Source organism: Glycine max, chromosome 5 (genome assembly GCF_000004515.6).
Source record: "Glycine max cultivar Williams 82 chromosome 5, Glycine_max_v4.0, whole genome shotgun sequence".
NCBI lineage: Eukaryota > Viridiplantae > Streptophyta > Magnoliopsida > Fabales > Fabaceae > Glycine > Glycine max.
This window is the reverse complement of record NC_038241.2, coordinates 26,471,821-26,543,909: the sequence shown is the minus strand read 5'-3', so window position 1 is coordinate 26,543,909 and position 72,089 is coordinate 26,471,821. Positions and strand designations below refer to the sequence as shown.

Sequence of the window (72,089 nt, the reverse complement as noted above, 5' to 3'; positions counted from 1 at the left end):
CTCTCCTGGATTCAAACCATGGGATTTTTTTCTATTAATCCAAGACAACATTTCATGCAGCAAGCAATTGGAACAAATGGTGGAAAGCAGTATTCTAGATGGAAGTGCTGGTGGGTGGCCCTAACCTGCTCTATTTGGCAGCATAGAAATCGAAACGTGTTCCTAAATGAACCTTTTAATGGAAGCAAGTTGCTGGAAGATGCAATATTTCTAATCTGGTCATGGCTTAGAGGGTTTGAGAAAGATTTTGTTGACTCATATACCTACTGGTCTAGTAATCTACCAGTAGCTTTACGTACATAGGATAGAAATGATGGGTATTTCACTGTAGTTATATATCGGGTCTGCAATCTGGATCTTCACACTAGTGGATCCAGCAGCATACCTAGCATTAATATTGTACTTATAGTACCTTTGGTACTTTCATTCATTTATAATATAATATATTTTGGCTGATAAAAAAAAAACTTATATATCAAACAAATTTATATGGAAGGCATTTGGAAAATTTGTGACATACCAAACAAGTGCCCCAAACTCTAAAATAATTGCAAGAAGTGTCAGTAACTTGTTATGAACCTGCTTAATGCAAAATAATGAGATAGTGAGCCAAGCAGGATCCTTATCACTAGTTATCTCTACTGGTGCTCCAAGCATTCGATAGATTTAACAGAGACAAACTTCAACATGTTTCCTAAGTAAACTACAAATGAAAAAGAGACCAAGCTTACCTCGAACCCAAACAGTGACAATGGCAGTGAGATCAAACAAAATGGCATGAAACTTTAAGCTTTCCTCGTACCTCAATCAACAATACTGCAACTGAAGACGTATTATTATTATTATTATTATTATTATTATTATTATTATTATTATTATTATTATTATTATCATCAATAAAACATGAACACCCAAGGAAACTTAGCATACACGAATTTGACCTACGTACCTCGCGGAGAAAGCTTTGACCTTTGAGCACCCACGAGTGTTTCAGCACCCTAGTAGCAACAGTGTATGTAGGGTTTTCTTCGAGCCAGGACAATGTGGGTTCTGTGGGGTTTGAGCGACGACAATATGGGTTTTCCGACAGTGTAGGGGGTTCTGTGGGTTCCAACGAGGACAATGTGGGTTTTCCGGCAGTGTAGGGGGTTCTGTGGGTTCGACTGACGACAATGTGGGTGTCGAGGGAGCGATTTCCGACAGATTTCAGGCAAGAGGAGAAAGAGAAGAGCAATTTCAGGCAGGAGGATGACAAAGAGAAGAGGGAAGGCAAGGTTTTCGAGTGCGCACGACTTGTGAAATCTCAATTTTTATTAACTTATAAACATAACAACATCGATTTTTTATGGATAACCGATGTTAACTGAATATAGTTAACATCAGTTTTTACAAAACCGATGTTAACATCAAATACATTACATCGGTTTTTTAAGAAACCGATGTTAAAATCAACTCCTTAACATCGGTTTCCTCAAAACCGATGTTAACTCTATGAAGTTAACATCGATTTTGCCCAAACCGATGTTACCATATTCATCTTAACATCATGTTAACATCGATTTTTTAAATAACCGATGTTAACATGAATTAGTTAACATCGGTTTTGCTAAAACCGATGTTAAGTAACTCCATTTAATTACAAAAATGTCACCGCGCTTTCGTTAACATCGGTTTTAGCTATAACCAATGTTAATAGGGCGATGTAGAAAGCTTTTTTTTTTAATAGTGATTAATTGAACTGTTGGACAATAGTTTAGTGAACCTATTAAATGAACAGTTTTGAGAGTTCTACTCAAATTATTAGAAAAATTAACGGAATCCTCGTGGCAGCAACATGTAGTTGTACAGAAAAAAAAAAAAACAATAGTTGTAAGCAAAGGCAAGTTATAATGGGTATGTGTTACGTTAATTCCTTGTGGAATTGAACATGGGATAATATGACTTCGAGACTATGATTCTATATATACCATTTTTGAGTGTAATATTTTTGTTCTTAAATTTGATTCGAGGTTGAAGGTTAGTTGTAATTTGTATCCGAAGTGAAGCATGAAATAAATAAAACCATAATAAGGTTTAATTTTAACTCTTTGGAGATGGTATATATATTTAACTAAAGGAGTCTTCATAAGTTTGAGATTATTAGAAAATTTATCAGAATCGTGACAGAGCTCTTGGTTATGTTTAATATCAACTTAAAATTCAGTGCAGGTTAGTTTTCTAAAATTTGTTGCGAAACCAGTTCCGAAAAAAGAATTGTTAAATCATGTAGTTCTGTTAACAATTCAATTCGAACTTTTACAACTGAACTAAAACAATAGTTGGGTTTGGTTTGTTTTATCTGTTTTTTATTTCAGTTCAAGTGAATTGTTTTCTTCTAATTCAAATTAGTTTTCATATAGTTCAACATTTTTTAACACACTGAACGCGAGTTATTATCGTGGTGTTATAAACCCCCCTTACGGTAATGTGGGTTTCAAGATCACGGGTAAATCCAAAGTTTCTGAGGATTGCTTAAAATCGCCCGAAATAGTCACGGACATTTTCCCGACGTAATGGCCAACCGCAGGAAACTTAATCAGATATGTCTTTTGGAATCGATCGTAGATTTCTGTTTTATATAGATATGGCAAAAAAATTCGTATCCGTAGGTACTCGCTCAAATCCGTCCCGATTTTGACGGGTAATATCCGAGTTGACCGGGTATGAGTTCGGGTTCGGGTTTTTTCCGATAACCAAAAGTCGGGTACGGGTACGGGTATGAGATTACTATACTCGTCCCGACCCCGAACTCGAACCCGCCCCACCACTTAGAATCTTTAGAATTTTTGCATAATTTAATCAAAAGGCATATAATTTTTATTATTAGTTAATTTTATTTTAAAATTTTTACATAATTTAATATTATTTTCTTAACTATTTATGTAGACACACGCGTTATAATAAATTTATTGATATATAAGTAGTTAAAAATAAATGTTTAACAATCAATTTATTTTTTTCTAAAATCAAATTTTTATAAAAAAAAAATATTTTTCTAAATGGTGTGTGGAACGGGGTTGGGGATACCCGATACCCGACAGGTACGGGGATAAGACAATAAACTTAAATCCGTCAGATATCGGATACGAGTATGAGGATATGTTGAGGAGTCGGAGAATACCCGTACTCGACCCGCTCCATTACCATGTCTAGTTTTATACCCTTCCAAGAATGTCAGGACAAAATATATGCGTGTGTATACTCGTGAAAAAATTTCATGCCTCTAAAAGATATTTGTACTCTATTGCCTTGCCATTTGGGTTTGGCTGTATTATTAGTAGCCGCCTTAGTTCATTCTAGGGACTATGTAATTATTATCAATAAGTTTACAAGCATTCATTCCTGCTTCGGCAATTGATTGCAGATAAGTTATCGCAAGTCTCAAACCAAGCATATTAACGTGAACAAGACTTTTATATTTTATTTTATTTTCATTAGTTTTCATGGTTCAATTAATTTTGGTAGTTGATAAATCAACGTTTAGAATTAAAAAAAATGGAAAAAAAAATTAGGAAGACAAAAATAAGAAGAAAAATCAAATCTGACAACTTGACGTAGGCAAGTCTTCCACAATCTCATTCGAGTCCAATGCTGATTCAATTAGTTCACAAACATTAGTTTCAAAAAGATGCAATCATCCTTTACTATAAAATTAACATTTAACATCAATATTTTTAGACATTTAACATCAATTTTAAATCAATATTAAAATGATCATCATTCAAAGTAAGTTACTTTTTACATTGATTATAAAAATTAATGTTAAAATTCATTATACAACGTGAATTTACTCTAAAACTGATGTGGTATAATAATAAATAGACAAAAAAAAGGCAAAAACAAAATTAGTTCTGAAAAAATAAATATGAAAAAATAAATATTGTAAGTACTTACAACATTGATTTTTTCAAAATCCATGCTTTTGAAAAAAAAATATTTTATTTATTTGTTAAATGAATCCAAACCTATAAATTTTTTATATTATATTCAAATTATTATTGAATAAATACTGTTAAATAATGAAGGCACAAGAAACAGTAATCTCAATGTAAAAATATCATCTATAACCTAAGATTTACATAATTCTAACAATTGTAAAAAATTTGCCTATAAATAAAGTAAAGCCACTTTTGTGGCAAGAGTAAAAAATTGAAGTACTGAGGGAAACAAATTTCTTACCTACTGTATATATGTAACTTGGTTATGGTAGAGAGCAAATGCTTGGAACCGTAAATAATTAATTAAATGATGAAACTCAAAACTTGCCTATAAATAGAGTTTTCCCTCATTTACTGTATCCTAAAATTTTGGTAACATTCTAACATTGGAGAGAAAATATTCGAAAAGAAGATAGTCTCATAAGTATATTATCCTTTTTTTTTTCCTTTATGAGTTGAAGATTTTTCTCGTTATTTCAACTCTAATTTTTGGTGCGTGTTACTATTATATCATAACTCAACAAATAATTATCTCGATATGTATTTTTGGTAGTATACATTGAGTCCTTAGCTAGACAAGAGAAATAGAAAAAAGGTGATGATGCAGCTGCTGAAGTTACCAATACAAAACATAAGCAGTGCTTTTGTAAGGAGTATGGCTAGCAAAAAATAAAGTGAGGTGAAAATGGCATACCGGTATTCTACACAAATTGAAGAAGTGTGGTTCCTCTTGATCACAAGGCTTGATCTCCTTTGAACACTGAACCTAAGTGCCTATCAACCATGTGGAATGCATGTGGAACCTATCAATCCCAAACATTGAATTAAATAAGTAGTGCAAATGGACAAGTCAAGGAAAACATTTTTGTTCTTCTGATTTTTCCAACAATTTAAGTAGATTTAAACTGTAAATGGTATATAGAAAAAAACTTATTATTCAAATTAACTAGTAAAGACAAGTGATATATATTTGAAAAAAAAATGTTATTAATTCCTGTCCTTTTTGTCAAACATAATAGTCAAGATGTATCAAAAAACATAATAAGGCAGCGAATAGTATGAGTAAGGAAGCTGCCTTTTTGTGGAAGTCAGTTTGTTCACTTTCACCCTCAACGGATCTCCCTGTCACCAATAAACACAGTAAAATAAACAAATGTAGAACTGAGGGTGAGGATTGCTTTGAAAATCACACAGAACATGGCTACCTTACATAAATTAAATTATAAATATTCTCCTATATGTTGCTGGCCTTGAACTACAGAACTGACATAACAGAATAATCACTATAAAGGAATTCCTAATAATATAACATTATTATAAAATATTAGTTTTAAAGTAAATAAAATAAATATGTTTTTAGAAAATAAAAAGATATTTTATTTATTCATTTGATAAGGAGTAAAATAAAATTCATTTTTATAAAATAATAAAATAAAGAAAAATAGAGTAAATAATAAACTCAGAGTATCTTAACTATAAATAGAGACATATTAGGTCACGTTTTATATTTAAGATATCTTTATATGCTCTCTTCCTCCCAAATTCATTTTACCTTCTTCCTCTCCCAAAGTGTTCTTTTTCTCACTCGTATACACTCAAACCTATCTCATTATAACTATGATCTTGGACTCGTTAACCGTTGGATCATCCTGAAATTTAAACACCAGGTTTGGAACGCATTTTCTCATATTCACACCGTTGAGATTTACAAAATAATGTTTGTAGAGAGAAACGCCCCTCACACTAAGACAGTAAAATTAAGGCTATAATCTCTTCTCCTTCTCTTCAATGCTTAGAAACCCTAGTAGATCAACGAGAGGAAAAACTTGAGGAATCTTAGGGAACCACTAGATATACTATTATTACAGCTAGATTACGCACGTGAGCCCGCTTAGAGGTAAGGGATGACTTTATCACAATTGGGATTAGAATGAATATGTGTAGGAATCCTCAGCGAATAAAATTGGGGTTTATTTTAGGATGTTTACTGTATTGTAATTCTGCCTTTATGATTATAATTACAAAATTTTTATGTTTGACTAGCCAATTGATGCCCTAATGTGAATTGGTTGATAAAATTGAATGTTCTTGGTGTTTTTGTATTTTTAAACCTATGATTTTGATATGATTATATGCCTTAAATGTTGGAAGATTGCTATCATATGATAATGTGTTAGTGACACTACTAAAAAATTGTTTTTCTACGCCGCACATTCTAAGACGGTTATATGTAACCGCCTTAGAATGTCACGTGATAGCAATTTTGTAATTAAGAAGAATTTATGACACACATTCTAAGACGATTTTACGGAACCGCCTTAGAATGTACTAGGGGAACCTAAACGACAACGGGTTTATGTATAGAAACGTCGTTGTTTTTCTTCGATGCCAACAGTCACGTGTACTTTAATTTAAAATTCCTAACCTCCTTTAACTAGAACCCTTCACTCTCTTACGCTTCCCTTGACTCTTGCTTTGGCCACCAGCTCACGCCCGCACAAGAGCATCACCCGCTTCCGCGACGAGCTCGACGTCGTCCTCGACTACCGCTTCCTTGCCCTGCCGCACGTATTCGTTGGTGGCATCTACGTTGGCGCCCTCGTCCCCACCCTCCTAACCTGCCTCCAACACATCTCCACTGCCGACCTCCGCCACCGCACCCTTTCCCTCCTCCTCCACCTCTCCCTAGACGACGACGCTAAGGTCGGCCTCATTGTCGAGGACCTCCTCTCCCCTTTAATCTCTCTCCTCCTCTCCTCTGCCTCCCCCTCCGACTGTCGCGCCCTCGCCGCCACCCTCCTCACCAGCCTCACTGTCCTCCATGTTAACAAGGCCACCATCGGAGTCTTCCCGGGCTCCATCCACGCCCTCGTGACACTCCTCCACAATGGAAGGGGAAAGGAAAGAAAAGAAGCCGCCACGACGCTCTACGCCCTCTGCTCCTTCCGTGATAACCGGCGTAAAGCGGTGGAGTGCGGCGCCGTTCCCATTCTGCTTCGAAGCACCGATTCTAGACTTGAGAGGAGCGTGTGCAGATTCTTACGCGTGTTTTGCGGGTTTTGTCAAAATCCAAAGAGGGGAGGGAGCAGATGGAACGGTTTTGCGGGTGTGTGCAGATTCTTACGCGTGTTTTCAGGAATGGAAGCTCAAGGGGAGTTCAGTATGTGTGTTTTCACGACAGTGGTATATGTGCTATTGAGATTTTTAAGAATTCCAGGTTTTTCTTCATGTTTTCCTTATTTTTTTTTTGTTGTTGACAAAGTCTAAGGTTGCAACTTTCAAAGATAACTGCTTATACAACAATAAATAATTTGGCAACGGATCTATTCAGTTCATGGTTTTAAGTGAGGAGCATTATATCAACCACTTCAATGCAGAGACATTTGATCTTTTACATACTTTGCAATTCGATTGGCCAGTATTTGTAAGTACTTCAACATAGTTTTAAGACTAATTAATTTAGAATTAGCATGACTTTGCTAATGCTAGTTTGCACTCCTTTAAGAAACGATAGAATGAAACAAGTGAACTAATACAATTGTTTTAAAATTGAGTGCTTGACTACGATACGATTTGATTTATGTTCTGTTTATACTTTTTATTTAATTTTTGTTTTTTTGTTGTTTTGAAAATTCTGGTCTAGCATTCTAACTGCAATACTGTGATCATCAATTTATCTTGAATTGTCTAGTAACTAGATTTTTGCCTGCATTCTACAGTTAGCTAAAAAGTATAATTAAGATTGATTAGTTCTAGCTCATAGTTTTAAGATAAGATTGATTTGGTATTTGACCTGATAGGACTGGGATTCACAATTTGTCTGCAGTACTGTGAAAGTATGGAGATGTAAGCCGTAAGTTACATGTTAGCTGACTTCATGGATTAGTGTTTAAGTTGTTGTGCCCGGAGGGAGGGAGGATGGGCTAATTATATTTGACATATTATGTACTATATCTAACTATGTTGACTTATTTTAATTTGTTTAATATTTATTTGTTAATTTTTATTTATCAAGTTATTCAACTTATTAAGTTATTTAAAATAAATAAATATGTACGAAATTAACTAACTTCAAATTATTTTATTTATTAAATTATTCAACTCATAAAATTTGTTAAATTTAATAAAAAAATAAACACGTAATAGCTAAATTTCTATTTTTATTTATTTTTAAAACATTTTACTCTTTTCCTTTCTTTCTTTTTCTTGCATTTTTTTCTTCTTTTGCTAAAAATCCGTGATCTGCTCCTAGAAGAAACTAATTTCTGTAATCATCAAATTTTTTTAAATTAATATGTTTTGGAAATTAGTTTTGAAAAGAGTATTTTTTTTTTTTACTTGAACTACTTTGTGATGATAACATACAACTTAGAACAAAAGAAAAAAAAAAACACACACACATAAAACTTGATAGCATTTGTTAATTTGACTTGGACTTTGTCCTCAGAAAAAGGGAAATGAGAAAAAGAAGGAAGATTTGGTTAGAGCAGTTTGCCAGCTTGAAGCTTCTATGATTCAAACTTGCAACTTAACTCCAGAAGGAGCTTGTGGTAAGCTTAGTCATGATATGAAAGCTATTCAGCATCAGGTAATTAGGGTGTGTTTGGTTTACATTTTCATTTTCTGTTTTCATTTCCTGTTTCCATTTTCTGAAAACTGTTTTCATTTTCAAAAGATTTGAATTCTGAAAACATGTTTGGTTTGATTTTTTGTTTTCTTTTTTCATGAAATAAAAATACTAAAAATTTATGATATATTGACTTCATATATTTTTGTATTTTTAGATTAGTTTAAAATTATATTCATTGTCCCCATAATTTCATTTTAACCGAAATGAGGTTTCTGTTCTCAACTGAAAACACTGAAAACGAAAAATTATTGTTTTCATTTTCTAGTTGTTTCCTGTTTTCATTTTCACTGAAAATGTTTTCAGAAATCAAACCAAACACATTTTCATCACCGTTTTCTATTTTCAGTGAAAATGAAAACAGAAAACAACCAAACCAAACACCCCCTTAATTTTTGACATCATTAGCTGAGTTTTCTTCGTGAAACATAGATGTTGTTGATGAGCATTTTTTATAATATCATGGAACATTAACGATTTCAAAAACTAACTCTGGTATTTTCACATCATTAGCTGCTTTATCATATATGCATTCATACCCGTGATGCAACAGTGAATTTGCAACTGTTAGCGGTTTGGTTCTGCGGTTCAAAAGAGATTGCATGCTATATTGCTATCTACAATACACACAGGTTAGTTGAACAAAATGGCATTTTTAATTAAATGCTGTAATCTTTTGGTACTACTAGTAGTATGCATTATTAGCAGAGACACAGAATGCGAATTTTCTACAAGATAAACCTATTGTCCAGAGGTTAGTTGAGTTACCTTTCTTACATATGGGAAAAAAAATGCTTTCAAGACAATCCTTTGGTGGGCCTTTGCCTGCTCCTCTAGGTACTTTTGGGTAAGTTTTAAGACTTCGTCTGCAACATTTTGATTTAGTAGTTTTTTTAGGTTTTTTTTTTATATTTAGTACTAAATATAAACATCTTTTTCAAAAAAAAACTTAAGCCTTAATTTATCACCTTATAAAAAGATTAAATTCATTCTGAATCCCTACCGAATTAGTTTCATCTTAATCTTTAGATTTTGCACACTTCCTCTTTCTTTTTCTTTTAATTTTTTTATTGTAATATTGGAATAGACTAATTTTTAATAAAATAAAATATTTTTTCAACATAATTTATTTCATATTTAAAATAAATCATTTATTTAAGAGATATAAACTATTATTTTATTGCTTGAATCAATCTTTATTGGTTGATATGTTTAATTTTCTATCTAACAAAAAAGATAGATTATATATTTCATATAAAAAAAATTGTCTTTTTATATTTATTTATTTCTCTTCCATCTTCTGTAAATCGTAGATGATCATTTTCACTTTTCTTTCAATCAAGTGATTCTCTTCCCACCTTGATCTGCCTATAAATCCACCAATTACACGCTCAAAGGACACAGTCACATTTAGATATATAAAAAAAAAAAAATAATAACGTCAATGGAAATGATGGCAACCGCAAGTGTTTGTTATGTTCACTGCAACACCATTTTGGCGATACAACACACACTCTCTCTCAATTCTATCTTTCCCTTTCTTCTTACATTTTTATCTTCTTTTTTTTCCATATTCTTCTACGCTTTCTGTTTCCATCAGCTAATTTGGCAATTTGGGTTTTCTTTAATCGAGATCGACATCGTGTGTATATATATAAATATATAAGGGTAGCTTAATTAATTCCCTTGGAAATTAATCATGAAATCCATCACTGAAGTTTAACTGGGTCTTAATTTGCTCCCTAACCTCTACCATGATATGTGTGGTGCTAGGTTGGTTTCTGAAATTATTGAGATGTTGTTTTGGGCAGAGAAAACTGAATGTCTTTTTGACGTTCTTGCTGGCAGTTATGTTTTAGACTTTTAGTTTATTGAACATGTAATTGAGTATCATGTTGCTGCAGATCGCAAACGACCAAGGGCATTTGGATAGCCAAGTGTGCTGGGATTGAGCCAAGCACAATTGCTATGGATTTAGAGGGCACTCATGGAAGAGAGAGAGGCGAGGTAATTAATACCGGATTAGAAGTTTTTTTTTTCATTTTCTGTCATCCAGTGAGATAAGGCTTTTGTTGTTTGTTTTATTTTTCACACAAGTGATTTTTGTCTATGTATAAAACGTGTAATGTTCACACCAGTTTGGTGATTTGTTAGTCATTTTAGCCTCCTTTAGAGCATCTAATAAGAAAGACCTGATAGTGTAAAAAAATTCCAGCCTTATCTCATGTTTTTAAAAGTCCAACAAGGGAGGTTTTGGTAATCGATTACCAGTGTCTTTGAACGCTAAAATTCAAATTTAAATGTGAAGAGTCACATCCTTTCACGAAAAACTTTGTGTAATCGATTACACTGATTTGATAATCGATTACCAGTGGTTGTTTCTGAATAAATCAAAAGATGTAACTCTTCAAATGGTTTTTGATTTTTTCAAATTGGTTTTAAGTTTTTCTAAAAGTTATAACTCTTCAAAATGGTTCTCTTGACCAGACATGAAGAGTCTATAAAAGCAAGACTTTGTTTTGTATTTTCAATCAATCTTTCTAAGAAATCTTTCTATCAATTCATCTCAATCATTTCTTTCAATCATCTTTCAATATTTTCTTTCATCTCTTTCAACAGTTGTTCTGTTTCATCTTCTCTTCATCTTTCTAAAAGTTTTTGTTCAAAACTCTCTTCCAAGAAAATTTCTTTGTTCAAAAACTTGTGTTATTCATCTTTTTCATTCCCTTCTCCCTTTGCCAAAAAGAATTCGCCAAGGACTAACCGCCTGAATTTTTTTTGTGTCTCTCTTCTCCCTTTTCCAAAAGAACGAAGGACTAACCGCCTGAATTCTTTTGTGTCTCCCTTCTCCCTTGTCAAAGAATTCAAAACGACACAGTCTGAGAATTCTTTTGATTCTTCCATTTCCCTTATACAAAAGTTTTCAAAGGACTAACCGCCTGAGAATTCTTTTGTATCCCCATTCACAAAGTATCAAAGGTTTAACCGCCTGAGATCTTTGTCTTAACACATTGGAGGGTACATCCTTTGTGGTACAAGTAGAGGGTACATCTACTTGGGTTGTTGACTGAGAACAAGAGAGGGTACATCTCTTGTGGATCAATTCTAGTGGAGGGTACATCCACTAGGTTCAAAGAGAACAAGGGAGGGTACATCCCTTGTGGATCTTTTCTTGTAAATGGATTTTTACAAGGTTGAAAGAAATCTCAAGGACCGTAGGTCACTTGGGGACTGGATGTAGGCACGGGTTGTTGCCAAACCAGTATAAAAACTCTTGTGTGTTTGTTTCCTTTTTCCTTACTCTTTTACTTTCCGATGTGCATTTAATTTCCGCTTTTACTTTCTGTTAAGTTTCTCTTCTACTCCTCATTCTCTTAACAATTTAGTAAAAGCCTTAGAAGAGTAATTTTTTAATTAGTAAAGGTTTAGGAATAATTAATTCAACCCCCCTTCTTAATTATTCTGAGGCCACTCGATCCAACAAAAAGTTGATGAATTATCATATTGAAACTGTCAGGCCCTATTTTCGTTTGGGGAATATTGTTCGTGATGTTTTGATCATTGCTAGTCGAATTACGGTCTTTGACACTGATTACAGTGCGAAGCCAGGGATCACTCTGGGTTTTGATCAAGAAAACAAAAAGATACAAGGGAAAGGGGGCAAAAAGGTCATTTTGTGGATTTTTTTGGACCCAAGCTCGCCCAAGCTAGCATCTGGCTCGTCTAGACTATGAAATGCCTTCAGGCCTATGCAACCAGCTCGCCTGGGCGAACTAATTCCTTCAGCCATAAGTAACCAGCTTGCCTTGGAGAGCTTTCCTTGCCCCAAATGGTCTTTTCCTATAAATAGCCATGCTCGGGAAGGGGTTTAGGGGTTTAGAAAATCTATGGAGGAAGAAAAAAATGAAGGAAGAGGAAGAAAAAGGAAAAAAGTGAAATCGAGGAGCTGCCGAATCGCAACCGTGGATCATTCCCTACATCACTTCTCTTGCTAGCCTTGTACCCTGTGCAACAGTCGGTTAGTTTTTCCTCCTTTTCTTTTCTTTTCTTTCCTTAAGAGTTGAATATAATCCATGTACCCTTATGGGTCCTCTCTGACATTATGTATGTATTCATCTTCTCCCCTTCTTCATTGGTAATTTCATTTTATTTGTAACGCTTAATTCTAGCCGATCACCAGTGGCGTGAAATCGTTTTCTTTTCTTTTGTGAGACTAAATATCAATAAACACAAATAAATAAAAAGGAAATCAATTCACAAACCAAATTTCTTTTTATCAAATATCACTTGAGATCATTTCAAGGTCCAACGTCTTAACGATTCTCTTCGCTTTTCAAAATTTAAAACGTCATTTCAAGGTCCAACACCTTAAATATCCTTTGTTCGCAATTAAAATAAATCTTTAAAAAAACATAAAATCAATTTAACACACAAACATTCAGACTTAAAGAACTACGTAGATCTAATTTCCTCATCGCACCTGGGGATACGTAGGAGCAAGGGCAACACCTTTGTCGACTTGAAAAAAATAAAAAAATAAAAAATAATGTAATAAAAGAAATTCATTGTTCTTGGGAAAATAAATAATTTTGAAGTCACATTTTGCACACTCGATTAAAGGCTGTCGTCCTTTGTGATGGGGCGCGTGGGGTGCTAATACCTTCCCTATGCGTGGGGTGCTTTTATTTTATTTTCTTTTGTCGTCCCGTCGTGAGGTAGGTTCCGACAGAAACAAATGAACTTTATAAATCACTCAATAAGTTTTCCATAAATAAGGAAAAAAAAGAAATGCCAAATTCCAAAACATATTGTTGGTATCCTCACTTCACTTCAACAAAAACTTTACATACAGAGTTTACTATTTCAAGTGTGCAACTGGCTAACTGTCCACTTAGACATAGCACTCACATGAAAGATAAAAAATCTTCTCCTACATAGTTATTTAACACCTCATGAATAGAGTAACCATGAAGGGAAACTTACTTGAGCCATAAAACCTTTAATTATACGATGAAAGCTTTCTTTATAATGCAAAGGTTTCCCAGTCCATTCTCCAATGTCCTTCTCACCTACAAACAAAAAGCACACAAAATGTGAAACATAACATGGAATTTGCTAAAATGTACAGTGGTAGTAGCTTTAAATTTACGTGTAGCATGTTATAAATCAAGCGCTTCTTCCAAAAGCAACACAGGGACAATGTAGAAGTGAAAAATCTACTCTAGTCCTAGGGTGGAAGGGAATAAAGCTTCATTTAGTTTACTACATCATTACATTTGGTTTTACCCCATCAAAATGATCAAACATCCAAGAAAAACTAACAAACAAGACTTCCTTATCACTCTTGGGACAAAAAAAATCATTATAAGACTACAAAAATGAAGGCCATAAGCCTTCTTGTTTTGATGAGTTGAAAATTAAAATTCCCAGTACAAATAAACAAATGGAAATTCCATAGCACGAGCTATATTCTAAGTCACTCTATTGCTACTATAAGCTATACAATGAAGTCTAGTGAAGATGTAATGTAGTAATAAAGTTTAATTCCTTATACACAATAAGTACTTCCAAATCCATAATGAAAAGCAATCAGTTGCAACCCCTAATGTTAAGAGAATCCATAATTTCAGCTCAGATTTGAGTTTTGTTGACTTTGCACCATAGGTTGACTATGGTTGGAAGGACCTGACCCTAAACCTGGATGTGGCGTGTTTAGAGTTCGAGGATTTTTGTGCTGCTTGTGGCATTAGTTGCGGGCATGTTCCTGCTCTTGTAGAGCCTATACTCTTTTCCTCCATCTAAAAAACTCCACAAGAATAGAACTTCCGCTCATCACCACACCAAAGCCAACAAATGTAGCTAGAAGGATAGATAGAACTGCTTGCACATGAACCTATAGGAGACAAAAGACATTAAGTGTGACTATAGTGCATCATATACTTACATGTATTACAAGTACATGACATTTGACCTTCTTTATTTTGTTGATGTTCTACATGAGTTGCAATAAAAGATTACAATTAGATCAAATGAAATAATATAGGAAAAAATATTAGTTAATCCATCTTAAAAATTGTTTCTCCTTCAATCTTGCTAAAGTTCCATGAAGATGTTAAATTCAAGTAGATTAAATAGTTTAGCATTAATGTTTTGGTTGATTTCATATTTTGGTCAACATAAAAAACAACCATTATACATTGACAGAATTCCATAGTCATTATTTTCCCTAAATTTTGTTGCCAAATGTCAAAAGTAGATAACATTTTAGCCATGGTTCAGTTCTTATAAGTACATTATATCATATTGCTTATATATTGTTTGGTATTCTGATCTTATAATCAAGCGTAAGCTACATGTTTCTTTTTAATCAATAGCCTTCTATATATTACCTTATAAATGTCATAGCAAAATGTGAACTTCACATGGCAGAGCACTCGATGACCCAAAAGAATGCCACTGTGAAAAACCATGCCTCTCAACCATGGCAATTTAGCAGCCAAGTGCAGTGCTGGTCCACTTCCAACTGATTACCCATACAAGATTACATCTTCTTGACTAAGTCATACTTAGTTTCACGACATTCATTTATTGCCTCTATGTCAGCATATGTGTTGGATTCACTAGGCTGCATGATTTTAAAGTATTGGAATTGCATATCAATAATATGGCATCCATAGAATTTCTCATAAAGAAAAAGACCATTTGTTTCAAACTAGATAGATTTCATTGCACAAATTGGAAGAACAAATTCAACAGGGAAATATGCCTCTGTCCTTTCCATTACAAAAGTTAAGAAAATGAAATAATGACATCAAACTGGTCTGATGTTTAGCATCATGACAATCAATGTAGATTTACACTTTTCTCATCCAAGTATATATTAGAGTACCATAAAATCTATCAGTCCACTAGTTCTTACTTAAGACATCATTATTAACAATTCACTACTAGTATCATCAGAAAGTTAACTAGTAACTGTTTCAAAATTAATTTAGTATAAATACACCTCAATAATTAATTATTTTAGTATCCAATCTTCATTAATTTGGTACAAAATTATTTTTTATTCATGTAGTTATTTAAGATATAATATAAAATTACAACATAATTACTAGTGCCACACCCAAACACACTAACATCCAATATCACAACAAACATTTGATGCCATATATAAATTGTGTCATGATAGCCCTTTGGTGCATTTAGCTAGAGCAGAATAATCTATCATCACCACAACTTGAAGAAATTCATCATATTCAATTCGAATCAACAAAAGCAGAGACATGATTGCACCTACAAACACATTCACAACACATATGAAAACGCGACCAACAACCATCACCAATCCATTTCAAAACCCCAAAAACTCACCCCTCTTTTTTTTCTTCATACACAATAATCAATTAAGATTTAGGTAAATAGTAGCATTGCAATCGCAAGTTGAACTAAGTTGTTGAAGAGGAACATGCCTTGGTGTCAATTTTGGTGTTGTAATTGCAAGTTGAATTGAATTGTTGAAGAGGAAACGCCTTCGGTGGGAGCAGTGTAATACCTCTCATATGCTTCTTCAAAAAATTTATTTACTTTTGTTGTCTCATTTATCTGTGCATTCTCTATAGCGAGGAAACACACCACTGGAACCATACAACGACATTGCTGATTCGGCGTTGGCCTCCACCCCTACAACAACTACAATGAATTCATCACCATTGTAAAGGATAGGGTGGCCTGGGCTTTTGCTTCGAGGTCGAGCAAAGTGTTGATGGTGGCATGTGAAGCGGTTCTGGAGTGCAAGGAAAAGAGGTTGGTGGTGGTGTGAAGGTCTTTGGAAGCTTCTTTGTCCTTTCTTTCTTGCTTTCTAGCCAGATCCACACACACTGCATATATGATATATGACTACTCACAACATCGAATTTTAAGAAACCGATGTTGAAATGGTAACTTAACATTGATTTTCCAAAAATCGATGTTAAATGAGTATTCACAACATCGTCTTGTGAACATTGATTTTTCTAAAAATCAATATTAACGATGATATTTTATTTACAAAAATGTCACCGCGTATTTTGTAGCATTGGTTTTTATGAAAACCAATGTTAACAAAAAGATGTTAAAACTTATTTTTGTAGTAGTGATCATAGCTTAAACTAAGCCTCAGGCACCATTTTTCCATGGCTATTCATAAAATTCAACACTCTCTATGTGTAGTACTTGTTTTTCTTATTTAGTTCTCATCATTGCAATTCCCTTTACTTGGGTACACCATCCAAGATAAGTACTTTATCAATTGTGGGTTAGACAACAATGTTACCAAAAGTGGCAAGGTTTATGTTGGTGAATCAAACCTTGAAACCAATTTTCCTAGCAGCAACACAGAAAGGAGTGAATCATTGGTGCCTTCTCTCTACCAAAAAACAAGAATTTTTTTTAATTGAGTCTTGGTATAAGTTCAACATCGACACAAATGGCATCTACCTGGTACACGTCTATTTCTTCACTTTCTCTTTGCATAGTAACCTTTCCTTGGCCATGTTCAATGTTTCGGTTCCTGGTTTCTAGTTGTTGCAAAAGTTCAATGCTACAAATGATACTCATAACAACTTTACTCTAGTAAAAGAGTTTTTCATGGAAATAAGATCCCCGACTTCAAAATCTGATACGAATTGACTTATGGATCTTCTTGAAATCAAGCAAAGGAATAAAAGGAACTTGACCTTAACTGTGACCTGTCAGTAGAACCAAAGTTATCAAGAAGCGTGACCCTAACCGCGACCTATCGGTAGAACCAAAGTTATCAAAAAGCATGACCCTAACCGCGACTTCCCGTTAGAACCAAAAATATAAGATTCTTAACCTAAGAACAAAAGGAAAGATCACACAGTGGAGAAAAACACTTAATTCATCAATATTCCTTATTAACTTCTTGTTTTTTGTTACATGGTTTTCTATTTATAGGGAAGTAGAAAAACAAGTAAAAGAAACAAATCCTAATCTCATCTAAAGTAAAGATAAGAAAATATCCTAATAGAAGAAATAGATCTTAATATGATATGATCCTCATCCTAATAAAGGAAATAAATTCAAAGATAATATAAAATCCTAATAAAGAAACAAATCTTAACAAGATAAGATTCTTATCCCAATAAAGGACACAAATCCAAGCATAAGATAAAAATATATCCTCACCGTATTAATTCTAAATAATAAATGATAAATATTTGTTGATATCTTCAACATAACATCTTCAGGGATATTCTAATATCTTCAAGGATAATAAATGTTAAAAATCTTCAAATATCTTCAAATATGATGCTTGTTGGATCTTTATCAAAATCACTTTCAGACCTTTGCCATTATCATTTATGTTTGTGAATGCTATTGAACTCTTCTTATTCCCCAACCATTTGACTGACGAAGAAGTCATGCATTTCACTTATAGTGGTAATAACCGAGGCTCATCACCTTACAATGGTTTGCATTCTCAGGTGTTGGAGACCAAACTCAGGCTCAACGTTGATAGCCAAATTTTCAACGATGCCTTATCGAGAAAATGGATTCCAAATGATACTTATCTCGAAAATCCATAAAACACCAAGAATAGTTTGCCTTTCACAAGTCGAATTAAGTACTATGTAGGTGATGACTTTGATGGTCCAAACACAACTAGATTTACCATGCCAAGTAATGTGTAGGAAGCTGCTAAAGAAATTAATAACAGCTCTGCCAGTGCCAGAAACATAACATGGGCTCTTCCCGTGGATAGGAACACAAATCATCTTCTTTGATTTCACATCTGTGACTATTGGAATTTAGAGAGTGGTCTTACATTCTTCAATCTATCTATTTACGACAACTTTGTTATGCTAGTAAATAACGACAAAAATGTGCCTAAGTTGTTGTCTGTCCCTTATTATTATGATTTTGTGGTACGGTCTGATGAGTATGGGCTTGTGAAGGTCAATGTAGCACCTGATGCATCTACTCCCAAACCTAATGTGTTTTAAACGAGCTAAAAATAATGGAATTGATTGAGTCATCAAATTTTGTCCCATCTATGCCTAATTTTGGGCACCAATGTCTTGCTATGGTGCTAGACTTGGTTCTTCAAAGGTTTAGTCTTGGCTTATATTGTGATGCTACTTGAGTAGAATTTCTTTGGCATCTTAAAATGACAAAGGAAAAGCTCACTCACAAATTAGAAGTGCAATACAAGCTTACGAGTGGAGGTGGACTCATCCTTAGAGATAATTAGTCGTGAAGCATGCGAAGAACAACCTTTTTTAGTGGTCCATGTATCCTCTTTTTAGTGGTTTCTTGGAATTAAATTTACTGTTATAAATATTGCAACCAAGTTGATGCAACTATGAACCACAATAACAGTGATGTTTTATGTATTTTGTTTTAATAGTTCAAAGTTGTAAATGCTAGTAGAAGTGTTGATGATTATTTTTTATTTTTTTTGTGATCATCCAGATAAAGATATTTCTTTAAATATGGGCATAAGGAAATACCTAAATCTTTAAAGAGTGCATGTACATTACTACGCAATTCAAAGCCTAACTAAGCCCTGCTACACAATTCACAACTCTTCCTTTTTATGATATAAAGTATTGATAAATTGTATCAATGTGATGACTTCAGAGCTTGGACTCTAATGACTTTAGAGTTGTACGGACTCTTAACAATTGACTCACATTCCCACTAGTGGCATTCCTTACACTTGGTCTAATGGGAGAAAAGGGCAAATGATCATTGATAGCCACCTTGATAGGTCTGTTTGTAATGAAAAGTTCATGCTTAGTTAGGACTCCATTAGTTGAGGTGCCCTCCCTCATTCAAAATTAGACCATCACCCTCTCCTTCTCCCTTTGTAGCATCATCATACTACCTATGCTTCTTCTTTTAAATTTCTAAGCATGTGATCAGAGTATCTCGACTGTTTGTAGGTTGTGGCAAATGCTTGGAACTCTTATCCAATAGGTTGTCCTATGTACATTCTAGCTTAGAAGTTAAAAAATGTGAAAAATGCTCTAAAAGCTTGGAACAACACTAGTACAAAACGCACATACAACAACGGTTGTATAAGACATTCAAAGATGGTTTTGAACCATCTTTGTAGCCAACGTCTTTGAAAGTTAAGATTTTCAACGACAGTTTCAAGAAAAACCGTCTTAAAAATGAATATCATTCTAAGATGATTTTTAACTAAAAACCCTCTTAGAAGAGTACTCTTCTAAGACAATTATTCAGAGAACCGTCTTAGAGGGATATTCTTCTAAGACGGTTGTTATATAAGAACCGTCTTAGAAGGTCTTAGAAGGGTACCCTTCTAAAACTGTCTTAGAATGGTACCCTTTTAAGACGATTTTTTAAAGAACCATCTTAAAATATAATTTTTTTAAAAAAATAATGAAAATAATATCTTAGAGCTTTGTCAATATACATTGTTTTTTTATAATGCATATGCATTTATATATATTTAAACTTCCTCAAATATGTAAATGGATTCACATAAGTATCATGATTGTATTCAATTTCATATTCAATTTATCTATGAATATCATATTCAATTACCTTTCAAATCAAAACAATAAAAGAAAACAAGAAACTAGGAAGTAAAAAATTAAATAATTCCCAACATGAAAAATAATTCAACAAGCTACAATATAGTGTCTCGAAAAATGTAGCCAACCTTGTTGGCCATATAGCTTGTTCATTAGTGCTACCATTTTCTTTTGCTTCATTTGTTCCAATATTATCCACCTATAGATTATAACATACAATATTATGAATAAAATGTCTAGTGACAATTAACTTTGTCTTACAAATAGTTAAGAATAAATAAATGTTTGTATACAATTACCAATTCATGTATGTGACTCTAATGATTAAATATTAAAAGTGTTTAATAGTATATATATCATAATATTATTAAAATATTTAATTGTATAGTTAATTTTATTTTACAAGTAATTAAAAATAAATGAATGTAAATATTGTATACAGTTATTGATTACACTTTTGACACTACTATAGTTAAACTTAAACATGTCTCACAAATAATTAATACTATATCCCGCGAAGCATAATTCAATATTTTATACCTGACCCATGAATGGATCTAGATGTCCCCCAATATGTATTTGCGGCTCCAAAAAGAAAATAGTTCTTCAAATTACCGCCATTTCCAACTGTAATTGGATAGGGTGGCAAAGACAACAAGAATAGGACCAATAATTGTCAAACTAACCCGTTCAATATGTTTTCATTCCTCTATATGATTGCTGGACCAAATAAAAAAAAAAAAAGCAAAACTTGACTAAATAACTTTAACACATACCATTTGGAGAAAAATTTCCAATAACTCTGGATGGATTACAAAGACCTATTACATAAGACATATTACAAGACATACCTCCAGAAGCAATTTATTTTGAGGCAAAGTTCTGACACCATTAATTAAGACATCCCCGACAGCATCCACATACTTTTAAAACCAAGGAAGGAAAAAATGATTAAAAATATAGTTAACTACACCGGACAACAACATTCATCATAAAAGTGATAGATTTTTTATCTTCTCATTTTAAAGAACTCTTCTTTAATTTGTATAATTATGATATGATATACCTCTCTATTATTCTCAATGATATAAAATTTTAAATATGAAAAAATAATTGTCATTAAATTAAGGAACTAAAAGATGTACCGTGTGCTTTTAGCTCAAATTTCTCAGGAAGTATAGAATATAGATTATTCCCTCCAATGAACTTTTCTATTTTACTTGTATTCTCAATAGTTCTAATTGGATTATCATTACTAGTGACATCCAAATAACTAAATTGCATCATTACAATCTAGAAGGAAGAAATAAAAGAAAAAAGGACTCTAAGAGTAACTAAAAAAGACTTTATCATTGCATATATGGGCCTAACTTACTGAGTTCAAATAAAAAAATAACAGCAAATAGGTGACTCTTGGTCTCATTTTTTTTGTTTAGAAATAGAGAATTTTGGGAGAAAATTAATAAAAGTAACAGAGCCAAAGAGGATCTAAGGTTTTAGAGAATACTCCTAAAAATCAATCATGACATAGCACCAAATAGAAGCCAATAGCATAAACACATTCTAAAGCCATAAAAGTAGGAACAAAGCAGACATAGTCAAGAAATAAAGTTTGCTTTTAGACTCTATTAAATATTTTTAAACTGAATAATTTAAAATGAACAAATATTACATGACTAAAACAAAAAGAATGATATATGTTGTAAGAATTAAAACAAAATAACCAGGACCAAAGTTAAAAAAATAAAAATTATAAAGTCCATTTAAAAAATAATTTTATAAGGACAATTTTTTTTTTTTAAAAAAAAGGTATTTTTAAGACAATTTCTAGATATTTCAATTTTACACTGATATATCATAATCCATGCGGTAAAAGAGTTTATATATATAAAATGACGCTTTAATATTAGAAAGGTAAAACAATAAAATGATACATCATTGTTCTATTGACACAAAACACGTCAGAATATTCTTGGCAAATATTTATATTAATCGGCATTTTCTTTTAATAGTGTTAGTGAATGAAAACATTGGTAAACCTTTCAATTAAAAGAATAGTAACTAAAAAGTTTTTCTTCAAAAAAAAAAAACTAAAAAGATCAGTAGGACCAAATTAGTAGAAAAGGGGGGTGGGAGGTCAAAATAAATGCCAAAATTATTAACATTTACAATTTTGAAAATCTAATTATGTCAATAAATACCTGAAATATGTACGAGTTAATATGCTTATTTATTTATCTAAAGTTACCTCAATAATTTTCTAACTCAAACTGCATTAGGCTTAGTTTAACTCTATGCACTTGGACATCCACAATTCTCAAGAATCTTCTCTAAGACTGAAAAGAAAGTCTCTACGTCCTCCGTTAATATCAACCAGATGACAAGATCTTCCTAGAAGAACTAGCTACGCCATAGGGAAAAGAGTGTTGCTAGGTGCACTCAGTATTTTTGCTGGTGCACCCAGCAAAAATTTGAAATGCCAAAATTACCCCTATCACCTTTCTTCCTTAAAAATGACATTTCTTTTCCAGAACAGCTTCTTACTCCATTTTTAAAAAGCTTTCTTCTCGTTTTCCACTTTTTCCTGCGGCATTGTCTCTGGTTCGTGGGGGTAGCAAGGTTGAGTGCAGCGGTGAAGGTGAAGTTTCCAGCGTCAAGCTTTGCGGTGGTCGGTGGCGGCAAACATGGTACGCCGATGGCGTCTATTCGTCGCGGACGTACGGATGGCTTCCGGATCAACTTGATCCGTAAGCTACGAATCAAGTTGATCCGTAACATCCTTCCGGATCAAGTTGATCCGTAAGTTCCGGATCAACTTGATCCGTAAGTGTATTATTTTTGGTATTTGCATCTGTTTTTGCATTTTTGCATCTGTTTTTTCATTTATTTTCCTTTTTTATTTTAAATTACTAATTTTTTTGTATGGTCATTTTTTGTTTGATTTGGTTAGATGGATGAAGATGAGTGGATGTATGAAATAATGTCTGAACGAGCGGATATGGATTATGAAAATGCAGAATCATGTGGTGCGAATGAACCACATGTTGATTGTTCGGATGCGTTCAAGACTTCTCAGATTATAATGTTAATGCTTGTCACATATTTAATAAAATGAATACTGGTAGAAAACTTAAATTATGTGGATTTTGTAGGTGTTTGAGTGCCGAGAGGATGTTTTGCGGTGGGCTCGATCCGTGGCTCATGAAAACGGATTTGTGGCGGTGATTTTAAGGTCAGACACAAACACAGGTAGTAGAGGAAGGAGTACGTTTGTGTTAATTGGCTGTGAAAGGAGTGGCGAGTATAAGTGTAGGAAAAAAGAATTTATCAGAAGAGACACTGGGACTAGGAAATGTGGGTGTCCCTTCAAGCTTCGTTGCAAGCCAGTGGCTGGAGGAGAAGGCTGGATGGTGAAGTTGATTTGTGGAGTGCATAATCATGAATTGGCCAAGTCATTAGTTGGACATTCATATGCGGGGCGATTGACTAAATCTAAAAAAACACTTATTGCTGATATGACGAAGTCCATGGTGAAGCCAAGAAGCATTCTGCTAACTCTGAAGGAACACAATGCCAATAGCTATACGACTATTAAACAGATATACAATGCAAGAAGTGCATTCCGTTCTACCATAAGAGGAAGCGATCTTGAAATGCAACATCTGATGAAGCTTCTTGAACGTGATCAATATATTTATTGGCACAAAATAAAGGATGAAGACGTGGTTTGTGATATCTTTTGGTGTCACTCTGATTCAGTGAAGTTAGTCAACGCATGCAATTTGGTGTTTTTGATAGACAACACCTACAAAACGAACCGGTATAGACTCCCATTGCTCGATTTTGTTGGGATGACACCGACTGGGATGACATTCTCTGCCGGTTTTGCATATGTGGAGGGTGAACGCATTAATAATTTGGTATGGGCTTTACAACACTTCCGAGGCCTTTTTTTAAAGCGTGATGCCCTCCCTGGAGTTATTGTCACTGACAGAGACCAAGCATTGATGAATGCAGTGAAAGATGTATTCCCTGAATGCACAAATTTGTTGTGCATCTTTCACATAAACAAGAATGTGAAGGCTAAATGTAAATCACTAATTGCACAAAAAAATGCTTGGGATTATGTCATGGTTTGCTGGGGATCTCTGACTGATTGTCCTTCAGAATAACAGTTTGATGAATGCCTGAAGAAGTTCGAAGTAGCTTGCGCACCTTGGCCAATATTTGTTGACTATGTCAAGGAAACATGGATAATACCACACAAGGAAAAATTTGTTTCCGCCTGGACTAATAAGGTGATGCACTTAGGAAACACAACAACAAACAGGTATGAAATTGTTGAACTATTTCTATTAACGTTGAAAAATTTATGGAATTGTATTATTGTATATGTTTATTTTCATTTGTGTATTTGAAATGTAGGGTTGAATCTGTTCACTCGTCTTTAAAAAGACTGTTACAAAATAGCATTGGAGACTTATGCAGTGTGTGGGATGCCGTGGACAACATGATGACGTTCCAGCACACACAGATTAAAGCATCATTTGAAACAAGTACACATGTCGTTGGACATGTGTTCCAAAAAACCTTATACAAGAGGCTGCTTGGAATGGTTTCAAGGTATGCTTTAAATCAGATTGCTGCTGAATTTGAGCGTGTTCACTATGCTGGCAAGAATCCCTCAAGTTGTGGTTGCATGGTGAGAACCACGCTTGGTCTTCCTTGTGCTTGTGAGCTATCCAAATATGTTGGTGGTTGCATCCCACTAGATTCAATTCATATGTTCTGGAGGAGACTCAGTTTTTCAGACCAAGGGTTATCTGAGCTCGAGGTGGGCATCAAGGACGTAATGGAAACAATATACCAAAAATTCGAAGAACTTGATGTTTGTGGCAAGTTTACTTTAAGAAGTAAACTTTGGGAAATTGCACACCCTGATCAGAATTCGATGTGTCCTCCTCCAGCAAAGGTTAACACAAAGGGGGCACCAAAGAAAACTACGAGTAGGAACCCAAGGTCAACAAAGCGCGATCCATCTTACTGGGAGTATGTAGATGCCTTTGAATCACAACAAAATAGCAATTCGTCCGTGAGATGTACTGCATCATCCTCTGAGCAACCGATTCGAAGAACGATGATGCCCATGTTGGACCAGTTTCAGCCATTTATGCACAACTTCATTGATAAGATTTTTGATGTCAAAGGTGATGGTAACTGTGGATATCGGTCGGTTGCCGGTTTATTAGGTATGGGTCAAGACTCTTGGTCGGTGGTCCGCAACCATCTGCTTAAAGAACTTGCCAATTTCTCAGAAGACTATGTCAAGCTCTTTGGTGGCACGGAGAGATTTGAGGAATTAAGGATGTCACTACTTGTTGATGGGTTAACCAAGGTATGCAATTTATGAATTTGATTTTTAAGACTTTAGTTTGAAATTAAGTTTGACGTGTATATTTGTTTTATTCAGGTGACAACGGATAAGTGGATGGATATAACGGACATGGGACATGTCATTGCATCAAGGTATAACGTAATCGTTATATCCTTGTCTAAACAACAAAGCATGACATTCTTTCCCCTTAAAAGTCAACCGCTAACAAATTCTTCATTGCATCGTATAATTTGTATCGGTCATGTGTATGACAATCATTTTGTTGAGGTACATTGTAGATATGAAGTGTTTTTTTTATGATTATGCAATGACTTTTGTAGGATTGAGTTAACATTTTTTTCGCATACACAACAGGTTTATTTAAAAGAACGTTGTCCCTTACCGCCTGTATCATTGTTATGGTCTAGCAATTGTCATCCGCAGGCGAAGTCATGGCCAAATCCATATATTAGCAGAATACAGCATTACAAGAGCTTCATGATGTTCAAGAGAGACTATGTTGACTTAAATGATGATTGAACATGTAATTTATAAATGTCTGATCATTTTGAACATGTAATTTATTTGTTACGTCCACAACAAAATTATTACTTAATTCTAAAAAAGCATGTATGATATATCGTTGTCTGACTTGACTACACATTGTGGAAAACCGTGTTTGATAAATTGTTGTCTGCATTAACATAAAGCGCGTGAAAGGACCCTGCACAACATGACTACACATGCAGATCTGATGCAAGCTAAAGCATGTCATGTCATTCGTGTAGTTGACAACACATACAGAAAGCATGTGCATGCGTATTTTCAATCTTTAAAAAATGCAGCTCTAATTTTAAAACTCATCTATATATATGGCACAACCTAACCTCGTAAGAAAGCACAAGTTTCAGTATCAACCCAAGTCTTACAAAAAACTATGGCATTCTTGGGAGAGACAAGCAGTCAGACAGTTGTGAACTCCACATTAGGTTTTATTTTTCCAAATGGATCCATTGTTCACAACGACAGTGGTGTTTCCTTCCAAGCTTCCACTCCAGTTCCCATTCGAGTACCTAACGGGTGTGATTTTCAAACGTTAAAAACCAGAATACACAATACCCTTAAGCTAACCGACAAGCAATTTTTGGATGAAATTTACTACTGGTAGCCTTTCACGTATGCAGGTAATCAATTTCGGTTTCAATGTATGCAACTGAAAGATGATGCTGATGTTAACACAATGTTAATGTGTAATCATGAATTTTCGTTTGTTGGTCTGATTGAGTTATTATGTAGCATTGCTAGAACCCCAGATGGTATTTTAAACTTACTTGAAGCTACTATGACCCCTACTCATGATGCCCTGCTATATTACAATGGGAGGTGGAACATGTCACGCCAAAATGAGTTTGTAGGTTACTCGTTCATAGGAAAAAATCCCAAAAACTTTGACATTCCCACCGGATGTACCATGGATGAACTGAAGGATTTGATCAAACAAGTTGCGCCTCGTGGGATTCCCCCTTATGGTGTTGATGAAACACAAATGATAACACGATTGTTTTTTCGGATAGTCAATCAGCTCAAGAATGAAAAGTGATAAAGCCTCATAAGACATGCACTTTATCTCTCAAGTGTCTAGGCTACTGTTTACTCTCAGAGCACCCATGAAAACAAACACCACATAGACTTGACAAGACTCTAAAATTGACAACCACATCACAAACACATGCACATGAGGATCAAAAGGTCTTTTAAGGTTGTAATGAGGCCAAGGACAAGGTAGATGAAAGTATGGGATAGTAGCTAAAACCCAAAGGAATAGAGGAGCAATGGGGAATAAGTAGGAAGTAAAAAAAAAATAGTGAACCCGAAAACCAAAATTACAAATTAAGCTTTAAAAAGTAAACCCAAAACAAAATCAACCAAGTCTTCAAACCAAGACCTCATTTATTCAACTTCATTTTTTTTTTAACGTGGACAGTAGCAATTGAAAGCATTTGAAAAATAAAGCAAAAATTATGCAATATATGTATACATCATCAAGCATGGCCAATAAAAACATTTCATCCAATGAAACATACCCCCCTCCCCCCCCTCACACTTATTCCCAAAACAATTCCAAAGCTCCAAAATTCCTTAAGGGTAGGGTGAAATCATGGTTTTTCACTTAAGGCTTGTAATGAGCTTCAAAACAAAGAAAGGGAAACATAGGCTCAAAGGGGCTATCAAAGGAATTAATTCAAGGTAGGCTCATTTGGCTAGAGGCTTATAAGAACAAAATGCCTAAATCATCTCCCAACATGCATGTGAAGCAAGAAGTATCAACAAGAGTCAAGCCAAGGCTATTGTGCAAGCAATCAATGGGGCAAAACACACCGAATAAAATAGATGATGATGGCTCAAATTCTCACCAAGGGTAAATCTATCACTTCCAATTCGAACTTTCAAAACTAACTTGACATGTAGAGAAAAACAAGGGTTTCAATTCACAAAATGCCAAGAAACTCCTATTTCAAAAACAATTACCCATTACCTGTACATAACCCAAAATTCAAAGAGGAACATGTAATGTTGTACACAAAACATAAAACCAAAATAACAAAATTAACCTAGAAAAAAAACCTAATAAAATTAAACTAGAATACCCAACAAAATTAAAGAACAATCTCTCCCCCCCCCCCTCACACTTAAACAACACATTGTCCTCAATGTAGCACAATCATAAGATCAAGAACAATCAAACCAATCAATAAATTTGGACAAGTGCAATAAAAGTAAAGAAGGAGACATAAAAAGAAAGCTCCCTAAGTCATGGTGGAAGAGAAGTAGGGTGAAGTAAGGAGGTCTCCTCCACCACTACATCCACTAAGTAGGGATTTGTGAGGAATGGTTTCAGCCGGTGTCCATTGACCTTGAGGCTATTATCTGTGGATTCACTTTTGATCTCAACTGTACCATAAGGAAAAACATTAGTCCCCACAAAAGGACCAATCCACTTTGATCTCAACTTACCACTCATGAGTCCGAGCCTAGAGTTATACTATAAAACTTTCTGTCCAACCACGAAGTCCTTCTTAGCTATCAAGCTGTCATGGAACTTCTTGGTCTTCTCCTTGTAGAATTTGGAATTCTCATAGGCTTCTAACCAAATCTCATCTAGCTCACTTAGTTGCAACTTCCTTTCCTCTCCAGCCTGATCAATAGAGAAGTTGCAGGTCTTTACAGCCCAATAGGCTTTGTGCTTTATCTGTACAGGAAGATTACATGCCTTGCCAAAGACAACCCGATAAGGAGACATTCCTATGGGTGCTTTGTAGGCAGTCCTATGCGCCCAAAGAGCATTGTCTAGCCTGGTGCTCCAATCCTTTTTGTTCGGCTGCACAATCTTCTCCAAGATCCTTTTTATCTCCCTGTTTGAAATCTCAGCCTGCCCATTAGTTTGGGGGTGGTATGGTGTGGAAATTCTGTGCACGACCCCATACTTTTTGAGCAAGGCATACATGGATCTATTACAAAAATGGGTGCCTTGATCACTAACGATGGCTCTAGGGACTCCAAACTTGCAAAACAAATTAGATCTAACAAAATCCACAACAACCTTAGCATCGTTAATTCTGGTGGGCTTGGCTTCCACCCATTTTGAAACATAATCAACAGCAAGGAGAATATAAACAAAACCAAAAGAGACAGGGAAAGGCCCCATAAAGTCTATACCCCTGACATCAAATACCTCACAGAACAACATGGGTTATTGAGGCATTTGCTGTCTCCATGAAAGTGAGTCGCCTGCTCTCTGACAAGGCTCACAAGTGCTATAGATTTTCCACGCATCCTTGAAGATGGTGGGCCAATAGAAACCGCAGTCAAGCACCTTGCGAGCTGTCCTCTGTAAGCCAAGATGGCCACCTGGTGCGGAAGAATGACAGAATTGCAGGACCGAGTCGATCTCATGGTCTGCAATGCATCTCCTAATAACCTAGTCACTGCACAACTTCCACAAATAGGGGTCATCCTAAATATAATGCTTAACATCGCTCTTAATTTTATCATTTTGAGCTTTAGATGCTAAGGGAGGAAAAATAGAAGCAACCAAATAATTCACAATATTAGCAAACCAGGGAGTGGGGAAGGAATCAGAAATACTATACAGAATGTACAAATGGTCATTTGGAAAATCATCCCGAATGGGTGAGTCCTTAGACCCACGCTCAATCCTACTTAGATGGTCAGCCACGAGGTTCTGCGCACCACTCCGATCACAGATCTCTAAATAAAACTCTTGGAGCCAAAGCATCCACCTGATCAATCTAGGCTTTGATTCAGCCTTCTTCAATAGGTACTTTAGAACTGCATGGTCAATATAAACAATAACACGAGTACCAAGCAAATATGAATGATATTTTTCAAGAGCAAAAACTATCACTAATAGCTCCTTCTCTATGGTAGTGTAATTTGCTTGAGCAGCATCCAAAGTTCTGGAAGCATAGTAGATCACCCGAGGCAGCTTATCAATCTTTTGAGCAAGGACAACCCCCAATGCATAATTGGATGCATCACACATTAGCTCAAATGGGGCTGTCCAATCAGGTGCCTGAATGATAAGGGTGATAGTCACCGCACACTTTAGGCAATCAAAAGCATCTTTGCATCTGTCATCAAAATCAAACTCCACCTCCTTTTGCAGCAGATTGGATAGTGGAAGAGCCACTTTGCTAAAATCCTTGATAAAGCGCCTATAAAACCCTGCATGACCATGAAAAGAATGAACCTCTTGCACGCAAGAGGGGTAAGGTAATTGTGAAATAACATCTATTTTTGCAGGGTCTACCTCTATGCCCCTACTGGAAATTATATGCCCTAAAACTATACCTTGTTCTACCATGAAGTGACATTTTCAAAATTCAGCACAAGGTTAGTTTCAATGCATCTACTAAGAACTCTATCCAGACTATCTAAACATGTATCAAAAGAGGATCCATAAACAGTAAAATCATCCATAAACACCTTTATGCAACTCTCTAAAAAATCATTGAAAATGCTAAGCATACACCGCTGGAAGGTACCAGGGGCGTTGCATAGGCCAAAGGGCATCCTCCTATAGGAAAAAGTGCCAAAGGGATAGGTGAATGTGGTTTTTTCTTGATCCTCAAGAGCAATATGAATTTGTAAATAACCAGAAAAACCATCAAGAAAACAGTAATGAGACTTACCTGCCAAGTGCTCAAGCATTTGATCAATGAAAGGCAGGGGAAAATGATCTTTTCTGGTTACCTGGTTCAGCCTCCTATAATCAATGCAGACTCGCCAGCTGTTCTGCACTCTTATGGGGATAAGCTCATCCTTTTCATTCTTGATCACTGTGAGGCTTGTCTTCTTAGGAACCACTTAGACTAGACTCACCCACTGGCTGTCAGAAACGGGGTAGATGATTCCAGCTTGTAAGAGCTTGGTCACTTCCTTTTTCACCACATCTAGAATGACGGGGTTGAGTCACCGTTGTGGCTGCCTCACTGGCTTAGCTCCATCCTCTAAAAGTATCCTATGCATGTAGGTAGATGGGCTAATACCAGGAATGTCTGCTAAAGTCCATCCAATGGCCTTCTTGTGCTTCTTGAGCACTAGCAACAACTTCTCCTCTTACTCAGTAGTAAGGGAGGCAGAGATGATCACTGGAAATTTTTCCTTGTCCTCCAAGTAAGCATACTTGAGGTTTGCTGGTAAGGGCTTCAACTCTGGTATGGGTGGTGGCTGAACAGTGGGAGGAACCAGGGTAGGAGAAGAAGAAGGTTCCTCAACCTGTACCTCATAAAGCAAGTCAAAAGTATATGTATTTCCTACAACATGGTTAGTGCATTCTAACTCTAAAAAATCGACATCAAGAGGTACAATACCAGACTTAAATTCAAATTCATTCTCAGCATAAAAGTCAGACACAGGATCAAATTCAAACTCAGATTCAGATTCAATGCATAAGGAATGACAAGTATGCAAATAAAATAAAAATGGATGTTTCCTACCATGAAGAACATTGTCAAAATCAAACGTATAATCATCAACAATCCGATCAATTATCTCAGCACGAAAAATAGAATGATCCTCAGATGGATGTTTCATGGCATCAAGAATGTTAAAATGAACAACAATATCACCAAATTCCATAGACAATGTGCCAGCATAAACATATATCTTGGTTCGGGCTGTTTTCATAAATGGCCTACCTAAAATAATTGGAACTGAACCATGGGAAAATCCCTCTTCCATATTAAGAACATCAAAATCAACAAGAAAAATAATCACCAACTCGAACCAGCACATCCTCTGTGAAACCTGCGGGGTAAGCAAAACTTCTATTTGCCAAATTAATCACCACATCTGTAGATTGCAAAGGTCCAAGAGATAAAGAATTGAAAATGGATAGAGGCATGACACTAACTGATTCTCCTAGATCTAGCATGGCATTCTCAACTTTATTGTTCCCAATAATGCAAGGTATACAGAAAGTACCTGGGTCCTTACATTTCTCAAGAATGTGAGGAACAAATTTACCTATCAATGCTGACACATTTCTGCCCATGCTAATCCTTTCATTTCCTTTGAGCTTCCTTTTGTGGGTGCACAGCTCCTTTAGAAACTTGGCATATCTTGGAATCTGCTTGATGGCATCTAGCAGAGGTATGTTCACCTCTACTTTCCTGAAGGTCTCCAAGATCTCCTTTTCCGCTTCTTCCATCTTTTTGTTTGGAATTGCTCTAGGTGGGAATGGAAGAGGGATAAGAGACTACTGTAAGTCAGAATTACTAGAAAAAGGTCCACCTGCATGAAAATTTTTGTTAGGAAGCTTTCTCTTTTGTGCAACTATCTCATCCTCTTTTTCAGGTGTAGGTGCTGCAATTGGTGGAGGCACTTGAATTTGGTTGCTAGACCTCAAGGTGATGGCACTCACATTTTTCGAATTCTGCACAGTTTGTGAAGGAAATTTGTCAGAATTTTGGGACTGAGCTTGGTTCAACTGAGTAGCCATCTGCCCCATCTGATTTGTCAGACTCTGAATGGAGACTCTTGTCTCTTGCTGAAATTGCATATTCTGGATGGTCATTTGCCTCACTAACTCTTCTAAGGAAGGTTGAGGAGGAGCCTCAGTTGCTTGTTGTCTTTGATGTGACTGCTGCTGTATTGGAGGAGGAACATATGGCTTGCTTGGACTAGCAGCATTCTAAAAAAGAGGGACAAGCTGTTGTTGTTGTGGAGGACTTGTCCATCTCAGATTTGGATGATTCCTCCAACCTGGATTGTATCTATTGCTTGAAAGGTCATAATTATTCTGCTATTATTGGTTTTGCTGTTGAGGAGGTCTATTAGAAATGTTTGCAGCATAAGCTTCAGGTTGCTCATTGACTCCAGATTGCTGCAAAGAAGGACAAAGATCTGTATGGTGATCTACAGAAGAACATAGACCACAAACTCTTGCAACAGGTGTAGATTTTTTATTCATGGCAAGCTGAGTTACCAGGTTGACCAAGGCATCAAGTTTTCCTTCAAGCTTTTTATTTTCAGTAGATGAAGATGAATCTGTGGCCGCCTCATGGACTCCTCTAAGAACAATAGCATCATTTCTTGCACTGAATTGTTGGGAGTTGGAAGCCATCTTCTCAATCAAATTCCTAGCTTCAGTAGGGGTCATATCACCAAGAGCTCCACCACTGGCAACATCAATCATACTCCTCTCCATGTTGCTAAGTCCCTCATAGAAATATTGAAGAAGGAGTTGCTCAGAAATCTGGTGGTGAGGACAGCTTGCACACAATTTCTTGAATCTTTCCCAGTACTCATACAAGTTTTCTCCACTAAGTTGCCTGATGCCTGAAATGTCTTTTCTGATGACAGTGGTCCTAGATGCAAGGAAGAATTTCTCCGAGAACACCCTCTTAAGGTCATCCCAGCTGAAAATGGACCTGGGAACAAGGTAGTATATGTAGATGCAATTGCCTTTGATGTTTTGATGATAATCATGATGATATGATGCAATTGATGCAAATGGGCTTTTCAAGATTAAATTCAAGACAATACTTCAAGATTACAAGTCACAACATCAAGATGATCACTAGTATATTAGGAAGGGAATTCCTAATTGAATTAGCAAAAGGTTTGGCCAAGTAATTTAAATTAAAAAGTGTTTTTCAAAGGATTTACTCTCTGGTAATCGATTACCAGAGGATGTAATCGATTACCAGTGGCCAAATATGTTTTATAACAGCTACTAAAATTTGAATTCGAAATTTTAGACTGTGTAATCGATTACACAATTTTGGTAATCGATTACACAATTTTGGTAATCGATTACCAGCAGTTAATAAACGTTTTAATTCAAATTTTAAAAGCTGTAATCGATTACACAATTCCTGTAATCGATTACCAGACAGAATTTTCAGAAAAATAATTCTAAGAGTCACAACTTTTCAAAGGCTTTAGTCATGACCACCAATGGTCTATATATATGTGACTTATAACACGAATTTGCTCAGAGTTTTTATGAACAAAAGTGTTTATCCTCTCAAAGAGCAAAATCATTTTTATCCTCTTAAGAATTCCTTGGCCAATTCAATTGCAATTCATTAAGGAATTATTTGAGTGCTCAATCTGTAAAATCTATCTCTTTCTAGAGAGATTCATTCTTCTTCTTCTCTTCATTCTCTAAGGGATTAAGAGACCGTGGGTCTCTTGTTATAAAGGAATTCTAAACACAAAGGAAGGATTGTCCTTGTGTGTTTAGAACTTGTAAAAGGAATTTACAAGATAGTGGAACTCTTAAGCGGGTTGCTTGGGGACTGGACGTAAGCACAAGGGTGTGGCCGAACCAGTATAAATCTGAGTTTGCACTTTCTCTTCCCTTAATCTCCTTTGTTTATTATTTCTTTATATTAATATTCAAATTGTTTTATTTGAATTAATATTTAAGAAGTTCATTGTTAAGGGAATTTATAACTTGAAAAGAAAGTGAAATAGATTTTAAATTGGGGAAGTAGTTTGGAATATCTTAATTCAACCCCCCCTTCTTAAGATATCTGAGGCCACTTGTCTAACAAGTGGTATCAGAGCTTCATTCTTGTATAAAGTTTAGAAGCTTCAAGAAAAAGATGGCCTCAGCAAACTCCTTATTTCCAGAAGGGAATTCTATCAATAGACCTCCAATCTTTAATGGAGAGGGTTACCATTACTGGAAAACCCGAATGCAAATTTTTATTGAGGCAATAGACCTAAATATTTGGGAAGCCATAGAAATAGGGCCTTATATACCCACCACAGTAGAAAGAATTACAATTGATGGCAGTTCATCAAGTGAAAGTATAACTATAGAAAAACCTAGAGATAGATGGTCTGAAGAGGATAGAAAACGAGTACAATACAATTTAAAAGCCAAAAACATAATAACATCTGCCTTGGGAATGGATGAATATTTCAGGGTTTCAAATTGTAAGAGTGCTAAGGAAATGTGGGACACTCTTCGATTAACACATGAAGGAACTACAGATGTTAAAAGATCTAGGATAAATGCACTAACTCATGAGTATGAATTATTTAGAATGAATGCAAATGAAAATATTCAAAGCATGCAAAAGAGATTTACACATATAGTAAATCATCTAGCAGCCTTAGGTAAAGAATTTCAAAATGAGGATCTCATAAACAAGGTGTTTAGATGTTTAAGTAGAGAATGGAAACCCAAAGTAACAGCCATTACTGAATCAAGAGATTTGTCTAACATGTCCCTTGCTACTTTATTTGGAAAGTTACAGGAACACGAGATAGAATTATTGAGATTACACCAACATGAAGAAAATGACAAGAAAAAGAAAGGAATTGCTCTTAAAGCATCATCCTCAATTCAAGAAGAAAGTGATAAGGAAAATGATCCAGATGATGATGATGATCTAAGTCTTTTTGTAAAAAGATTCAACAAGTTTCTTAAAGTAAGAGGAAATAAGAGGCGACCCAATTTTAAATCAAAGAGAAGGACAGAAACTTCATCCTCTACTTTAAAATGCTTTGAATGTAACCAACCTGGACATCTGAGGGTTGATTGTCCCATCTTCAAGAAAAAGATGGAGAAATCTGAAAAGAAAAATCTTAGTGAAAAGAAATTGAAGAAAGCATACATCACATGGGATGAAAATGATATGGAATCTTCTGAAGATTCAGAAAATGAAGAGATAAATCTCTGCCTTATGGCTAAAAGTTACGAAAGTGATGAAGAGGTAACATCTTCAAATAACTTATCTATTTCTTTTGATGAATTGCAAGAAGCATTTGCTGATCTGCATAAAGAGTCAATTAAACTTGCAAAATTAGTTTCATCTTCAAAGAAAACAATTTCAAATTTAGAAAATGAAATCTCAAAATTAAACAAAGAATTAGATCATCTTAGAAATGAAGTCTCAATTTCTAAAACAAATGAAAAAGTTAATATCTCCACTATTTCTGACAAGAAACTATTAGATCCTTGTAGTTGTTGTGAAAAATATGAAAAAGAAATTAAAGAGTTGAAAAATTCACTTGCTAAATTTTCTTATAGTAAAAATAATTTAGATGTCATATTAAGTAAACAAAGATATGTTTCCAATAAGAATGGACTAGGGTATAAATATGAAAAACAACAAAAGTTTTATAAAAACTTTTCTACTTCCACACAAAAATGTAATTATATAACTTGTTTTTACTGTGGAAGAAGAGGACATGGCATATCAACTTGCTACTTCAAGAAAAATTACATCAACATTAAAATGATATGGGTCCCAAAAGGATCCTCAGTTTATACTAACATGCAAGGACCCAATAAAGTTTGGGTACCTAAGTCAAAAATTTGATATGTAGGTGTCTTTGAGGAAGAAATGGTACATAGATAGCGGATGCTCAAAACATATGACTGGAGATGCATCAAATTTTACACATATCTCTCCAAAGAAAAGCGGGCATGTAACATATGGTGACAAAAACAAAGGTAGAATCCTTGGAGTTGGTAAAATAGGTACAAATTCTTCAAACTCCATTGAAAATGTTTTACTTGTTGAAGGCCTTAAGCACAGCCTGCTTAGCGTTAGTCAATTATGCGACAAAGGCTATCTAGTATCATTTGATTCTCAAAAATGTCTTATAGAACATAATCATGACATTAATATAAAGCATGTAGGACATAGAGTCAATAATGTTTACATGATAGACTTAAGCATAAAACTAGAAAACAATCATTGCTTTCTTAGCAAAGATGATGATTCATGGTTATGGCATAAAAGAATTGCTCACATAAACATGGATCACTTAAATAAATTAATTTCAAAAGATTTAGTAGTTGGTTTGCCTAAATTGAAATTTGAAAAAGATAAATTATGTGATGCATGTCAAAAGGGCAAACAAACAAGAGTCTCATTCAAACCTAAAAATGTTGTTTCAACCACTCAACCCTTACAATTATTGCATATGGATTTATTTGGTCCATCTAGAACCATGAGTTTTGGAGGAAATTACTATGCTCTAGTTATAGTTGATGATTTCTCTAGATATACTTGGACATTATTTATTACACATAAAAGTGATTCATTCCAAGCATTTAGAAAACTTGCTAAAGTCATACAAAACAAGAAAAATCTCAAGATTGCATCCATTAGAAGTGATCATGGGAGTGAATTTGAAAATAAAGATTTTGAATTATTCTGTGATGAACATGGTATTGAACACAATTTTTCTGCACCTAGAACCCTTCAACAAAATGGAGTTGTTGAGAGGAAAAATAGATCATTGGAAGAAATTGCAAGAACTTTATTAAATGATACTTCTCTTCCAAAGTATTTTTGGGCTGAAGCTGTCAATACTGCATGTTACATCATGAATAGGGCCTTAATAAGACCCATTTTAAAGAAAACCCCATATGAGTTATATAATGGTAGAAAACCAAATATTTCTCATCTACATGTTTTTGGTTGCAAGTGCTTTGTGCTTAATAATGGTAAAGATAATCTAGGAAAATTACAAAGCAAAGCATATAGGATATATAATAAAAGAACTATGAATATCGAGGAATCCATTCATGTTACCTTTGATGAATCTAATGCTATCTTGTCAAGAAAGAATATGCTAGATGATATTGCAGATTCTTTAGAACATATGAATATTCATGAACAAGATTCCAAAGGAAATGATAAAGGAAACAATGAAGATCCTCCAGAAGAAGTCAAATCAAATGATGAACTTCCAAGAGAATGGAAAGCTTCAAGAGATCATCCCCTCGACAACATTATTGGTGATATCTCAAAAGGGGTAACAACTAGACATTCTCTTAAAGATTTATGCAATAATATGGCTTTTGTATCTATGATTGAACCTAAAAATATAAAAGAAGCCATAATAGATGATAACTGGATCATTGCCATGCAAGAAGAACTGAATCAATTTGAAAGAAATAATGTGTGGAAACTAGTAGAAAAACCTGAAAATTATCCTGTCATAGGAACAAAATGGGTTTTTAGAAATAAATTAGATGAACATGGCATAATTATTAGAAATAAGGCTAGGTTAGTAGCAAAAGGGTATAATCAAGAAGAGGGAATAGACTATGAAGAAACATATGCTCCAGTTGCAAGATTAGAAGCCATTAGAATGCTCTTAGCATATGCATCCATAATGAATTTTAAACTCTATCAAATGGATGTTAAAAGTGCTTTTCTAAATGGTTTAATTCAAGAAGAAGTATATGTTGAACAACCCCCAGGCTTTGAAATCCCAGATAAACCAAATCATGTTTATAAATTGCAAAAGGCTCTTTATGGTTTGAAACAAGCCCCTAGGGCTTGGTATGAACGCTTAAGTAATTTTCTTCTAGAAAAAGAATTCTCTAGAGGTAAAGTGGATACCACATTGTTCATAAAGAGAAAGCATAATGATATTTTTTTGGTTCAAATATATGTTGATGATATAATTTTTGGATCCACTAATGATTCATTGTGCAAGGAGTTTTCCCTTGATATGCAAAGTGAATTTGAAATGTCAATGATGGGAGAACTAAAGGACTTTCTGGGATTACAAATCAAGCAAACTCAAGAAGGTATATTCATCAATCAATCCAAGTACTGCAAGGAATTGATCAAAAGATTTGGGATGGATAGTGCAAAACACATGTCTACACCGATGAGCACTAGTTGTTACTTAGATAAAGATGAATCTGGTCAGTCTATAGACATAAAACAATATCGAGGTATGATCGGATCTCTTCTTTATTTATCTGCTAGTAGACCTGATATTATGTTTAGTGTATGTATGTGTGCTAGGTTTCAATCCAACCCCAAACAATCACATTTAAGTGCAGTAAAGAGAATCATGAGATATCTATTAGGAACAATCAATTTAGGATTATGGTATCCTAAGAATTCAACATGTAACTTAATAGGATATTCTGATTCTGATTTTGTCGGATCTAAAACTGATAGAAAAAGTACAAGTGGAACTTGTCAATTCATTGGATCGGCTCTTGTCTCATGGCATAGAAGAAACAAAACAATGTTGCTTTATCTACTGCTGAAGCGGAGTATATCTCTGCTGGTAGTTGTTGTGCATAGATTTTATGGATGAAGCAACAATTATCTGACTATGGCATCATTCTTGATCGCATACCTGTTAAGTGTGATAATACTAGTGCCATAAATCTATCCAAAAACCCAGTTCAACACTCTAGAACTAAACATATAGAGATTAGACACCACTTTCTTAGAGATCATGTCCTAAAGGGAGATTGTGTATTAGAGTTTGTTGATACTAAGAATCAACTTGCTGATATTTTCACAAAACCTCTCCCCAAGGAAGTGTTCTTCTCTATTAGAAGAGAATTAGGCCTCTTAGATGTAAGAGATTTAGAAAAATAGGGATTGATTGGTTGATTGATTGATTGATTGATTTACTATTATTTATTGTTTGTATATTATTTTGTTTGATCTTGTTTGAATTCTTGTTATTATGGAAGAATTTATGATTTCTTGTGTATGTAATAATTGAATGATTGAATTAAGTGCATTAGTAGTGATAATTAATCATATTGGATATGTTTTAGCATAAACATAGATATTCTCTTAAGAAACTAGCCTAGGATAGGCTCTGGTAATCGATTACCATCCAGTGTAATCGATTACACATGAACAGGCAGCCTGTAATCGATTACAACATCCTGTAATCGATTGCCAGTAGGCTTATTGGTCCTGTAATCGATTACCAATACCTGTAATCGATTACAATATGTCCTCTTCTATAAAGCATTGTATATCTTTAACCAATAGCTTTAACTTTAGAATATCACATATTTATCGTGAGGCAAATGCTTGTGCAGATTCTCTAGCCTCTTTTGTTGCCCATAACCTAGGATATACATGCATGGACTCTCCAACCTCTTTCATATCCATGGAGCTCCTTCTGTCTGTACCCTTCTTATAGATTTGACTATTTGGCTTGCCTTTGGTTTGGTTTAGTCCCCCAGGTATTTTGTAGATCCTATTTCTCAGTTATATGTCTATAGAGAGAGAGAAAAAGGTCGTATTGACTCCGGCAGTTTTCAATGGAAGAAATTAAAGTACTAGAGATATTGATTGAAACATTTTTTTATTGAATTCTATTTATATTTTTTTTTGCTATTTCTGAATGAATTATATATATATATATATATGTTTGTAAAAAAAATTAAAATCTGCTAGCAACCAAGTTTTTTTGTTTTTTTGATAGGCCAATAAAGTAAATATATTAATAATAGAAACTGGATACAAGTAGTAACAAATTTGAGTGATAGAACAAGAGACTTATATAGATGGTGAAATTTCTTTCTAGTTGTAGAAATGTCATACTATTTAATTTTTTATAGATTGATCTTTCTAATCATTAAATCAATAGTTTAACAACACGAAAAAATTGTTCTTCTTTTAGTTTAGTTATTTATCTCACATCCTGACAATGGCATTTGTTATGTCATTAATTAGATCTGTCTTCTAAAATCTTGGACTTCCAGCTCTCTGTTCCCTTCCAAGAATGTCAAGACAAAATACAAGCTTGGACCTTGTGAAACTGTTCATGTCTCTAGAGATATATTTGCACTCTATTGCCTTGCCATTAGGCTGTATTATTAGCATCCTTCTCAGTTCATTTCGTGGAAAATTTATTTATATTATCACAATAATGAGTCCATAAGAATACAGCATGTCCGCTTCGACCATTGGTTGAAGTCGAGCGTAATAATGAATCTCAAACATCTTAAAGTAAGCAAGATTTTTCAATTTTCATTTGCATGCCTCAAATAGTTCCGGACCTCCCGTAGTGGATAAATCAAGAATTAAAAAAGCAAAGAAAAGAAAATAAAAAACAACAGGAAAGAAGAAGAAAAATCAAAGTTGACGACTTAACCTGTGCTTCAGTCTTCCTCTCATTCGAATCCCATGCTTTGTTGATTCAAGTCCCCATACCATAGTTTCAAAAGCTACAATCATCACAGCCGAAACTAAGCCCCTCTGAACACCATTTTTCCATGGCGATTGCTATGCTCCATAGAATTCAACACTTTCTGTGTCTAATACTTGTTTTTCTTCTTCCATTCTCATCACTGCTGTTCCCGTCACTCGGATACAACGTCCCAGATAAATATTTTATCAATTGTGGGTCTGATAGCAATGTTACCGTAGGTGACAAGGTTTACGTTGGTGAATCAAACCCTGTAGCCCGTTTTAGCAGAAGCAAAACAGAGAGCAATGAATCACAGGTGCCTTCTCCTCTCTACCAAACAGCAAGGATTTTTCGACGTGAGTCCTCATATGAGTTCGGTATCGACACAAATGGCACCTATCTGGTACGCCTCCATTTCTTCTCTTTCACTTCACGGAGTAATCTTTACTCGGCCAGGTTCAACATCTCGGTTCCGGGGTTCTGGTTGGTCCAAAAATTTGATGCCAGAAATGATACCGAAAACAACGCTGATCCGGTAAAAGAGTTTTTCATGGAGATCACTTCCCCCACCTTCAAAATTATATTCAGACCTCTGCCATCATCATTTGCATTTGTGAATGCTATTGAACTCTTCCTACTCCCTCTCAATTTGATTAGCAATAATGTCTCGCATTTCACTTTTAGTGGTTACATGGGCTTAACTAGTTACAGACCAGGTTTGTATTCTCGCGTGTTGGAGACCAAACTTAGGCTGAATGTGGGTGGCCAAATTGTCACTGGTCCAGATAACTTATTGAGAAAGTGGTTTCCAGATGATAGTTATTTTGCAAATCCAGAAAATGCCAAGAATCGTTCCCCTTTCATGGGTCGAATTGAGTACCATGTAGGTGATGACTCAGATGGTCCATACGCAAATAAATTTACCGCGCCAAGTGATGTGTACAGAACTGCTAAAGAGATTAATAGCAGCTCTTCCAGTGCTGGAAACATAACATGGGCTCTTCCCGTGGACTACAACACAGATCATCTTCTTCGGCTTCACTTCTGTGACTATTGGAGTCCACAAATTGATCATGCATACATCAATCTGTTCATTTACGATACCTATGTCATGCCCGTAAATATTTATGACCCAGAAGTGTCTAAGGAGTTGCCAGCCCCTTATTATTTTGATTTTGTGGTACACTCTGATGACTCTGGGTTTATGAAGGTCAGCATAGCACCTGATGCATCCGCTCGCATTCGTGATGCGTTTTTAAACGGGCTAGAAATAATGAAAATAATTGAGAGATCAAGTTCTGTTCCTCCTTACCTGGACGAACCCAATTCTGAGCACAATCGTCTTCCTGTGGTGCTAGGTTCAGTCCTGATTATTTTTATGATGATACTTGGCTTTCTTTGGCGTCTTAAAATAACGAAGGAAAAACCCACTGAGAATTCAGACTGGTTGCCAATGCTCGTTACTGCTGGAGGGAGTTCTCAAAGTAGATTGACTGAGGGAACCAGTCAAGGCTCTGCTCTTCCCAACATAAATCTTGGTCTGAAAATTCCATTGCTTGATCTTCAATTGGCAACCAATAACTTCCATGCAAGTCAGATAATTGGAAAGGGTAGTTTTGGCAACGTCTATAAAGGGGTTCTTCAGAATGGCATGACAGTCGCTGTGAAAAGAGGTGAGCCGGGGTCGGGTGAAGGCCTTCCAGAATTTCACACCGAGATCGTGATTTTGTCCAAGATTCGTCACAAGCACCTTGTTTCCTTAATTGGGTATTGTGATGAAAACTTTGAGATGATACTGGTTTATGAGTACATGGAAAAAGGAACACTCAGAGACCATTTGTCCAATAAAAACTTGCCAAGGTTGTCTTGGAAGAATAGGCTTGAAATTTGCATTGGAGCTGCCAGTGGTCTTCATTACCTTCACAAAGGAGTGGATGGGGGGATCATTCACCGTGATGTAAAGTCTACAAACATATTGCTTGATGAGAACCTTGTAGCCAAAGTTGCTGACTTTGGTCTTTCAAGGACTGGTCCTGTTGATCATCAACCATATGTAACCACTGTTGTTAAAGGCACTTTCGGGTATCTTGATCCTGAGTATTTCAAGACGCAACAGCTGACAGAAAAATCTGATGTATATTCATTTGGGGTCGTTCTTTTGGAAGTGTTGTGTGCAAGAGCAGTGATTGACCCATCGCTTCCAAGAGACCAGATAAACTTGGCTGAATGGGGAATACTCTGCAAAAATAAGGGGATGCTCCAAGATATTGTTGACCCTTCCATTAAGGACCAAATAGATCAAAACTCGCTCAGAAAATTTAGTGAGACAGTAGAAAAATCCTTGCAAGAAGATGGTTCTGATAGGCCAACCATGGATGCTTTGTTGTGGGACTTGGAGTATGCGCTGCAGATTCAGAGAGGTGTGCAGGATGAGGATAGTTCTATTAGTGTTTCTGCATCACTTCAATTGCCCAGTGTTCGGCGTCTTCCATCACTCTCCACACTAAGTGAAGTGGCTGAATTTGCTATTGTGACCGGTAATGAGTCCAATTGTGCTGCGGATTCTGTTTTCTCTTTATTGAAAATTGATGACGCCAGATAGAATATTGATCCCTTCAATAAGGGTACTCATTGTACACCTAGATATTCAATTTGTCCACTGCCTGCATTACTTGCCCGATTCGAAGATGGACTCTATTTTAATATGTATTCAAAAGGTAATAAGAAAAAACGGGAGGAAGAAGGAGGGACAGATTCTAGAGCGCATTCTTTTGGCATCAATTTCTCACAGAAAATGGTTAACTTCTCACCTGAGGGAAAAGGAACACGTACTCAGTTGAAGGAGTCATGCTAGTTTTCTTTTTTGTTTATTGGTCTTCTTCCCTCTCTTCACTCCTCATGTGCATTTCATACCCAGAAAATATGTCCATTCTATGTATTTGCTATTTGGCACCACTTTTATGATTTACCATGGTTTTTGATCATTGAAGGGGGAATGCAAGGATAAAATTCGTTGAGTAATTTATTCTCTTTCTCACATTATCCCTTTTAAGCTATTTGAGTTGTGGTTAGGTGGTGACTAATGTGCTTTTATCTTGTGTTATGGAAATGTAGCTAGGTACGAAGGTCATTTATCATACCGGTGACATGAATGTTATTCGTAGTTAGTACCTTTGGAGTCATAACAAAATAACTAAACCAAGCTCTCAATTAGTCAGTTATTCTGTTATGACTTCGTTGTATATATGTTGTTTTTAATTTGTGTGTTTACATAAAATTTTAATCTTTACAATTTTTATTGGTTTGAGTTCTAATTAATAATTCTATTTTGGTTATCGTGCTTATAGATGTGCATAGTAGTGCCAAGGTTTAAAATATTAACAATTTTGGACTATGACGAATCTCATACCAAACAAATTTGATTCTATCTATAATTTTAAAATTGTAGAGAGAATCTATATCACGTGTCTTAGACATGACAGAATAATGTTTCAACCATAACAGATTTTGTCTAGAAGTGTCTTTGGCTTCCACAGTCAGACTCTTCACAACTTAACGTTCATCCTTTGATGGGTCATAATGTACAACCATTGTACAACTGCTTGGTGGCTTTGTTTGTTTCATTTTTGCAGACGTTCACAGGCCTTTCATTGTGTGGTCGTGCATTTTTCAGTATTACTTTGTCAACCGTAGTTGGCCAACCACTTCGACGGTAACATTTCATTTTTTCGTAAATAAAATTTTAGAGAATAATAATATTTTATAATTAAATAAATAAAGAAAAATAGTTATAATAAAATAATAATTTGAAAGAAAATAAAAAAGGGTATTTTATTATTCATTTGATGGAGAATAAAATAGAATTTTTTTTTATAAAATAATAAAAATAAATAAATAGAGTAAATAATAGGTCGTGAATACCCCTAGTTATAAATAGTAAAATGCAAGATCAGTTTTCAGACCGTCTCCTCTGCTTCTCAATTTCATTTTTTTTCTCTTCTTCCAAAACCCTCCTTTTTTTTCACAGGCTACCAAACCTGTCTCAGAAAAATGATGCTCCCGGACTCATTCACCGTTGGATCGTTGTGAAATTTAAACACCATGTTCACAACCCAATTCCAAGCATTCTCACCGTTGGGAATTTTGATATCATGTCTGATCTGAGAGAAATATCTTTCGCATTGTAGTCTTTTTCATTCCCGTAGAAACCCAGAATTGTCTTGGTAAAACTACGATCCCGGTTTTGATAACCGTTGGATTGTCGTGAAATTTGAATATGTTGTTCGAAATTCAATTGTGCACGCTTTCACCGTTGGGATTGTTGAGATAATATTCATGGAGGTAGAAAAAGGAATCGCATGAAGATAGTACAAATGGAGACTTCAATCCCTTCCCTGTCTCTCTAACGTTTGGGAACTCTATCGGAGTAGTTGGAGGAAAAACTGGAGGAATCTTAGGGAACCGCTAGAGATGTCGTTATCGCTGTCGGAAGACACGTGAGTTCGCTTAGAGGTAAGGGATGATTTATTCACAATTGGGGATTAGTGAGAACATGTGTAGGGATCCTTAGAGTATCAATTGGAATGAGTTTTTGGGTGTTTCTGTCATTTTTTTATTCTATCCTTATAGTTATAATTGTGAATTATATATGTCTGACAAATCAATTGTTGTGAAATTGATATGCTATTGTGTTGAGCGTGAACTCTATAAATCGAGCATTTTTCTAATCAGCATGAATTGATGAAATAAAGTAAGGAGAAATTTAGAGTCAGATATTGATTTTGTATTTTCTCTTTTTCTTGCTTTTTAGGTTTTTTATATATAATTTAAAAATTAATATCATAATTGAAATTGATCAAAGTGTTCATATAATTATTTAGAATTTGTGCATTGAAAGTTTACTTTGAAATTTGTGATTCAATATGATGTATGCTAGTTTATATATATAGAAGTAGTTATTTATATTAATAATTTATGTAAATAATATTGTAGAGTGTTATAGTATGATTCCAAAAATTATTAAGTGTTGGAGTTTGAGAATATTATGGTTAAATTTGATGACCATGTGTATGTTGTATCTTATGAATATCATTAGGAATGTTATGAGATGGTTGATGTGATGTTATGAGATGTTAAAGTATGGGCATGATATTCGATTGTGAATATGTGGATGTGTTTAACACTTGATGTTACATTAATTATATTGTGAGCTATGAATTATACAATAATCCGACCAGTATTTATGCGCAATGTTAAAGAGAAAGTGTAGGTTCCTAGTTAGGAACCAGTGTTAAATTGTAGCGCAATGTGTTAAACGTGTTTGAAATATGAGTGTGAGGTCGTGGTATTGTGTAATTCATGAGCAGTGTTTATAAATGGAATATGTGATGAATTGTGGAATAACATGTTGCTTTGAGATTATAATATTGTTATTAAGATTGAGTATAAGTGTAAATTTGAACACGTGTTAATTTGTGAGATACGTGTAAACATGTGATGGTGGATTGTGACACTATGAGATGTGAAATTGTGAATGAGTTTTAGTTGTGGATAAGTGTGTAGTTAACACTTGATGTGAAATTACTTGTATTGTAAGCTATGAATTCTACAATAACTCGACCAGTGTTATCTTGAGAAAAGCGTTGATGCGCAGTGTTAAAGAGAAAATGTAGATTTCCTATTTAAGAACCAGTGTTAAATCGTAGAGCAATTGTGTTGAACATGTTTAAAGCACGAGTGTAAGGACGTGGGTATTGTATAATTCATGAGCAGTGTCTGCATGCAAAATTATTTTAGGGGTTGGACTTGAATTAGGAGGGAGAGGCTCTGACAGACTCTTCGGAGTGTAGGCCTTGGGGGTCACCGGGTTTGAGTGCTCCTTTAAGCCTATGCTGATCCCATATGGTTGGAGCATTCTCGCAAAACATCGTGACCCTGACTGGTCTCCCTATGATCTTACTTAGTGAGAGTGACCTGACAAACCCATTGTGTGGTGTGTCTTGTTATGCACTCTTAAGCGCCCTAGGGTGATTTTTCACTGACATGGTACCACATTGCATATAGAATTGAGTCTTAGCATAACTGTTGCATATGCTTGCTAATTGTTTATTATGAAATTCATGTGTTATTATATCTTGATCGGAGTGTGGGATTCTTGTGTAATGTGATTGATGATTGAAAAGTGAATTTTAAATGACGAAGTGGTGAAGTTACGTGAGCTATGTTTAAGCAAGTGGTATCTCATTTATATAATATGTATATTTAATTGTCTTGTTTCTCTATTAACTAGGAATGTGATAACTCACTCCCTGTGTGTTGTTGTGTTTGGATCCTGTGATGATCTTGAACTTGTGTTCGGGGGAGTAGATGAATAGGTGGATGACTATGAAGAACCTCATGCTAGAGGACACAAGAACACAACGCTCTGATAGGATGTGACATTAGGATATAGGTTCTATATTAATTGTATGAAGTTTAGACGACTTTGTTTGAGTCGAGAATATTTTATTGTTTATTTGGACAAGTTTGAATATGTTGTAAAAGAAAATGAATGTGATCTTTTTTCCCCTTTGAAAGACTTGTTTAAAAAAATGTTTTAAAAATACTTTTAATTAATATTTGAATTTTTTATTCCTTATTAGTATATATGTGAAGGGTAAAGGGTGTCACATCCACTCCATCAAGGAAGCTTAGTGGCCGCCAACAGCAAGGTGGGAAATGAGAAAGAGAAATAATAATAAAAGGGTAGGACGAGAATGGAATGATTCTACTTTTTCATTCACAACTCACCAGAGGGAAGAAATTTTGTAAGAGGAAGGGGGGAATGGAATAATACTACTTTTCCATTCCCGACTTTTTGTGTTTGATTCCTCATAAATTTTTCCTTCGAATCGGGCCTCTGATATTTGAAAACTTTTGTCTAAGCTCCCTACCGTTAGTTGGAATCCGTTATCTACTTATGTGGTCGATAACCAGACACATAGGCATGCGACATGTGATGTCACGTGTAGTCTTTGTCTAAGTAGGATTACACATAGGAAAAAAAATTAAAAAAAAAAAACTAAAAACGACATTGTATTATTTTCGTGCTTTCTTTTAAAAAAAAGTTTTTTATCTTTCAAAATGACGATCAAGACTTTTTCTTTTTCTTATTTTTTTCCTTCTTTTCCTATTTTGTAACTTTCTTCTTTCTCCTATCTATCTCCATCACCCTTCATCTTCCTCATATCCCACCATTGTGTCATCGATGGTGTTTCATTTATTTTTTTTCCCAGTGGCAAGACTAAATGAAAACAAGCTAGATGAAATAATAGATATGAACCAACAAAATCTTAACAAAACATCAAACCACAAAATCAAGAAAACAAAAACACCAATTTAAACATATCTCCACAAAAAAACCCAAAATCCCCCCAAAAAACATCAAACCACAACAATAGTAACAACAAATCTAAATATGAAAGCAAGAAAAGAAAAATCAATTTTTTTTGGCGGCCTTCAATGGGTTTCATGTCTGGGTTTGTAGTTGGATTTCATGAGGGGTTTCATGATGGGGTTTGCTGTGAGTTCATGGTAGGGCTCGTTGGGTTTCACAGCAGCGGTGGCAATGGAGATCACAGTCGTTGGGTTTCATGACAGGGTTGCGGTTGAGATCATAGTGGGGTTTGCAATGACTTACTATGGGTTTCATGTTTGGGTTTGTTGCGGTTAACGGTGTGGTTCATGGAGCAGCATGACGATGTCATTGATGGTGAAAATAGAGAGTCGGTGGTGTCAACGCCATTAGCTTTTGTTTTCTTGACACTCTCGGTGGAGTCCCTAACAACGAGTGGGAGCTTTGTGACAAACTCGACGCGGTGGCCACGGGAGGGGATGGAGGAGGCAGTGATGGCAAAGACGACGATGTAGCGCTTCTAGTTCACGTTGATTTTCTTGTGCCAGATCTTGGTCGGGGCAAACATGCGTCCGCCACAACACATGTTTCTGAAGGCTCCCTGGCCGGGCGCAGTGTGTTTTGCCGCCGGGAACACGGGGGATACGGGAGACGACATGACCAGTTCCCTGCGACTTGTTGAAGGTCTAGTGGCTAGCGCAGTGGCTGACGACGTAGGGTTGTCGATTGTTCTTGGAGATGTTGGAGTGTATGAAGTTGATTATGTCTGAGCGGATAGAGGACTACATGACATCAAGGATAGGGACGGTGGCATAGTCGTCGGTGGCCATGTCACCATCAAGGGCCTACAAGGTGATTAGAGGACGTGTTGTTGCAGCCATTGCAAATGAGGGTGAGGAAGAGCTCTCTACCTAGGGTTTTGGGGGGTTCGAGTGAGTTAGTACATGTGACACCACACATCGTATGCCTACGTGTCTAGTTAATGATCACGTAAGGAGATAATGGATTCTAACTAGCGGCAGGGACCTCAGACAAAAGTTTTCAAATATTAGAGACTCAATTCAAAGAAAAAATTCATTAAGGATCAAACACAAAAGTCAGATATATATCAAGGAGCAAAAACATATTTAAGCCTAATTGAAAAAAGAAATCCATAAGAAAGATTCATGCATACCTACATACAACAAGCTATTTGACACTTGCTTATGTGGCACTATCTAGTAGCAAAGAAAATACAATTGTTAACCAAGGTTTTAAAACATGGTGTGTGACTGTGATTTGGGTCAAAAACATAAGGTTTTTTAACTGTATGTAATTACAATTGAGATCACATGGGTTGTATTTATCTGCAATATCAACAAACACGACAAAACTGTAACGCAACTAATATTTAACTCCAAACCTATTTCACTGCACTGTGGTTGTCTTGTTTTAGTCACACTTCTTCGTTTATGGTTGTTCACTTTTTTCATCGTTATGGTTTTGGTTTTCTAAAGCTGAGGCTGACTTGGGTTCTCAAACAATGAGAAGCAAATCAATCTTCGAACACTGAACTATAAGATGCGTGGGAGACAATTTTGTGAAGGACAAACAAGTGATTTTTAAGGTTTACTCACAAATGTTCTTTTCTTTATATTTTTCATTGTTTTTCCCTTGTCATTATGCATTGTAATCGAGTTGATCATGTTATCAATATTATTGGGCTTTGCTGTTCCCCTTATCATTAGACGTTGTAATTGGTTTGACCTTGTCGTGGGCTTTGATTTTGCAAAGAACCAGCAAATAGAATGAAAAACTCGTATAAATTTTTGCCAAAGACCTTGTGTTATCTTGTATTTTGTGACTAAATGAGTTCTTAAATATGTATTAAAGTGTGTGACCATGTCATATACGGGTTTAATATTTTTTATAAATATTTATATTAAATATTTTTTAAATTTGTATTAAAAATTATTTAGGATAAAAGTATAATATTATTAATTATATAATATGCTAGACTATGATTTTTAAAATGCAAACTAATTATTTTTGTATTTTAGAGTATGTGTTAGGTAAGATAATAATTTAAATAATTATTGTGAAATAATATTTCAAACAATCTAAAATAAGAGTTTAGTTACATTAAAAAAAATATTTTTAGAAAATGAAATTTTTAATTATATATTTTTAAATTAAAATTTAAATTCAAGCTATGCATGTCATGTATAAATTTGTGAAAATTTGAATTAAGGATTATGAATTAAAAATAATAAGAATTTTGTGCTACCATGCAGTATAAACAATTGGTTGAACATCCTATTAATTATTATATTTAAACCAAACATGAGGAAAAATAAAAATAAAAATTTAAATTATGATTAATATTTCATATAATATATATATATATATATATATATAATATTATAATGTTAAATATTATTTTATAATTATTGATGACAATGAATAAGATTTGAGTAGAATACTATAGTACAAGTTCCCATAGTTGTATTTAAAAAATAAAAAAAATCATACTCGGACTCGAAATTGAATCCATTCCATACTGGACTCTTATTACCATTGCAATCTGTCAAAGCTTGGCAAATTTACTGTATAGGGTTTCTTTTAAAAACAATTTACGAAACAGGGTCTGTTTCGAAACAAATTACAATAGGGGTCTTTTATTTACGTTGATTCCGCCATTCCTACTGGCGACAAGCATGTATCGCCATTGGCAGCAGCGGCATGAAGGCGGTATCGCCAGTAGCACGAGCGAGATAGGTGCTGACTGGGCAAGAAGGTGGTATCGCCAGTAGCACCCGGGCATTCCGCCAGTGGCACCAACGAGACCATCACGCACGCGCCAGGCACCTTCTTCACGTCCTTCTTCACGTCTTGCATAGCTTCTGGCTTACACACAGCTTAGGCCACTGTTGTTTGCAGGAAAGGTTACATCCAGGCTAGGGTTCTATTCATTTGCAGGTTAGGGTTCTGCTCATTGCAGGTTAGGGCATGGCATGGTAAGGTTCACATGGATACAGTTTCATTCACATGCGCCTGTAATTATTGTAGAGAAGATTATGGGTGTAAATTGGCTTTAAATAGGAGTATTTCTAACAAAAAAATTTCACACAATCAAAGATAGTCTGAAGAGAGAAACAAAGAGATACAAAGCATCTGAAGAGAGAAACAAAGCAGTCCAAAGAGGAGAGAAACAAAGCAGTCCAAAGAGGAGAGAAACAAAAGGGCAGTTTCCAGAATTTTGCTATTTTATTCAAAGTTAGTGATTTATTTAAAATAAGAATATTTTGTATTTATTTAAAAGAATGATTTTTTATTGAGTCAATTTTTTAAAGCCTTCTTTCATTTTGTTTGAAGTGTAGTAATTTTGTGAATTAGATTTTTTATTTAAAAATAATTTGCAGTAATTAATTGTAAGCCTATATTTTTAATGGTTTTTGTGTTTGAAATTTTTTTAAGTGTAATTCTTCCATTTATAAGCCTTCCATGTTGTGTTTGAAAATTTGTTGAAGTTGAGGAATTTTTCATAGAGCAACCAAATAGATTTTTGTAATTTTATGATTGACAAAATATTTATTTGAAGTAATAATTGTTTTTTTAGAGAAAAAAATTGAACGTGAAATTTAAGCGTATTAATTATTGTAATTAGGTGTTACAAATATTTAACTGATTGTCTTATAGTTTAAGCGTATAATTTTGTGAATTAGATTTTTTATTTAAAAATCATTAGCAATAATTAGTTGTAAGCCTTTTTTTTATGATTTTTGTGTTTGAAATTTTTTTAAGTGTAACCCTTCCATTTATAAGCCTTTCATTTTTTGTGTCTGAAATATTTTTGAAGTTGAGCAATTTTTCATAGAGCAATTAAATACATTTTTTTATTTTTATGATTGACAAAATATTTAATTAAAGTAATAATTGACCCTGTTAGAAAAAAATTTGAACGTGAAGTTTAAGCGTATTAATTATTGTAATTAGACCTTAGAAATATTTACCTGATTCCCTTATAGTTTAAGCGTACTAATTTTGTGAATTAGAATTTTTATTTAAAAATTATTAGTAGTAATTATTTGTAAGCCATTTTTTTATGGTTTTTGTGTCTGAAATTTTTTTAAGTGTAACCCTTCCATTTTGTGTTTGAAATTTTGTAGAAGTTGAGAAATTTTTCATAAATTATTTAATTAAAGTAATTTTTTTAGAATAAAGTATGAATGTGTAGCTTAAGTTTAATAGAGCAAGCAAATAAATATTTTTATTTGTATGATTGACAAAATATTTAATTGAAGTAATAATTTTTTTTGTTAGACTAAAATTTGAAGGTAAAGTTTAAGTGTATTAATTTTGTGAATTAGAATTTTTATTTTAAAATTATTATGAGTAATTATTTGTAATCCTCTTTGTTCATGGTTTTTGTGGCTTAGAAATTTGACGTGTGATCGTTTCGGTTATAAACTTTTGTTGATGATATTTGTGAGTTAAAACTATTTAGAGGTGACTCTTGAAGTTTTTGAAGTTAAGGATTTTTTTTTGAATTATTTAATTTGAGTAATAATTTTTTTGTTAGAATGACGTATCAATGTGTAGTTTAAGTTTAATAGAGGAAGCAAATAGATTTTTTTTATTTTTATCATTCTCAAAATATTTAATTGAAGTAATAATTGTTTTATTTAGAAAAAAAATTTAACGTGAAGTTGTAGCTTATTAATTTTTGTAATTAGCTTTTTTAGTTTGAAGTTATTTTAATAATGTTTAATTATTTACAAGCCTTAGTTCATGGGTGGACAGACCTTACAAATAATTACCCAATTCCCTTCTAGTTTTTTGAAGTTAGAATGAAATTTGAATTTGTAGTTTAAGTTTAAGTTAGTAGATGAAGCAAGCAAATACAGTTATTTATTCTAAAACTACTGTTGTTATGATTAATTATTTTTAATTTTCTTCATGTAGGTATATCATGAATTCAATTATTACAGTCTTGTATTTCAACAGAAGAGTATTTGAAGACAATGATGCTGTAATATTTGAAGGCAGTAAAAAGGCCATTCAGATAAAACGCGGAATTAGTTTCAATGCTTTGAAAAAAAAGTTGGAGATAAGGTAAAGTTAGAAAATGATGAAATTATTTCTACTATAAGTTGTAGATTTTTAGTTTCAGGAAAATATGTTGCGTTGCAAATTTTTGATGACGAAGATGTTGAAACTATGATCGAAAGTTTTCAACAACAACAACAAATGTCAGTTCTAGAATTATACGTAGAAAAGGATGTTGCTGGTGGTTCTATGTTTCATCCTGCAAATTCTGTTACGTCATGTGGACATAATGTACCTCATCATGAGTCGGAACTGCCAAGAAATATAAGCAATTTACATGATGATGAAGATGATGATGATTATTATCTGGCATCTAACTCATACGTTGAAGAGTCTTTCGATGAAGATGATAGTGACGATGGAATATCTGATACAGACGATGAAGTCACCGACATCGTTGAACCAGTTTTAATTGTTCACCCAACCGAAGGTAAATGTTTGTGAAATACAAAATTAGTTGAATACATCTATCTTTTTATGAGAATTGTATTTAATGGTAACTAAATAGGAGTAGTTTGTTGACGTGATTTTTTTTTATAAAATATTAGGTGTACCAGAAATTCAAAATCCATTTTGGAATGATGCTATGCATTATAATAATATCAATTGGAGTCATCCGGACGAGGAGGACATTTGTGGTCTGGACATGCCAACGAATTTTAATGTTGGACAAGAATTATATGTTGGCATGGATTTTGACAGTAAAGATGCGGTCAAAAATGCACTGAAACAATATGTGATGAAGGTGCATCAAAGTTTTAAGGTTGTTGAAACGAAATCACACAAATAAATTGTTTGTTGCCCCAACAACACCGAAGAGTCTCCTAGCCCTTTTTATATGAGGGCAATTTTATCCAAAAAAACTGATGCATGGAAAGTGACACAATGGGGTGGACCGCACACATGTCTAAATATGACTATGACACAAGACCATGAGAAGCTTGATTCAAATTTAATTGCGACTTGCGTAGTAGGTACGTTTTTTATGTTCATATTATCCTACTTTTGTGTTATTTGTTATTTTAATTTGTAATTTTATTTTATGATTTGAATTACAGGCATGATTAGAGAAGATCCATCAATAAAAATTTCTTTGATTCAAGAAAGGATAAATAGTGAATTTTCCTATAAGGTTTCATACAGAAAAGCATGGATGGCCAAACAAAAGGCGATTGCAATTGAATATGGCGATTGGGAAGAGTCGTATGCGAAACTCTCGTCATGGCTAACACACATGCAAAATCATTCTCCTGGCTCTTACTTTCAAATACTACATGACGATTTTATTGTTGGTAATAGGGTGAGTCGCGAACATCGTCAGTTTCATAGAGTATTTTGGACATTTGGTTAATGCAAAGAGGCTTTTAAGTACTGTAAGCCAATCATACAAGTTGACGGCACACATTTATACGGCAAATACCGTGGGACCCTGTTAATGGCCACATCGCAAGATGGAAATGGTGGTGTTCTTCCTCTAGCATTCGCCGTGGTCGAAGGCGAGACGCTAACAGCATGGTCATGGTTTTTGGCCCACTTGCGTGAACACGTCACAGATAAGAATGGAATTTGTCTAATATCTGATCGTCACGCGAGTATAAAGTCTGCTGTCACTAACGAAGCACTTGGTTGGCAACCTCCCCACGATTATCATGTGTACTGCGTCTGACACATAGCCAGCAATTTCAATCGCAAATTCAACAACGCGAAACAAAAAGAGATGTTCAAGAAATTGGGTAAGGTTTATTTTATACATTAATTTAATTTGAGTTTCATGTCTACGTACAACTTTTGATGATAACAAATTTGATGCAACATACACTCCTTGCAAGCATGTGTTTGATCAAAACTTAGAAAAATTTCGTCAATTGAGTCCAGCCATAGCAAGATGGATTGATCGCATTTCAAAAGAAAAATGGAGCATGGCTTACGATACATCTGGACGACGATATGGTCACATGACAACCAACCTATCAGAATGTGTGAATAAGGTGTTGAAAGATTGTCGCAGCATTCCAATAACAGCGTTGGTCAAGTCAACATATAGTAGGTGCCGAAAGTACTTTGTTGATCGTGATCGCCAAGCCCAAAGACAATTAAGAGAAGGCCAAGTTTATTGTTCTAAGCTTGTTACAGAACTTAGGAAAAATCAAGAACAAGCTTGTTCGCACATCGTTCGCGTGTATGATATCCACTCGACAAGGTTTGAAGTGGAGGAGACCTTCAATCCTATAACGCAACGTGGCAGACAAAAATGGGCAGTTAACTTGAATGGTCATTATTGTCAATGCGGAAGGTATTCTGCGCTTCACTATCCATGTTCACACATTATTGCAGCTTGTGGTTACGTGAGCATGAACTACTACCAATATATAGATGTTGTTTACACCAATGAGCACATCTTAAAAGCATACTCCGCACAATGGTGGCCTCTTGGGAATGAAGCGGCAATTCCTCCTTCTGATGAGGCATGAACACTAATCCCTGACCCAACTACAATTTGTGCGAAAGGTCGGCCAAAATCAACTAGGATAAGGAATAAGATGGATTGGGTCGAACCATCTGACCACCGACAAAAATGTAGTAGATGTGGAGCTGAAGGGCACAATAGGCGCCGATGTCCAATGCAATCTGACCGTGGGAGTAATTCATTTAATTGATTTATGTATTGCTTTAGGTTTTGTTCAATGTATTTACTTGTTAGTCTTCAATGAAATCGTCAGTTACTTTTGGTTGAATGTGTACTTCTAATGAAATAAAATTACATTTAGAAGTTGAAATAAATGGAGTGGATCAATCGAGGTTGAGTGACATTGGTGTTGATCGTTAGTTAGAAACGTTAGTTATTTTCTTTTGTCTACCTTAGTTTTTTTTTTAACTATCTACAATGACAAACTATGGACTTAGTCATTATGGTTTAGTGTCTAAGTATTTTGGTTTAGTGTTTAGGGTCTATGCCTTAGGTTTTAGTGTTTAGAATTTTTGGATTTAAGGGTTTATGGTTAAGGGGTCTGGGTTTAGGGTTTAAAATTGAGTGTTTAGGGTTTGGGGTTTAGAATTTAGTATTTAGGGTTTATTGTTTAATTTTTATGGTTGAGGGTTTAGATTTGATATTTTAGTGTTAGGGGTTAGTGCTAAGTTTTTTTATTTTAGGGGTTAGGGTTAATGTTTTTTATTTTAGGGGTTAGGGCTAAGTTTTTTATTTGAAGGGTTAGTGTTTAGTTCTTATTTTTAGGGGTTAGGGCTATGTTTTTTATTTTAGGGTTTAGGACTAAGTTGTTTTATTTTAGGGTTAGGACCAAGTTGTTTTATTTTAGGGGTAGGGTTAATGTGTTTTATTTGAAGGGTTAGGGTTTACTTCTTAATTTTTAGGGGTTAGGGCTAAGTTCTTAATTTTTAGGGGTTAGGGCTATGTTTTTTATTTTAGGGTTTAGGACTAAGTTGTTTTATTTTATGGGTTAGCATTAATGTTTTTTATTTTAGGGGTTAGGGCTAAGTTTTTTATTTGAAGGGTTAGGGTTTACTTCTTAATTTTTAGGGGTTAGGGCTAAGTTCTTATTTTTTAGGGGTTAGGGCTATGTTTTTTTATTTTAGGGTTAGGGTTAATGTTTTTATTTTAGGGGTTAGGGCAAATGTTTTTATTTGAAGGGTTAGGGCTAAGTTCTTATTTTTTAGGGGTTAGGGCTATGTTTTTTTATTTTAGAGGTTAGGGTTAATGTTTTTTATTTTAGGGGTTAGGGCAAATTTTTTTATTTGAAGGGTTAGGGGTTCTTAATTTTTAGGGGTTAGGGCTATGTTTTTTTATTTTAGAGGCTAGGGTTAATGTTTTTTATTTTAGGGGTTAGGGCAAATTTTTTTATTTGAAGGGTTAGGGGTTCTTAATTTTTAGGGGTTAGGGCTATGTTTTTTATTTTAGGGTTTAGGACTAAGTTGTTTTATTTTAGGGTTAGGACTAAGTTGTTTTATTTTAGGGGTAGGGTTAATGTTTTTTATTTGAAGGGTTAGGGTTTACTTCGTAATTTTTAGGGGTTAGGACTAAGTTCTTATTTTTTAGGGGTTAGGGCTATGTTTTATTATTTTAGGGTTTAGGGGTAATTTTTTTTATTTTAGGGGTTAGGGTTATTTTTTTTATTTGAAGGGTTAGGGTTTAGTTATTATTTTATGCTTTAGGTTTTCTTCAATGTATTTACTTGTTGGTCTTCAATGAAATCGTCAGTTACTTTATTTTCAATGTGTACTTCTAATAAAATAAAATTACATTTAGAAGTTGAAATAAATGGAGTAGATCAATCGAGGTTGAGTGACATTGGTGTTGATTGTTAGTTAGCAACGGTAGTTATTTTTATTTTAAGCGTTAGGGTTTAGTTCTTTATTTTTAAGGTTTAGGGCTAAGTTCTTATTTTTTTTAAGGGTTAAGGCTATGTTTTTTTTATTTTAGGGTTTAGGGGTAATTTTTTTATTTTAGGGGTTAGGGTTAAGTTTTTTTTATAGGGTTAAGTTTTTTTATTTTAGGGCTAAGTTCTTATTTTTATGGGTTAGGGTTTAGTTCTTATTTTTAGGGTTAGGGTTTAGTTCTTATTGTTTAGTGTTAGGGTTAGTTTTAGTATTTTAGGGTTAGGGTTTAGGGCTGCACATTTTTGGGGTTAGGGATAATTTCTAATGTTATAGGGGTTAGGGTTAGTTTTTTTTTATTTGAAGGGTTAGGGTTTAGTTCTTATTTTTTAGGGTTTATGGCTAGGTATTTTATTTAAGGGTTAGGGTTAGTTTTTTTTATTTTAAGCGTTAGGGTTTAGTTCTGAACATTTTAGGGGTTAGGGTTAGTTATTTTATTTTAATGGTTAGGGCTAAGTTCTTATATTTTAGGGGTTAGGGTTAGTTTTTTTTATTTTAAGGGTTATGGGTTAGTTTTTATGTTCATCGTTACTTAGAAACATTAGTTTTTTCCTTTTGGCTACCTTAGTTATTTCGTTTAGGGTTCATTGATTATTATAGTTTGATACGTGACATAAATTGTATCCATAAGTAAGCCTTAATAAACTGAATATCATACATTACGTGTGAAATTCAAATGAGAAATATACAACAAAGTCTTAATAAACGGAGACATACAAATCATTCATTTTGGTGTCTGTGATGCCGTGAGGATGTGCCACATGATCGATCCCATCTTCGTGCTTGGTGATCAGGATTTCTTCTGCCCCGATGTCTCCCCGCTTCTTCTTCGTTAGCCTCCGCAAAAAATGCGTTACGCAAATCAACACCGAATAAGTCACCGGTATTAGGTATTTGTCCCGGTACATTCCATTGTGTTCCTAATGGTGCATTAGGTGTTGGAATTGGGCCATGATATTGCTGTGAAGGGATCATTGTGGGCCATGAAAAATGAGTTTGTGTTTCCGCAACACCACCAAACGATTGCTGGCTTGCAGAAGTATCAGTGTGATGACCCTGAAAAGGATACTGATACATCTGTGTCGGATACTGAGCAAATGTTTGTGGCGTGTAATACATTCCATGGCCACGCTCCGCCATTTGTTGGGAATATTCTTCCGCTTCAACAGTCTCCCTTCGTCTGTCTATGCCCTGAGTTTCAACACTTGACTGAAGTATGTGAAACTGTTGTGCGGGAAATTGACGCTCTGATGCAGGACCATGTGACACTGGCTCAGTGACTCTCTCTTGCTCTTCTGATAACATTGTAATTTTTTCCACATAAGGCACGAGATCATCAACTGTCCATGTATTCCTCCCTTGAGGAGACACCATGTATTGTAATGTCTCTGCAACTTCAGCCTGCAATTATAAGGGTCAGAAAATTAATGGCCATCATTAAAAAAATGTTCAACTTAAATATTCAAAAAAATTAAAAAATACCAATGTAGCCGTCTTTGCATTTTGTGGGTCAACAAACATCTTTGTCTTTTGCCTATACCAGACCATGTAGTCCGAGTTAAAGCTCAATAGGCCTTCTTGTCGGGGATAAGTGTCGACCCTAAATGCATGGCGATTATTCCACTGATGAATCATTGGGGCGAACAATTGCCCCCAATTTTCGTCATGTTTCCCTTTTAATGTTATGTCATGAATGTTTAAGGGTTGTGAAGGAGACTCTGGAACTGGTTGCTGCATCCCAAATCGTCTCAACACTCTGTCCGGTTGGTGCCACTCAATAACTTGGAAACAAATTAGTGGCACCACCGCGTACCACGCGAGACTTCTGACTAAACAAACGGGAGGCAACAATGATATAACGGTTGATGGGTAAGGCTCCCACACAAACTGCATATAACAACATAGTTGTGAACATTGTAGTAAAATAACACATAATTTTTTATTTTACAAATATAATAGCATGTTCTTACCTCATGACGTTTCATAATATCCAGCTTGCGACGAAAATCTCTCACATCATCATTGTCGATATGTTGGTTTCCACGTTGCAGCCACCTACAAAGATTAAAATTTAACACATGTCTAAAACCATTTATTCTATTGAAATGAAAGACGCTGTTAAAAATGACTAACATGTGCCCCAATGGTGTATTTTCTACTTGGGAAGGAGTCCTCTTTGGAGCCAAAAGGTTGGACATCGTTCCCATGCCCACAGTTGTAGTAAGATGCACATACCTCCGATTGATTTAGTATTATAATCGGTGGCACTGCACATCTCTCTATATAGAAAACCAAGTACGGCAGCTCCCCATGCATATGTGCCACATTCTTCAAAGTCACGTAAAATTGAAGGTACCTTAGCGAAACTTTGTTACTGCTTTTGTCAACGAACAAGACACCTCCAATGAATTTCAGTATCCATGCACGGGCAAACCTTCGTACTTGTTCTTCGTCGTCATCATTATTTATTTGTGCAAAATGGTAAGCCAGCCAACTTAATTTAACCATGCTACCTTTAATTTCACCTTCTTGTGGTCTGACTCCCAATAATTCCTCACATAAATCAGCCCAATCAAGATTTGTTGGACCGATTAATGGTAAACCATCCACACTTATACCTAACAATACAGAGACGTCTTGGAGAGTAATAGTACACTCTCCGCATCTCATGTGAAACGTATGTGCTTCCGGCCTCCATCTTTCTATCAGAGTACTAATTAATGAGACATTTATTTTTAAGTATCCCATCTTGATAATCCAGCCGAAACCAGATTGTTGAAGAAAAGGAAAAATTTGCTCTGGAATTTGTTCTTCCCCTTGATACGTGGGGACAACTCGTCTTATATGTAATTTTCGATCTTCTTCCCCATTCCAAACATGTTCTGAAACATGCTTAGGTTGCATCCATAATACATCAGCATCGATGGGGCCAGACTTAATGTTAATATGTGATGAAGATGATGATGAAGATGCCATTGCTACTGCAAAATCAAATATAATACAATAAATTCACAAATCAATTTATACATTATTTGTAAATAATATAAATTAAACTACGCACATTTATAAAAACATTATTAAATATATAACAATAAATTTGTAAAAAATCAATTCATTTATTTAAAACTATACTATCTATATATAACATACAAAATTAAGACACTAAAAAGGCAAATTTACTTCTATTTAATATTATAATTATTTATTTACCTATAAAATGCTTAAATTTCTAAAGCTAACTAATATTACAAAAACTAAAAATTTAGGTGTGTTTAAAATTTACAAATATATACCTAAAGCTAATATTAACTTGTGCCTAATACTACAAAACCTAATATTACGTATGCCTTCCTAAAGTGTATCATGCATGTATATATATTTATTAGGCTAAAGTATCATGCATGTAAATATATACTTAATATTACAAAAGCTAATATCACATATATAAAATTTAAGAATATATACAACAACTAAATATATATACACCTAATATTTTTATACTAACTAAACAAATATATAATATTTTCATAAGTAACCAAATAATATTTTAAGCCAAATATTATCACACATATAATATCTAACAATATATACAATAACTAAATAAAATTTTGATTCTAACTAACCAAATATTATTTTCAACCAAATATTATTTTCATATATATATATATATATATATATATATATATATATATATATATATCACATATAATATCTAACAATACATACAATAACTAAATAAAATATTTAAACTAATTTAGACTTAGAATTTTTATTACGTAAAAAATATATCTAAATGGTAAGAGCACACACTAATTAACTTAGAATTTAAACAAACTCATACTAACTAATATAATATTTAAACAAACTTAGAATTTAAACTAAATAAAATATATCTATTAATACGTAAAAAAAACCAATACAATACCTACTGATACTAACTAATTTAAACTAAGAATTTTTATTAACACTAACTAATCTACTATTTACATACTAACTAACTTAGAATATTTCTTAATACTAACTAACTTAAACTTATAATATTTATTAACATTTATTAACAGAATATATAAATTTTATTTACTTTCAAAACACTTACCAAGTAAGGGTGAGCACACACTTGAAGGAAAGGAAGCCACGCACCAAATTTGAACCAAGGAGCACAAAGCAAGAAGCACACAGCAAAGCAGAAGCTCACACTCAAGAAAAAACAGAAACTCAGTAAGGAGAAATGCAAGCGTAAATAAGGTTCAAGCATTTTTTTTATAGCTGAAAACTTACCCACCAACGTTCAAATTTTTAACGTTCACATGCAACGTTTTCTGCAAACCCTAAGCCTATCTTTTTCAGACTATACACTGCAACCCCCTGCAAGCCTACCCATCTTTTTTCAGACTGAAACACTGCAAAAAAGCATCCCCTACGTGTTCCGCAGGCGCCAATGACAGGACTGCCCACGTTAGCATGTCCCGCCAGTACCAATGGTGACATGAGGTGACTCAGCATGTCTCGCCAGTCTGAATAGCGGCATGGGCGTGAGTCAGCTTCGGTTCCGCTTTTGCCAACGGCGATACATGTGTACCACTGATGCCAATGGCGATACCACCTTCATGCCGCTGCTGCCAATGGCGATACATGCTTGCCGCCAGTAGGAATGGCGGAATCAACGTAAATAAAAGACCCCCATTGCAATTTGTTTCGAAACAGACCCTGTTTCGTAAATTATTTTTAAAAGAGACCCTATACAGTAAATTTGCCGTCAAAGCTTCTTGAATTTCCACCTCCTCAAAATTTCCTACCAAATTCTGCTTGATTGAGTCAAATTTTGCATATTGATTTTTTTTTTATCAAATTCTGCATATTGATTTATTTTTTAGCAATTAGTAAGTGGATATAGAAATAAAAAATAATAATTTTGAAATAATGAACAAATTTAATGTAATTAATTAAATTAAATATGTTTTTTTAAAAAAGTGAATTAATTAAAATGTTCTTATAATTAGAGATAAAATATCTAGTTAATAAATACTTATTTAAATATACACCTTTGATCTCTTAAGATTGTTATTTCTACGATGCAGTTGTTGAATTGACATGGAATTTAGCGAATGTTTCAATTACTTTATTTTAAAGAATACTTATTTTCACAAAAATTTTAAAAACTTAGAAATAATTATTTTCTCTGAATTATGCTAAACAAAACATGCAGCTGTCCAATTGGTACAATCATCATATTTAATCTTTCACGAAAATAAGGGAAATAGTAAATATATGTAGCAAGCGTTGTAAAGAAAAGTTTTTTTTTAAAAAAAAAAAAAATAATTTGCAAGTCAACTGAGTGGGAATAGTGAACTCTTTTTTCCTATATATGGTTAATCTTTTGTACAATAATATTTCTAATAAATAAATTAATAGTTCGATAAGATGAAAAATTCTTTGTTTAGTTTAGTTATTTACCTCACACCCTAACAACGGCATTCGTTATGTAATTGATTATATCCGTATTCTGGAATCTTAGACTTCTGCTGCATTCCCTTCCAAGAATGTCAGCACGAAATATGACTGTGGATCTTGTGAAAAAATTTCCATGCCTTTGGAAAAGATATTTGCAGGGTCGGGCTTATATATTTTTTGGCCTTAGTTAAATTTTGTAGGTGAATCTCATCTATTTTCATTTTATTTTTTCATGTAAAAATTGTTCATTAAAATTTAATATTCAAGCAATATTTTCACATTTCATTAGTAATTTATTCTACTATATCTTACAATGATCTCAAATTGAATTTAGAAAAAATAATTTTAAATATTGTTTCTTACAATGAAAACAATTACAAGTATTATTAATTATATTTTATAAACATTACAGCATATAAAAAGGATTAATTTTTTAATATACTTTAATATTTTTAATAAGACATTAATTTTTATGTTAGTATTTATTTTAATATCTTCAATTTAGGGAGAAAAGTTAAGACCAATAATATTAAATTAGTGCCGACTAAAACTTCAATTTAGTTCAAGATAAATATAATATTTTTTTAATTCACTTTCTTTTATAATTTTCAATTATTATGATTCAAATAAAAAGTATAAAGTAATTTTATATTTTACAATAAGAAAAATGTGTAATCTCGCCACTCTCATTTTTATCAAAATATACAACATATTTTTTTATATAAAATTTAATCAGTATATTCATTTTAATATGATTATTTTTAATTTAAAGTAAATGAAAACTAATTTTTCTATAATTTTCAAATGAATTATAAACATCTCAAATCATTTATAATATATCTATGTGTATACATATATTAAAATTTTATTAATTTTACTAAAAAATAATAATAAATAATATAATGAAATATATTGCCTAATAATTTAAATTTAAATTATTTTTTATAAATATTTATAAAATTAAGAGTTTGGTGGGAGACATAAGACAATACCTAATATTAAGAGTTTGGTGGGAGACATAAGGCAATACCCAATATTGGTCTTACCATTGCCTCCGCACTGGATATTTGGACTCTATTGCCTTGCCATTTGGCTGTATTATCAGCAGCCTTCTTACTTCTCAGTTCACTCCGCAATATTTGGCTGTATTATTACCCAATAACAAGTCTTAAAGACAATAGCAATCGAAAGTCTCAAACTAAGCCATCTTAACGTGAACCAAAATTTTTCAATTTTCATTTTCATGACTCAAATAGTTCCGGTAGTTGATAAATCAACTTCCAGAACTAAATTTTTTTAAAACATAAAAATAATAATAATAATAATAATAATAAAGAAGAACAAGAGTCAAAGCTGACGACTTGACCTGTGCTGAAGTGAAGTCTTCCTCTCATTCGAGTCCCGTGTTCTTTCAAGTCCACACACAGACCCTAGTTTCAAAAGATGCAATCATATTCAATATTAATATCATAGCCTAAACTAAGCCCCGATCACCGTTTTTCCATGGCGATTCTTCAGCTCCATAGAATTCAACACTCTGTGTGTGTGCTACTTGTTTTTCTTATTCATTTCTCATCACTGCAGTTCCCTTCACACGGGTACACCGTTCCGGATAAGTACTTTAACAATTGTGGCTCAGACAGCAGTGCTAGCAAAAGTGGCAAGAATTACGTTGGTGAATCAAACCTTAAAACCAGTTTTGGCAGCAGCAACACAGAAAGGAGTGAGTCACAGGTGCCTTCTCCTCTTTACCAAACTGCAAAAAAATTTCGAAGTGAGGCTTCTGGGTATAAGTTCAACATCAACGTGGCACCTACCTGGTACGCCTCCATTTCTTTGCTTTCTCTTCGCCTAGTAATCTTTCCTCGGCCAGTTTCAATGTTTCTGTTCCCGGTTTCTGGTTGTTGCGAAATTTCAATGGTAGAAATGATAGCGATAACAACTCTGCTGTAGTAAAAGAGTTTTTCATGCAAATTACTTCCGGCAGCTTCAAAATCACTTTTAGACCTCTTCCATCATCGTTTGCGTTTGTGAATGCTATTGAACTCTTCATACTCCCCATCCATTTGACTGCCAATCAAGTATCACGTTTCACTTATAGTGGCAATACGTCTTTAGATCCCCTCAGCGGAGGTTTGTACTCTCGGGTATTGGAAACCAAACATAGGCTTAATGTTGGTGGCTAAAGGGTCAATGATAGCTTATTGAGAAAATGGAATCCAGATGATAGCTATATCTTAAATACGGAAAACGCCAAGAATCGTTCCCCTTACCTGGGTCCAATTCAGTACCGTGTAGGGAATGACTCAGATGGTTCAAACGCAAATGAATATACTGCGCCAAGTGATGTGTACGGAACTGCTAAAGAAATTAATAGCAGCTCTTCCAGTGCTGGAAACATAACATGGGCTCTTCTCGTGGACAACAACGCAGATCATCTTCTTCGGCTTCACTTCTGTGACTATTGGAGTCCACAAAATGATCTTAAATACTTCGATCTGTCCATTTACGACACCTATGTCATGTCCGTAAATATTGATAACCAGGAGTTGCCTGCCCCTTATTATTATGATTTTGTGGTACACTCTGATGACTCTGGGTTTATGAAGGTCAGCATAGCACCTGATGCATCCGCTCCCATACCTAATGCATTTTTAAATGGGCTAGAAATAATGAAAGTGATTATGACATCAAGTTCTGTTCCCCTCGACCAGGAACCCTATTCCAATCATAATAGTCTTCCAGTGGTGCTGGGTTCAGTTATTGGAGGTTTAGTTGTGGTTTTTGCTGTAGTGATTCTAGGCTTTCTTTGGCGTTTTAAAATGAGAAAGGAAAAGCCCGTTGAGAATTCGGACTGGTTGCCAATTCCCATTACTGCTGGAGGGAGTTCTCACGGCAGATTGACTGATGGAACCAGCCACGGCTCTCCTCTTCCCAACATAAGCCTCAGGCTGAAAAGTCCCTTGATTGATCTTCAATTAGCAACCAAGAACTTCCATGCAAGTCAGCTAATTGGCGAGGGTGATTTTGGCAACGTCTATAAGGGAGTTCTCAGAAATGGCATCATATTCGCCGTGAAAAGAAGCCAGCCAGGATCAGGTCAAGGCCTTCCAGAATTTCAGACAGAGATCTAGATCATGGTTTTGTCTAAGATTCGTCACAGGCACCTAGTTTCCCTAAGTGGGTATTGTGATGAAAGGTTCGAGATGATACTGGTTTATGAGTACATGGAAAAAGGGACACTCAGGGACCATTTGTATAATACAAAGTTGCCAAGCTTGCCTTGGAAGCAGAGGCTTGAAATTTGCATTGGAGCTTCCAGGGGTTTTCATTACCTTCACAAAGGAGCATCTAGGGGAATAATTCACCGTGATGTAAAGTCGACAAACATATTTATTACTAGCTGAGAACCTTGTTGCTAAAGTTGCTGATTTTGGTCTTTCAAGGTCAGGTCCTCTTGATACTCAACCGTATGTGAGCACTGGTGTTAAAGGCACTTTTGGGTATCTTGATCCTGAGTACTTCAGGTCACAACAGCTAACAGAAAAATCTGATGTATATTCATTTGGGGTAGTTCTTTTGAAAGTGTTGTGTGCAAGAGCACCGATTAACCCATTGCTTCCAAGAGACCAAATAAACTTGGCTGAATGGGGAATGCTTTGCAAAAACAAGGGGATACTGTAAGAGATCTTATGCAATCCTATCCCTCAAGGGCATTGGGTAGAAGATTCCAAGAAGATTAGGCCGGAGATGCAAGAGAAGGTTTTAGGGTTCTCATAAGCTTTAGGGTAGATTTTGGACTCATGAGCAAAGTATGAGTCCACTTATCTTTATATATATTAAATTAAGATTTCATTATTTTTTAGCCTTGTATTTAGGACTTCATAATGTAGGTAGGGTACCCTAAAAATGTAAGATTTTTCAGCCCTTGAATTTTAGGGCACCTAGACTAGTTTTTGTATTAGGGATAATTTTGTGATTTTATATGCATTAAGTGAATATTTGATGTGTGCGTCGGGAAATAAATTTAATTGAATTGAGAGAAGCCCAATCCAATTAAATTTTAGAGGAGGAGGTGAACATTTGTTTGCTACACCCCATTGCCACATCATATAGTCACACTTTGTACATGTCCTTCATGTTTTACATGTCTCATAACACCTAAGCACACTTGATGTAGCTCCATGTAGAGCTTGTAGGTCTTGAATCTTTTTCATCAATGGAGTCCTTTGTTTCTTGAAGATTAATGACAGCGGAATGGAGAAGGAAGAAAGATGATTGGAGACGCCACTTCAAGGAGAAGATGAGTCAAGAAGAAGTTCACCACCATAGGAAGCCATGGATAAGAGCTTGAAGGTAGGAGAAGATGAGGGGAGGGAGAGGGAGAGAAAGAGCACGAAATTTTGTGTCTCAAATGAGATCTGAACTTTGAAGTGTAATTTTCAAATGATCAAAGTTGAAAAAGTGCACACACAAGACCTCTCTATTTATAGCCTAGGTGTCACCCAAAATTGGAGGTAAATTTGAATTTCCATTCAAATTTCACTTGAATTTGAAAATGAATTTGTGGAGCCAAATTTTGGAGCCAAAATTTCACTAATTATGATTAGTGAATTTTATCTATGGTTCAGCCCACTAATCTAAGATCAAGTCCAAGATTCTCCACTAAGTGTGATTAGGTGTCATGAGGCATGTAAAGCATGAAGGGCATACACAAAGTATGACTATATGATGTGACAATGGGGTGTAGCAAGCAAATGCTCACCTTCCCCTCTAAAATTTAATTGGATTGGGCTTCTCCCAATTCAATTAAATTTATTTTCCAACACACATCAAATATTCACTTCATGCATGTGAAATTACGAAATTACCCCTAATACAAAAACTAGTCTAGGTACCCTGAAATAAAAGGGATGAAAAATCCTATATTTTTAGGGTACCCTACCTACATGACGGAGCTCTAAATACAAGGTCCAAAAATAATGAAATCTTAATCTAATATGTACAAAGATAAATGAGCTCATACTTAGTCCATGGCCCCGAAATCTACCCTAAGGCTTATGAGAACCCTAGGGCTTTCTCTTGCATCTCCGGTCCAATCTTCTTGGAGTCTTCTATCCAATGCCCTTGGGGGGGTAGGATTGCATCAAGATCATTGATCCTTCCATCAAGGCCCAAATAGATCAAAACTCACTCAGGAAATTTAGTGACACGGTAGAGAAATGCTTGCAAGAAGATGGTTCTGATAGGCCAAGCATGGATGATGTATTGTGGGACTTGGGGTATGCGCTTCAGCTTCAGAGAGGTGCAAATGCAATACATAAAGTGCAGCATGAGGATAGTTCTAGTAGTGTTTCTGCATCATTTCAATTGCCCAATGTTAGACATCTTCCTTCATTCTCCACACTAAGTGAAGCAGATGACTCCGTTGTGAGGGGTGATAAGTCCAATAGTGCTGAGGATTTTGTTTTCTCCCAGTTGAAAATGGAAGACGCCAGATAGAATATCAAACACTTAAAGGCACAATCATCTATTCTCAAATGTCTTGAGTAGCTGCTAGCTACTTTTAAGATACCTTGCTTACCTTTTTCAACCTTATTTTTGTCTCTTTTTTTTCCGTAGTTTTTGTTGTCTGTCTATTCTGGTTGAAAAAAAGTTATGAAGGCAATTGTAAAACCATTTATGATTATTCATTTCCTACTCTTGCAATAGATTGTTGATAATAGTTCCATTACATACAACATTTGTTTGAATGCTTTTGCACCAATGGATATATTATACACTGCGGCTGCTATGTGAAATACATGCTTTCATTTTCATTAACTTGTACAAGGGAAAAGAGAGTGGCATTGTTGGCCTCGCAGCTACTGAATATATTTCCCTCTGTTATAGTGATGAATCCAAACCAGTCCAACTCTTTGAACACAGACTGGGTTCTTGTTTATCTGAAAAACCCTTGACAGGAATTCTACAATTAAAAATGCTTTTCTACAAGGGTTGGAATCTATGGATATCATTGGTGCAGCTAGTTTCTAAGATGATGGAATTTGAAGTAAAATAAAGAAAAGGTGCTTATTGCATTTGAAATTCAAGAAATTGAATCCTCCTGAAACTTTTAATTGGTTGGCACAACCGATTAAAACAGCAAATGGGAAGTATCCATGGCCCCTATCACTAATTTCACACAAAATGTGTAATTAGAAAACTCAATGAAAGCGCCAAATGTTATGAACCTTTTTTAGCAACGGGATTAAGTAAGGAGTGAAATTGAAAATAAAACTAGATTAATTCTTCTTCCCCAACTCATGGATGGAAACAATATTTAAAGGCATATGTTAATTCGTAATACTACAGATCATGATCCATTTGGCCTATGATCCTTAAAACAGAATAAGAAGAATCTACTAATAGAATTGAAAGAATGAAAACATAATGCATATAAAAGGAATCCTAGGAATTATTTCATGTCGAATTAGGTCCACTTGGTCCATTCTTTGGTGTGAACTCAGCATTCACACTCAACTACGTATGAGTAACTTTGGTATTGTCTATCACACAGTTGGCCAATGACCCAAATAGTATCAGTTTCACATCAGAGAAATTAATCAAATTTGGCTTATCAGAAGCTCTTATATGATTATATCTAATTTAGGTGAACTTTGATACAAACAATTATGGTCTCTCATTTGATCTCCATAATATACATAGTTTGAGTGTTATTAACTTTTTTTTTTGTAAATTAAAAATCCAACTAATATTACGTAGAGTAATAATTTCTTATACACCTAGGTGCCCAAAACAGGAGCTAAATATGAATAGCCAAACAACAGTTTAAATTTAGGCTACTTCAGTACTTCATTTTGCTGCTTTTGCATAGCATTTTTGTTGTTCACCTCTCAATTTTGTTTTTCCTCGTTTTCATTTCAATAATACTCTAATACACAAGTACATAATTATGATAATGACATAATGTGAATTTAGTTTCATAAATTTTTCCTCATTTTCAATCTTCATTCACATTTCAACATTTCAGAATTCAAATTTTGGAAATGTGAATCTTATCTTACATTTTGGAAATGTAATTTCTAGAGGTTGCATCGATCTTTGCTTTGGACGCCTAACACATATTACTAACTTTCCCATTTGCACGAGGCTGACTCAACACTTGACATACCCTTCATCTACGACCTCTCCCTGGAGAATGGCATCGACGTTGGCAGTTACAGTGTGTGGTATTGTAAATCAAAATTCACAACTAAGCATTCTTGCCTCCATTCCATCTCACCGTTGATTGAATTCTGTTATGCGAGTGTAGCATAGGTCGTGTTGGTAGGGAGGGTGAATCAGGTGTCGTTGCAGAAAGTTAATGCCTTGCATTTAGAGCCAATTGAAACAAAGAGAAAATAAATAAGAAAAAAATATCAATAAAAAAATCTGATAGAGCAAGACTCACTCACACAATGTTTAGAGAGAATGATGAAGAATGAATGTTATTGAATCTCTGTAAATTGGATTACATCAACTCCATATATATGGATTGAATACAAACAAACTAACACAAGTTAGTTATTAACTAACTAACCTCCAAACCCAACTAACTTTTGAATTATTCATTATTCACTAACTAACATCCCTCATTAATTCAAAAGCTCTTACTATCTACAACACCTAATGTTTCCCTCAACTTTACAAATCTATCAATCTTCAAGGCTTTTGTTAGTATATCAATAACCTGCCATGGGAAACCGGGTTCTTAGGCAAATCAATAGTAGACTTGTTATCCACTAACAGTTGTATTGGGTTCTTCACTTCAATCTTCAATTTCTTCAACACTGAAACAAGCCACATAGCTTGACAAGCAGCAAAATCCCCTGCTATATACTCAGCTTCACATGTTGAGAGTACCACCACTGGCTTCTTCTTAGAACACCATGAAATTGGTGCCTCTAAGAACTTGAATACGTAACCTGAAGTGCTCTTCTTGTTTGACTTGTCCCCACACCAATCAGAGTTAGAATAGCCAATCAATTCATTCTTTTGCTGCACTAGCTTGCTAGAAAATAACACACCATACTCGAGTGTGTCGTTGATGTACCTCAAAATTCTCTTGGCTGCCATCAAATGACTTTTCCTTGGCTTAGACATGTATCTGCTAACCAACCCAATAGATAATGCAATGTTTGTTCTACTATTGCATAAGTACCTTAGACAACCAATTAATTGCTTAAACAAGGTTGGATCAACTTCTTCATCATCATCACTTGTAGCATCTAGCTTCAAATTCACTTTTGCTAGTGTGGTAGCTAGATTGCACTCAATCATGCTGAATCTCTTCAATACATCAGTTGCATATTTCCTTTTATGTATGATAATACCTTTTGAAGTTGTAAGGAATTCCATTCCTAAGAAGTATGACAGTTTGCCCAAGTCTGACATCTTAAACTTAACCATCATCACAACTTTGAATTCATTCTAAATCAGAAGCAAATCATCAACATATAGGCAAATCAGAAGTACTCCCTGAGTTTTCCTTTTCACATATACACCATATTCCACTGTGCGCTTGGTGAATTCATTCTAAATCAGAAATGAACCAATCCTTCTATTCCAAGCTCTAGGTGCCTTTAAGACCATACAAGGCCTTATTGTGCACCATTCTTTCATTCCCTTTGATCTCAAAACCTAGAGGTTGAGTGACATAAACCAGTTTATCCAGAAATCCATTTAAAAATGTTGATTTCACATCCAAGTGGAATAGAGA

At 34.6% G+C, this 72,089-nt stretch overlaps 1 protein-coding gene, 1 non-coding gene and 1 pseudogene across 2 annotated transcripts; all 3 read left to right on the top strand.

Annotated features, from left to right (window-relative positions):
- The first annotated feature begins 33,320 nt into the window (after positions 1–33,320).
- On the top strand, positions 33,321–33,427 carry LOC113001723 (small nucleolar RNA R71). Its single transcript, XR_003267211.1, has one exon. It is a non-coding gene; the product is annotated as a small nucleolar RNA R71 (small nucleolar RNA).
- A 7,450-nt stretch (positions 33,428–40,877) lies between these two features.
- Positions 40,878–44,191, top strand: LOC100789555 (probable receptor-like protein kinase At2g23200). The gene has a single exon (XM_006579848.4). The coding sequence runs from the start codon at positions 41,093–41,095 to the stop codon at positions 43,607–43,609; it is 2,517 nt and encodes an 838-aa protein (XP_006579911.2). The 5' UTR covers positions 40,878–41,092; the 3' UTR covers positions 43,610–44,191.
- A 20,531-nt stretch (positions 44,192–64,722) lies between these two features.
- LOC100809338 (probable receptor-like protein kinase At2g23200) lies at positions 64,723–69,180 on the top strand (annotated as a pseudogene).
- Positions 69,181–72,089: the final 2,909 nt, after the last annotated feature.

What these genes read in the sequence shown, in the direction of transcription:
- LOC100789555 (XM_006579848.4), top strand. Translation starts at nt 41,093, where the DNA reads ATGGCGATTGCTATGCTCCATAGAATTCAACACTTTCTGTGTCTAATA.